The sequence below is a fragment of the Pongo pygmaeus genome, chromosome 6, assembly GCF_028885625.2.
Source record: "Pongo pygmaeus isolate AG05252 chromosome 6, NHGRI_mPonPyg2-v2.0_pri, whole genome shotgun sequence".
NCBI lineage: Eukaryota > Metazoa > Chordata > Mammalia > Primates > Hominidae > Pongo > Pongo pygmaeus.
Genome location: NC_072379.2, coordinates 16,959,537 through 17,031,420, shown reverse-complemented (window position 1 = coordinate 17,031,420; position 71,884 = coordinate 16,959,537). Strand labels below are relative to the sequence as shown.

Here is a 71,884-nt window from a genome sequence, read left to right as displayed (position 1 = left end):
AGAATGATTATTGGCCAGGTGCAGTAGCTCACGCCTGTAATCCCAGCACTTTGGGAGGCCGAGGTGGGCGGGATCACCTGAGGTTGGGAGTTCAAGACCAGCTTGACCAAGATGGAGAAACCCCCCTCTCTACAAAAAATACAAAATTAGCTGGGTGTTGGTGGTCATGCCTGTAATCCCAGCTATTTGGGAGGCTGAGGCAGGAGAATCACTTGAACCCGGGAGGCGGAGTTTGCAGTGAGCCGAGATTGCGCCATTGCACTCCAGCCTGGGCAACAAGAGTGAAACTCCGTCTCAAAAAAAAAAAAAAGAATGATTATTTTAGGCCAGGTGCGGTGGCTCATGCCTGTAATCCCAATATTTTGGGAGGCTGAGGCGGGAGGATTGCTTGAACCCAGGAGTTTGAGGGTGCAGTGAGCTATGATTGCACCACTACTGCACTCCAGACTGTGCAACGGGGCAAGGCTCTGCCTCAAAAAAATAAAAGAGAATCATTATTTTAGATTTTTAGAGCCCCAGTCTAGAGAAATTAGACTTTATAAACACACACACAAACAAAAATTGCATGTTTTTTTTTTGGTGGGGGGTATTAATTTGCATTTCCTTATATAATGAGGTTTTAGACTATCATAGAATTCCCTGAGGTTGCCCAGCCTCCCTCTCTTCTTTGCTTCCTTCTTAATCTTATGAAAATACTCAAAGTACACAAAAGTAAAGAGAAAAGTATAATGAACCCAGATAAAGAGTTCCTTTCAATATCTTTTCTTTGGCATATTTGAAATAATTGCCTATGAAGTTTAGGAAGATTTCATTTTGTGTAAAGTGAAGCATAAATATATTTTATAAAATTATCCTCAGGAGATATGTACCCATGATAAAACTGTAAAGATCTTCTCCTAACCTAATATAAACCAGTAAATCTAGTAGAATAGCAATATCAGAAAGTTTCTTTCTTTACATCTGCATTTAAAAAATCTGCCCTTCATGAGAATTTGAAGCTAAGGAGAAACGTTAAAAATACTTGTTTAGGCTAGTATTTTTGGCCAGTTTGTTATGATAGAAGACATAGGATGCAACTGGTCAATTATTTCAGTGAAATAATCACGTTGATGGATTTTTTTTCCCCCACTAAGTCAACCGATGCTTTCACAAAATCAACCTATCAATGTTTTTGTTTGTTTGTTTGTTTGTTTTAAATTGAGACAGGGTCTTTCTCTGTTGCCCAGCCTGGAGTGCAGTGGTGCAATCACAGTTCACTGCAGCTTCCAACTCCTAGACTCAAGTGATTCTCCCACCTCAGCCTCCTGAGTAGTTGGGACTATAGGTGTGTGACGCTATGCCTGGCTAACTTTTTTTTTCTTTCAGAGACGGGGTCTTGCTATGTTGCTTAGGCTGATCTCCAACTCTTGGCCTCAAGGGATCCTCCTGCCTTGGCCTCCCAAAGTGCTGGGATTACAGGAATGAGCCACCATGCTTGGCCAGAATCAAGCCTTTAAAGCATGACTTAGACACAATTTTAGCCCAGTGCTGTATGGACCAGGAAGAGGAAGCAAGACATATTTGGAGCTGGAGGAGGAATGGTATGACTGGGGTTAGTGGTTATCCAGGAGGCTCAGGCAGGGTGAACAGGATAACCTGGCCTTTGGGTCTCCACCTATGAGGAGCTCCAAAGGCAGAAATAAATTTCTGGAGCTTGGCAGATGGTAGTGAAGAGATGAGCATGACTCATAGTTGAAGCGTTAAGTGTTAAATTGCTGCTTCTGAGGGGCCACTGGAAGGTGGTGGGAGGCAGAAGAGGAGGCAATCAAATCATTCTGTTATAAAGACGCATGCACACATACCTTCACCATAGCACTATTCACAATAGCAAAGACGTGGTTCAATCTAAATGCCCATCAGCGATAGCCTGGATAAAGAAAATGTACATATACACCATGGAATACTATGCAGCCATAAAAAAGAACAAGATCATGTCCTTTGCAGGGACGTGGTTGGAGCTGGAGGCCATTATCCTTAGCAAACTAACACAGGAACAGAAAACCAAATATCGCATATTCTCATTTATAAGTGGTAGCTAAATGATGAGAACACATGGACAAATAGAGGGAAATGGCACACACTGGGACCTTTCAGAGAGTGGAGGGTGGGAGGAGGGGGAGGATTAGGAAAAATAACTAATGAGTACTAGGCTTAATACCTGGGTGATGAAATGATCTGTACAACAAACTCCCATGACACAAGTTTACCTATGTCACAAACCCATACTTGTACCCCTGAACTTAAAATAGAGGTTAAGACCAGACCGGCGCAGTGGCTCAGGCCTGTAATCCCAGCACTTTGGGAGGCCAAGGCGGGCGGATCACGAGGTCAGGAGATCGAGACCATCCTGGCTAACACGGTAAAACCCCGTCTCTACTAAAAATACAAAAAATAGCCAGGCGTGGTGGCAGGCGCCTGTAGTTCCAGCTACTAGGGAGGCTCAGGCAGGAGGATGGCGTGTACCCAGGAGGCGGAGCTTGCAGTGAGCCAAGATGGCGCCACTGCACTCCAGCCTGGGCGACAGAGCGAGACTCTGTCTCAAAAAATAAATAAATAAATAAATGATAAAATAAAACAAAGGTTAAGACACCCCCCGCCCCACAAAAAAACCCCACAAAGTATTATCAAGAAGGAGAAGGTGGTAAATTGCAGCAACTCATGCCTGTAATCCCAGCACTTTGGGAGGCTGAGGTGAGCAGATTGCTCGAGGTCAGGAGTTCGAGACCACTCTGGGCAACGTGGCGAAACCCTGTCTCTACAAAAAATACAAAAATTTGTTAGGCGTGTTGGACAAAGATTCATGATGAAGTTAGTGATCCAGGTGAAGGTGTCAGAAATCTGTTCTTGGTGTAGCTGTTTCCATCGTAGGCTAGGGCCACTGCAAATGTGGAGACACTGAAACAGTGGTAGATTTCCCCTGTATGGAACCATCTGGGGGTACTGCACAGAGCATGGTTCTCACACTGCAGACTGTTAAAGCCCCTGGGGGGCTTTTAAAGATCCCCATGCCCAGGCCACGTCAAAACAAATCAGAATCTCTGCAGGGGCACGCGGGCATCAGCACTCTTTAAAGTTCTCCAGGTGATTTCAACATGCAGCCACATTGAGACGGAGTGGCATAGCATGAGAGACCGGGCCTGAAGGCACCTGTTCCGTCCTGGCACTAGCACTTTACGAATTATGTGATCTTGGACACATTGCTTAACTTCTCTGAGCTTCAGTTGTTGAGCTAGAATTTAAAGGGGTTAGACTGGCCGGGCGCGGTGGCTCATGCCTGTAATCCCAGCACTTTGGGAAGCTGAGGCGGGAGGATCACTTGAGCCCGGGAGTTCAAGACCAGTGTGGTCAATATGGTGAAAACTCGTCTCTACTAAAAATACAAAAATTAGCCGGATGTGGTGGCGCACACCTGTAATTCCAGTTACTCAGGAGGCTGACGCAGGAGAATGGCTTGAACCCGGGAGGCGGAGGTTGCAGTGAGCCGAGATCGCACCACTGCACTCCAGTCTGGGTGACAGAGCAAGACTCTGTCTCAAAAAATAAAAATAAAAATAAATAAATAAATAAAAGAGTTAGACTAAACGATCTTATCGGTGGTTTAAAAAAATGGCCACAAAATTCTTTGAGAGGTAGGGTCTCTGCCGCTCCCATGGAATCTGGACTCTGGGACTGCTTGGTCAATAGAAAACGGCAGATGTGATGCTGCTCTGGATTCCAGTATCCGTCTTAAGAAACCAACAGCTTCTACTTCCTGCCTTGTGGGACACTTGCTTCTGGAACACAGCCACCAGGCTGAGCAGCCCAGGCCACATGGAGAGACCGTGCGTAGAGAGTGACATGAGTGCAATAGCTTTAGATGATATCGGTCCCAGCCATTGAGTCATTCGCAGCCTTTGAGCCTTTGTAGCTGATGCCTTGGATAGACGCGGTAGAGCAGAGACAAGCTGTCCCCATGGTGTCCTGCCCAAATTCCTCACCCACTGTGTCTATGAGCAGAATGAACTTGATATTTTTCTTTGTGAAGTTTTTGGGTGGGTAGTTATGCAGCAAAGATAATTACAACAATCTTTTAGCCTGCACATTTAAGGAGTATTACAGAGTCAAAGTATAGGGGAGTGTTTGAGAGGGTAAACTCTGGAGGCAGACAGTCTAGGTTTAAATCCTGGTGTCATTTTTCTCTAGCTGGGTGACTTTGGATAATTACTTACCCTTTCTTTCTTTGTTTCTTTTTTTTTTTTTTTTTTTGGAGAGACATGATCTTGCTCTGTCACCCAGGCTGGAGTGTGGTGGTGCCATCATAGCTCACTGCAGCCTCCAACTCCTGGGCTCAAGGATCTTCCCACTCAGTCTCCCAAGTAGCTGGGACTACAGGTACATACCACCATACTTGACTAATTTTTAAATTTTTCTTTTTGTAGCGATAGATGGGGGGGGGGGTCTCCTTATGTTGCCCAGGCTGGCCCCCAACTTCTGGCCTCAAACAATCCTCCTGCCTCAGCCTCCCAAAGTGGTGGGATTACAGGTGTGAGCCACAGTACCCAGCACTACCTACCCTTTCTAGGTCTCTCTTCCTCCGTCTGAAATGGTATAATAATCATTTAAATCATAGGGTTGTTGTGAGGATTAAATAACTTAATATTAAGGTGTTAATATTAATACTTAATCTGGGACTTAAGGAGTGAGTCTGCAGTGATTCTGAGAATGATGGTGATAAAGAAGGTGGCTTAGCCTTGTGTGCTCTGTAGCTTGCAAGATGTTTGGGGGTGGCCTGGGGTGGTGGGGGCTGCCGCATAAACTGAGCGTGATGCGCATTTGCCTGGTGCGTGTTCCACGTTGCTAAGTACATGCAGAGATACACATTGTTCTTAACGATTCAGCAGGTGTTCAAAGGCACCTTGGGAGTGTATAGCATGTCTCTGGACCTGTCACTGTCACATTGCTCAGAAATTGGATTCTGCAGAGTGGAAACATGTGGTTTGTTGGCAAGGCAACTGGTTCAGAGCAGGGACATTCCCAGGCTGAGAGAGCGCGCCTTGTCCATTGGGTTACAGCCCTCATAAAAACCTGTTTGTGTGTGTGTGTGTGTGTGTGTGTGTGTGTGTGTGTGTGTGTGTGTTTGATTTGGAGTCTCGCTCTTTTGCCCAGGCTGGAGTGCAGTGGTGCGATCTCAGCGCACTGCAACATCCGCCTCTTGGGTTCCAGCGATTCTCCTGCCTCAGCCTCCCGATTAATTGGTGTTTGCGTTCTTTTCTGGATTCTCTGAGACATCAGGCCACCACGAGTGGTGAGGAGAGGATGGCTCCAGCTGCACTCCTTTCTTATACACCCTGGCTGCTAAAATCAAGCATCAGACCCACAAAGTGTGGGAAATGCTGGACCTGGTGGAGGAGGGAGGCCACGCAGCCCCAAGTGCTTCTGACTTTGGTCTTTTTTGCCTCCACATAGACGGAGACCCGGGAGAGGGTTTGTGTGTACTTCTGCATTTGAGGTCATCAATTTCCATTTAAAAACCAGAAGTGGCCTGGGCTCTGTGGCTCATGCCTGTAATCTCGGCACTTTGGGAGCACCAGGAGGGTGGATTACCTGAGGTCAGGAGTTCGAGACCAGCCTGGCCAACATGGTGAAACCCCATCTCCTCTAAAAATACAAAAAGTAGCCGGGCATGGTAGTGGACCCCTGTGATCTCAGCTACTTGGGAGGCTGAGGCAGGAGAATCGCTTGGACCCGGGAGGTGGAGGTTGCAGTGAGCCGAGGTTGTGCCACGGCACTCAGCACTGAGACACAGTGAGACTCTCTCTCAAAACAAAAAACAAAACACAAAACCAAAAAACCCAAAAACAATCTTTGTCTTTTTGAGCTCCAGTCAGGAGAGACATAGATAAAAAATAAAATGTGGTTTATTAGTGATAAGAGCTGTGTAGAGAATAAAGCAGGGAAGAAAGATGGAAACTTACAGAGTGGGGGACTGTTTGAGTTTTAAATATCACGCAGGGAAGACCCTGATGAGAGGGTGACATTTGAATCAAGTCTTGAAAGAGGTGAAGAAGTGAGCCATGAAGTTGCCTGGGGGAAAAGCCTTCTGGGTAAAAGCTAGCAGCCCGGCTAACTGCCCAGGGAGGGCGCCTGGTGTGTTTGAGAAAACAGCAAGGAGGCCGGTGTAGCTGGCCTGGCGCGGGTGATGGGGAGAGGAATGGGAATGAGGAAACCATGACTTCAGGACCACATCATCTACCACTTTGTGGGTCATTCCAAGGACTGTGGCTTTTACTCTGAGTGAAATGGGAAGCCCATGGAAGGTTTAGAGCAGCGGAGGAATAGGATCCCATTGAATTTGTAAAAATTGAATTAAAAAAATTAAAAACACAGCACGTTGGGAGGCTGAGGCGGGTGGATCATGAGGTCAAGAGGTCGAGACCATCCTGGCCAACATGGTGAAACCCCGTCTCTACTAAAAATACAAAAATTAGCCATGCGTGATGGCAGGCACCTATAGTCCCAGCTACTAGGGAGGCTGAGGCAGAAGAATCGCTTGAACCCAGGAGGCGGAGGTTGCAGTGAGCCGAGATTGCACTACTGCACTCCAGCCTGGCAACAGAGCGAGACTCTGTTCTCAAAAAAAAAAAAAAAAAAAAAAAAAAAAAAAAAAATTAAAAACAGCTTTATTGAGATAAAAGTGACATAGGGTAAATGGCACTTATTTATTTCTTTTTTAAGTTGTAGATCTTTTTTAAGCTGTAGATTTAATGGATATAACTTGATGTGTTTGGAGAAAAGTTTACACCTCTGAAGCCATGAAACCATCGTCACAATTAATGCTGTCAATGTATCCATCACTTCCAGTAAGTTTTCCTCACCTCCCCTTCCCCGCCCTGCCCCACTGTAGGCTATACACATTTCAAGTGTGCAATGTGGTAATTTAAAAAATGTGTAGGCTGGTTGTGATGGCTCATGCCTGTAATCTCAGCACTTTGGGAGGCCAAGGTGGGCAGATCACTTGAGGCCAGGAGTTTGAGACCAGTCTGGGCAACATGGCGAAACCCCATCTCTACTAAAAAAATATATAAAAATTAGCTGGGCGTGGTGGCACGTGGCTGTAATCCCAGCTACTTGGGAGGCTGAGGCAGGAGAATTACTTGAACCCTGGAGGCAGAGGCTGCAGCGAGCCGAGATCTCACCACTGCACTCCAGCCTGGGCGATAGAGTGAGACCCTGTCTCAAAACAAAAACAACACAAAAAATTTAATTGTGGTAAAATACACATAACATAAAGTTTACCATCTTTGCCATATTTTAGTGTGTAGTTCATTAGCATTAAGACCATTCACATTCTTGAGTAACCAATCTTCAGAACTTTATCTTGCAAAACAGAAACTCTACAACAACTCCCCATTGTCCCCTCCCCGAGCCCCTGGCAAACACCATGTAACTTTCTGTCTCTATGATTTTTTTTTTTTTTTTTTTAGACAAAGTCTTGCTCTGTTGCCCAGGCTGGAGTGCAGTGGTGTGGTCTCAGCTCACTGCAACCTCTGCCTCCCAGGTTCAAGCAATTCTCCTTCCTCAGCCCCCTGAGTAGCTGGGATTACAGGCACGTGCCACTATGACCAGTTAATTTTGGTATTTTTAGTAAAGATGGGGTTTCACCATGTTGGCCAGGCTGGTCTCAAACTCCTGACCTCAAGTGATCCGCCCGCCTTGGCCTCCCAAAGTGCTGGGATTACAGGCATGAGCCACAGTGCCTGGCCTGTCTCTGTGAATTTGACCACACTAAGTACCTTGTATAAATGGAATCGTCCAATACTTTTTTTTTTTTTTTTGACACCAAGTCTCACTGTGTCGCCCAGGCTGGAGTGCAGTGGTGCGATCTCAACTCATTGCAACCTCCACCTCCCAGGTTTGAGTGATTCTCGTGCCTCAGCCTCCTGAGCAGCCGGGATTACAGGCACGCACCACCATGCCTGTCTAATTTTTTGTATTTTTAGTAGAGACGAGGTTTCACCCTGTTGGCCAGGCTGGTCTCCAACTCCTCACCTCAAGTGATCTGCCCTCCTCAGCCTCCCAAAGTGCTGGGATTACAGGCGTGAGCCACCATGCCAGGCCCAATACTTATCTTTTGATGACTGGCTTATATCACAAAACATAATGTCCAAAAAAGTTCATCTATGTTGTATCATGTGACAGCATTTTCCTTCCATTGTAATATATATGCCACATTTAAAAATCCATGTATCTGTCAATAGACCTTGGGTTGCTTCAGCTTTTTGGCAATTATGAATAGCACTACTATGAATATGGGTGTATAAATATCTCTTGGAGATGCTGCCGTCAATTCTTTTGGGTATATACCCAGAAATAGAATTGCTGGATCATACGGTGACGCCATTTTAAAGTTTTTGAGGAGTGGCCATACTGTTTTCTATAGCAGCTGCACCATTTTATATTCCCACCAAGAGGTGCAAGGGTCCCAGTTTCTTTGCATCTTTGCCAACACTTGTTATTTTCTTTCTTGTCTTTTCTTTCTTTCGGCTTTTTGTTTTGTTTTGTTTTTTGTTTTTTGACACAGTCTTGTTCTGTCACCAGGCTGGAGTGCAGTGGTGCAGTCTTGGCTCACTGCAACCTCTGTCTCCCCGGTTCAAGCAATTATCCCACCTCAGCCTCCTGAGTAGCTGGGACTACAGGTGCCCGCCACCACGCCAGCTAATTTTTGTATTTTTAGTAGAGACAGGGTTTCACCATGTTGACCAGGATGGTCTCGATCTCTTGACCTCGTGATCTGCCCGCCTTGGCTTCCCAAAGTGCTGGGATTACAGGTGTGAGCCACTGCACCCGGCCTCTTTTCTTTCTTTCATAGTAACCATCCTAAGTGTGTGAGGTGGTATCTGTGGTTTCGATTTGTATTTCCCTAATGGTGTCTGAAGTTGAGCATCTCTTCATATGCTTGTTGGCCATTTGTGTATCTTCTTTTTAAAAATGTCTATTCAAGTGCTTTGCCCATTTTTTCTTTCTTTCTTTTTTTTTTTTTTTTGGTCAGGATCTCACTCTGTCACCCAGGCCGGAGTGCTGGAGTGCAGTGGCACTATCTCTGCTGATTGCAATCTCTGCCTCCGGGGTTCAGGTGACCTTCCCACCTCAGCCTCCTGAGTAGCTGGGACTACAGGTGCACACCACTATGCCTGGCTAATTTTTTGTATTTTTGGTAGAGACGGTGTTTTGTCATGTTGCCCAGGCTGGTCTTGAACTCCTGGGTTCAAATGATCTACCTGCTTTTCGTCTCCCAAAGTGCTGCGCTTACAGGCATGAGCCACTGTGGCCGGCCTTTTGTCCATTTTTTTCATGGGATCATTTATTATTATTATTATTTGTTGTTGAGATGCAGGTGTTCATTTTTATATTCTGGACATCAATCCCTCATTAGGTATATTATTTGCAAATATTTGCTCCAATTCAGTAGGTTACCTTTTTACTCTGTTGATTGGGTCCTTTGATGCACAGATGTTTTTAATTTTGATGTAGTCCAATTTATCTATTTTTACTTCCATTGCCTATGGCAACTTGATAAGTTTTTATACATATACACACTTGTGAAACCATTGCTACAATCAAGAGAGTGAACTCGTCCAGCATTCCCAAAAAATGTGTCCTCATGCTTCTTTGCAATTTCTCCTTCCTCATCTTCTCCTCTCCTTCGTCACTTGTCCCCAGGTAGCCACTGATCTGTTTTTTTAATCATTACAGGTTATTTTTTTTCTAGAATTTTATATAAATGGAATCATACACCATGTACTCTTTTTTCTTTTTGGTCTGATTTCTTTTTCCACAGCATAATTATTTTGAGATTCATTCATTTTGTATCAATAATTCACTCCTTTTTTAATCACCATACATTCCATTTTATCACCATACACCCATCACAATTTGTTTACCTAATTGTCTGGATATCTGGGTTGTTTGTAGTTTTGGGTTAGTAAAAATGAAGTTGCTAAAGGCTGGGCCCGGTGACTCAAGCCTGTAATCCCAGCACTTTGGGAGGCCCAGGCAGGTGGATCACGAGGTCAGGAGATCGAGACCATCCTGCCTAACATGGTGTAACCCCATCTCTACTAAAAATACAAAAAATTAGCTGGGCCTCGTGGTGGGCGCCTGTAGTCCCAGCTACTCGGGAGGCTGAGGCAGGAGAATGGCATGAACCTGGGAGGTGGAGCTTGCAGTGAGCCCAGATAGCGCCACTGCATTCCAACCTGGGCGACAGAGTGAAACTCCATCTCAAAAAAAAAAAAAAAAGAAGTTGCTATGAACATTCAGGTACAAGTCTTTGTATAGACATATACTTTCTCTTCTCTGCAACAGATATGTAGGAGGAGGCTGGATCTTACGGTGGGCATAGGTTTAACTTCTTAAGATATTGTCAAACTTTTTCCCAATGTGATTGCACTATTTCATATCCCGGCTACCAGTATGAGAGATCTAATTTCTTCACACTCTTGCCAACATATGGTATGATCAATTATTTTTAGTATTTCTAATAGCTGGGTGATGGTATCTTATTGTGTGTGTGTGCGTGTGTGTGTGTTTTAGAAACAGGGTCTCACTCTGTCACCCAGGCTGGAGTGCAGTGGTATGAGCATAGCACACAGTAACCTGAAACTCCTGGCTCAGGGGATCCTCCCGCCTCAGCCTCCTGAGTAGCTGAGAATACAGGCACACCCTATCATGCCGGCTTATTATTTTATTTTATTTTGTGTAGAGATGAGGTCTTGCTATGTTGCCCAGGCTGGGCTTGAACTCCTGGCCTCAAGTGATCTTCTTGTCTTGGGCTTTGAAAGTGCTGGGATTATTCACATTGAGCATCTTTTCATGTGCATAGCTCTTCTTCAGTAAAGTGTCTGTTTAAAGTGTTTGCCAGTTTTTAAAATTTGGGTTGCTTATCTTCTAATTATTGAATTTTGAGGGTTTTACAATTTACTCTGGATCCAAGTCCTTTGTCAGATATCGGTTTTGCAAATATTCTCCTCTAGTCTGTGACTTGTCTTTTTATGATTTTTAACAGCATCATTTGAAGAGCAGATTTTAATTCTGACAAAGTCTAATTTGTCAGCTCTTTTTTGTTTTTTTTTTGAGACTGAGTCTCACTTTGTCACCCAGGCTGGAGTGCAGTGGCACCATCTCGGCTCATTGCAATCTCTGCCTCCCAGGTTCAAGTGATTCTCATGCCTCAGCCTCCCAAATGGCTGGGACTACAGGCACATGCCACCATGCCCAGGTAATTTTTATTTTTAGTAGAGACAGGGTTTCACCATGTTGACAAGGCTGGTCTCGAACACCTGACCTCAAGTAATCCACCCACCTCAGCCTCCCAAAGTGCTGGGATTACAGGTGTGAGCCACCACGTCCGGCCTGTCAGTTCTTTTTATAGGTTTGTTCTTTTATGGTGTGGTCCCACTTAAGGTTTTAAGAGGATCTCTCTGGCCACTATTGAGAAGAGAGTTGGAGGTGGCCATGGGGAGACCAGTTAAGAGGCGATAACAAGAAATCAGGCAAGGCCGGGCGCGGTGGCTTACACCTGTAATCCGTACACTTTGGGAGGCTGAGGCGGGCGGATCACCTGAGGTCAGAAGCTGGAGACCAGCCTGGCCAGCATGGTGAAACCCCATCTCTACTAATAATATAAAAATTAGCCTGGTGTGGTGGTGCATGCCTGTAATCCCAGCTACTCAGGAGGCTGAGGCAAGAGAATCACTTGAACCCAGGGGGCAGAGGTTGCAGTGAGCCAAGATGGCACCACTGCACTCCAGCCTGGACAACAGAGTGAGACCGTGTCTCCAAAAAAAAAAAAAAAAAAAAAGAAAGAAAGAAATCAGGCAAGAGATGATGATGGCTTGGACCAGGGTGGTTGTAGTGGAGGTGATGAGAAGATGAGGGATTTGGGGGTATCTTGAATCTAGGACCAATGGGATTTTCTGATGGATTGGATGTGAGATGTAAAACAAGGAACACAAGGAGAGAAAGCAAAGAGACTCCAGCAGAAGGGCCGGAAGGGTGGTTTTACCCTTACATGAGACTGGAAGGCAGTGAGCAGGACAGGTGAGGGCAAAGACGTGGAGCCCCATGTTTGACCTATTAGGTTTGAGATGCCTGTTGACATCCCAAGTGGAATAGGTATTTGGACATATGAATCTAGGCTCAGTGTGATTCAGCCTCTGGTCACACTAGGTTCTATGTTATCTTCTGGTATTTCTCTTCTGGATTTATATCCTCCCCTGAACTTGTCACTTCCTTTATTGGAGCCATATACTTACTAACTGCACACATTCTGAGTCATGTAGGCAGTTGTTCAGGACTCGAGCTCAACTTGGATCAGCTACGTTTCTGTCTCTCGGCGATTCATATCCCGATTTGTCCTTCACAAGCCCGTGAGAATGCAGGAGCTGTGAGTGAAGTCACTTTCCACGCATGGCTTTGGACTGGGTAGAGATTTCCAAACTTTGCTGACTTCTGGGAAGAAAAAGCCTAAGGCTGCCTCTAGGTCCGTCTCTCATTATCCTGAAGCCTGTCCTTCTGGTGATTTGCATTTTTCTCCATTTGTAGATTTAAATGAATCTGGGGATAATGCTATCTGCTGTCCAACTCTTCCTGCCTATTGACCGAATCACAAAAGGGAGGCGTAACCACCCAGTCCTTGGTCCTGCAGGTCAAAGCAGCTACCTGGAAGGTTACTGTTTTTTTTTTTTCTTTTTTTTAAATTTAATATATATTTTTTAAATTTTCTATTTCCATACGTTATTGGGGAACAGGCGGCATTTGGTTACATAAGTCCTTTAGTAGTGATTTGTGAGATTTTGGTGCACACATCACCTGAGCAGTATACACTGAATGCAATTTGTAGTCTTTTGTCCCTCACCCGCTTCCCATCCTTTCCCCCTGAGTTCCCAAAGTCCATTGTGTCATCCTTATGTCTTTGCATCCTCATAGCTTAGCTCCCGCTTATGAGTGAGAACATACGTTTGGTTTTCCATTCCTGGGTTACTTCACTTAGTATAATAGTCTCCAATTCCATCCAAGTTGCTGCGAATGCCATTAATTCATGCCTTTTTATGGCTGAGTAGTATTCCATCGTATATATGTACTACAGTGTCTTTATCCACTCATTGATTGATGGGCATTTGGGTTGGTTCCACGTTTTTGCAATTGCAAATTGTGCTGCTATAAACATGCATGTGCAAGTATCTTTTTTGTATAATGACTTTTTTTCCTCTGGGTAGATGCCCAGTAGTGGGATTGCTGGATCAAATGGTAGTTCTACATTTAGTTCTTTAAGGATTCTCCATACGATTTCTGGAAGGTTACTGTTCATCCAGATCAAACTTGAGTCCATTTCCCAACTATGCAGAGATTTGTTTTGCGTTTTGAGTATTGGGTTTAAGAAAAATACTTCATCTTTTTTTTTTTTTTTTTTTTTGAGACAGGGTCTTGCTGGAGTGCAGTGGCACAATCATAGCTCAGTGCAACCTAGAACTCCTGGGCTTGAGCAATCCTTCCATCTCAGCCTCCCCAGTAGTTGGGACTACAGGCATACACCACCATGCCTGGCCAAGGAAAAGACTTCATCTTTAAGGAAGATCAAATAACCAGCACTGGTATATTATTGAGACCAATAAATGCCTCTTTGGTCCTCTGGGCAAGTGAAGCAGTGCCATCAGCTGGCTGGTCCCACACACCACATGGTGTCCCCAGGGGGGATGTATGCTGAGTTTATTGTTTCAAATATCTTAGATGCAGAGTTCCCAGATGTAATATTAGGCTCCCCAGGAGGTGCCAATTCATTAGAGTAGCTTTTGGTATATTTTAATTTTGTTTCTCGCCAGATCTCTACTTGTACTAAAACCAAAATAATTTCAAAAAGAAAAGTGACTTATATACCTCCCTTGTTCATGCAGTGGCGATTTTCATTATTCCTTTCTCCTTCTAGTTCTTTGTCCATTCTCATCATGTTTACATTGTTGTAAGTCATTGTGTATATGCATTCGAAGTGATACAATTTTGTATTATCATTATTCTTTTTTTTTTTTTTGAGACAGGGTCTTGCTCTGTCGCCCAGGCTGGAGTGCAGTGGTGGTGTAAGCTCTGCTTACTGCAGCCTGGGTCTCCTGGGCTCAATCATCCCTCCCATCAGCTGATACAACAGGCATGTGCCATCACACCCAACTTGTCTTCATATTTTTGTAGAGATAGGGTTTCAGCATGTTGCCCAGGCTGGTCTCAGTGTCTGCCTCAGTCTCCCAAAGTGCTGAGATTATAGGCATGAGCCACTGCGTCCAGCCTGAAGAGCTTTACTTAATCCTCATAATCACTCTTTAGGTACTGTCATTAGCCCCATTTTACAGATGGGAAAATGAGACATTATCTATCTATCTATCTATCTGTCTATCTATCTATATCTATACACACACACACACACACATATGTATATATGTATATGTGTACATATATACATATATATATCCACACACAAAAATACATAGATATATACACATATATGTAAATTTATTTTTCTTGTTAGAAATCACATTGCAAAAAAATCTCATGTAGTTTTATTTTTTAATCTCTAAAAATTCCTTGGGATAAAGGGATATTATGAAATTTTAAGATGATCCCTCATGTCCAATATCGTATGCGTGAACTCGCTTTACCACAGTGTTGTAATACTAGGTAATTCTTAAAATTCTCCTAATGTAGGGGGCCGGGCATGGTGGCTCATGCCTGTAAATCCCAGCACTTTAAGGGATTGAGGCAGGTGGATCACTTAAGGGGAGTGGATCACTTGAGGCGAAGAGTTTGAGACCAGCCTGGCCAGCATGGCAAGACACCGTCTCTACTAAAAATACAAAAATTTGCCAGACGTGGTGGCACATACCTGTAATCCCAGCTACTTGGGAGGCTGAGACATGAGAATCACTGAACCCTGGGAGGTGGAGGCTGAAGTGAGCTGAGATTGCACCACTGCACTCCAGCCTGGGTGACAAAGCGAGAGACTCTGCCTCAAAAAAAAAAACCCAACTATCTTAATGTAGTGGGTGTCAGATGCTCTCACACTGTTCTATTTCTTTGATCACAGCAAAGTTGAACATTTTTTCACACACTTGTTTACTAATAGTATCTCTTTTTTCATGAATTGTCTCCTCAAGTTTTTTGCCAGTTTACATATTGGAGACTTAATTTTTTTTTTTTTTTTTGGTATCAACATGCGTAAGTCCTTTTTTTTTTTTTTGTTCCAACATGCGTAAGTTCTTTTTTTTTGAGATGGAGTTTCACTCTTGTTGCCTGGGCTAGAGTGCAATGGTGTGATCTTGGCTTGGCTCACTGCAATCTCTGCCTCCTGGGTTCAAGCGATTCTCCTGCCTCAGCCTCCCAAGTACTGGGATTACAGGTGCCCTCCACAATACCGGGCTAATTTTTTTGTATTTTAAGTAGAGACGGGGTTTCACTATGTTGGCCAGGCTGGTCTCCAACTCCTGATCTCAAGTGATCCACCGGCCTCAGCCTCCCAAAATGCTGGGATTACAGGCGTGAGCCACTGCGCCCGGCCCAACATGTGTAAGTTCTTTACATAACACAGAACTTTTTGTTATATTTGCTGTGAACGTTTGCTCCAGATAGCTTCCCTTTGATTTTAGCTTTGGCAGTTTTGTCAAGTGGTTGTTTACTTTGATAACATACAAACCATCCATCCTCTGTGATTTCTTTCAACTTAACTTGTAAAGTTATCACCCTTTGTGCTCGTGTTAGGAGCACATACACTGAAGTTGAAACAGTACAGTGGAAATTTGCACGGCCCTTGCATCAGGATGACATAGATTTATAAAGTCCATATTTTTTGTAGTATAAGAATATAGGCCAGGCTTCGTGGCTCATGTTTGTAATCCCAGCGCTTTAGGATGCCGAGGCTGGTGGATCACCTGAGGTCAGGAGTTTGAGACCAGCCTGGACAACATTGTGAAACTCCGTCTCTACTAAAAATACAAAAATGAGCTGGGCGTGGTGGCAGGCGCCTGTAATCCCAGCTACTCGGGAGGCTGAGGCGAGAGAATCGCTTGAACCTGGGAGGCGGGGGTTGCAGTGAGCCAAGATCGTGCCATTGCACTCCAGCCTGCGCAACAAGAGCGAAATTCCATCTAAAAAAAAGAATTATATCTCAGTGAAGCTGTTACAGCACCCTCCTCCCCACAAAAAAAAACTTACCATCCTTCTGAAGATTTGAAGTATAGTAAAACAAGTTCCTTTTTAGAGGTGAGAATTTTCTTTAAGCTTTTCCTATCCATATTCATGTTATCTGTGCCTATAATTTTCTTTTTGTGTGTTTTATCTTTATCAGGGTTTGAGAAGAAGTTCATGCTTGCCAAATAGACATAAAGGAACTCATCTCTTTTTGCACACTTTTTTTTTTAGACAGGGTCTCACTCTGTTACCCAGGCTGGAGTGCAGTGGTGCAAACACAGCTCACTGTAGCCTCAACCTTTCAGGCTCAAGTGATCCTCCTATCTCAGCCTCCCAAGTATCTGAGACTACAGGCACACATACCCTATGTCTGGTTAATTTTTGTATTTTTAGTAGAGACGGGGTTTTGCCATGTTGCCCAGGCTGGTCTCAAATGCCTGAGCTCAAGCAATCCGCCTACCTGGGCCTCCCAAAGTGCTAGGATTATATGTGTGAGCCACCACACCAGGCCCACTCTGTACACTTTATACAACATTAAAATTATCTGTTTCTTAAACATATAAAAATTGCCCTGGTGGAAATAATGGGACCAACTGCAGTTTTGGGATTGTTATTGGATGGTTTTCTCAATTTTTTTCTTAGTTGTTATTCTGTTTGGATTTATACTTGGATTATTTTTAGTAATCTATATCTTTCTAGAAATTATTTCATTGACGATTTCAGTTTATTAGTCTAGAAGAATGCACAACATTCTCTTTGGATTTTGGGGAAAATCTATTTTCTATAAATTGTCCTATCTCCTTTCTCATTTCTAATTAAAAATATTCCCTTAATTAAATTTGTCAGAGGTTTATTTTAGTCATCTTATCAAAAAAACCAGCTTTTGAACTCATTTATCATTTTACTGCTTTATGTTGTACAATGTATTTATTTCAGGTTTTATCTTTATTTACCACCTCTTTAAAAATTGCTTTTCTGCTTAACTTTTAAATGACAGGCTTTGTTAATATCAGCTTGGATAATCCCAGCCTGAATAAGATTCTGATGCCTGACACACTGGTGGGGGGAGAAGCTGATGGATTATCATTGTATGTTTATCAGTCAGGCACCAGTGAGGACAACAACAGGGCCCATACCAGCTAATTCAATAGAAGAAATTCAAATACAGGGAACTAGTTGTCAGATATTGGAAGAGCTGAAAATCAAATGGGCTAGTGAGTCATTGCAGAGATGAGCAACAGCAGCAAGCTGTGACTCCCCACCCACACACAGCTGGAGGGACGGAAGACAGAGGGAATGTCACCACATTCCAGGAGCTGGGATACATGCTGAGACCCAGCACAGCTCTCATGAGACACTCCAGAAGGGATAGATAGGGCAAGGGTTGGGGAAGAAAAGGGGTGGGGGAGGAATAACTTTTACTACTCCTCTCCCTGCAATCTCCTGCCAGTGCCACTCTTTGGTGGAAATTCACCAGAAGCCAGTTGGTCAAGAAGCCTGAGAAACATAATTTCCACGGGCCAGGCCCCTGTGATAGGAGCAGAACCAGGAAGAGCAGGCAGCCCATGGGCCTGAGAATAGATAATGACAAGCAGGCACTTTGCATTTATATGCAGGTTAGGTCAGAAGGGGTTGTGATGCTCCACTGTCTTAGTCTGTTTGTGCTGCGGTAACAGATTACAACAGATTGGGTAATTTACAAAGAGCAGAAATTTATTTCTCACAGCTCTGGAGGCTGGGAAGTCCAAGGTCAATGTGCTGGCATCTGGTGTGGGCCTTCTTGTTGTGTTCACACATGGCAGAAAGCAGAAGGGAAAGAGAGAGTAGACCCACTCTGGCAAGCCCTTTTACAGTGGCATTAATCCATTTACAAGGGCAGATCCTTCATGACCTAAATGCCTCCCAAAGGGCCCCACCTCCCAACACTGTTGCATTGGGGATGAAGTTTCCAACACATGAATTTTGGAGGAGACACATCCAAACCATAGCATTCACAGATGACAGAGCTAGCACCAGGATGCTGTAAACATCTTCGCTAAGTCCTGCTGGGTCCTAGCTTCTGGACTCCTTCCTTGTTCTCCCTTTTCTCTTCTTCTTTGAGACTGCTAAGCTAAGCCATTTAAAAGGGGTAAGTCAGGTTTTTGTGCTGGTTCTTCCCCCAGTCAGCTCTGTTTCCTTTGGCCATCGTATTCAAAGCCTTGATTTTAACCTGATCCTGTGCTCAGGGATGCCCCGGTCTTTATCTCTAGTCTTGGCTTCTTTCCTTGGCTCTGGCCCTGTATTTCTAATGGCTTGCTGGATGTCAGTGAAGCCTCAAAATTACTGCAAATTGAATTTTTGATCTCTTCTCCCCAAATCTGTTTTGTTTCCTCCATTCTTTTCTCAGTTGATAGAACCCCCTTCATCCAGACATCAGAGCTGGCTAAGGATGGAGCAAGCCTTAACCCTTCCTTCTTTCTTACATTCTGTATAGGCATCCACAGAGCTACTTAATTCTATGCCCTAAGGTGTCCATGTATTTCTTGTTTTATTTTTTATTTTTTTATTATTATTTATTTATTTATTTATTATTATTATACTTTAGGTTTTAGGGTACATGTGCGCAATGTGCAAGTCAGTTACATATGTATACATGTGCCATGCTGGTGCACTGCACCCACTAACTTGTCATCTAGCATTAGGTATATCTCCCAATGCTATCCCTCCCCCCTCCCCCCACCCCACAACAGTCCCCAGAGTGTGATGATCCCCTTCCTGTGTCCATGTGTTCTCATTGTTCAATTCCCACCTATGAGTGAGAATATGCGGTGTTTGGTTTTTTGTTCTTGCGATAGTTTACTGAGAATGATGATTTCCAATTTCATCCATGTCCCTACAAAGGACATGAACTCATCATTTTTTATGGCTGCATAGTATTCCATGGTGTATATGTGCCACATTTTCTTAATCCAGTCTATCATTGTTGGACATTTGGGTTGGTTCCAAGTCTTTGCTATTGTGAATAATGCCGCAATAAACATACGTGTGCTTGTGTCTTTATAGCAGCATGATTTATAATCCTTTGGGTATATACCTAGTAATGGGATGGCTGGGTCAAATGGTATTTCTAGTTCTAGATCCCTGAGGAATCGCCACACTGACTTCCACAAGGGTTGAACTAGTTTACAGTCCCACCAACAGTGTAAAAGTGTTCCTATTTCTCCACATCCTCTCCAGCACCTGTTGTTTCCTGACTTTTTAATGATTGCCATTCTAACTGGTGTGAGATGGTATTTCATTGTGGTTTTGATTTGCATTTCTCTGATGGCCAGTGATGGTGAGCATTTTTTCATGTGTTCTTTGGCTGCATAAATGTCTTCTTTTGAGAAGTGTCTGTTCATGTCCTTCGCCCACTTTTTGATGGGGTTGTTTGTTTTTTTCTTGTAAATTTGTTTGAGTTCATTGTAGATTCTGGATGGATATTAGCCCTTTGTCAGATGAGTAGGTTGCAAAAATTTTCTCCCATTTTGTAGGTTGCCTGTTCACTCTGATGGTAGTTTCTTTTGCTGTGCAGAAGCTCTTTATTTTAATTAGATCCCATTTGTCAATTTTGGCTTTGTTGTCATTGCTTTTGGTGTTTTAGACATGAAGTCCATGCCCATGCCTATGTCCTGAATGGTAATGCCCAGGTTTTCTTCTAGGGTTTTTATGGTTTTAGGTGTAACGCTTAAGTCTTTAATCCCTCTTGAATTGATTTTTGTATAAGGTGTAAGGAAGGGATCCAGTTTCAGCTTTCTACATATCGCTAGACAGTTTTCCCAGCACCATTTATTAAATAGGGAATCCTTTTCCCATTGCTTGTTTTTCTCAGGTTTGTCAAAGATCAGATAGTTGTAGATATGTGGCGTTATTTCTGAGGGCTCTGTTCTGTTCCATTGATCTATATCTCTGTTTTGGTACCAGTACCATGCTGTTTTGGACTGTAGCCTTGTAGTATAGTTTGAAGTCAGGTAGCGTGATGCCTCCAGCTTTGTTCTTTTAGCTTAGGATTGACTTGGCGATGCGGGCTCTTTTTTGGTTCCATATGAACTTTGAAGTAGTTTTTTCCAATTCTGTGAAGAAAGTCATTGGTAGCTTGATGGGGATGGCATTGAATCTGTAAATTACCTTGGGCAGTATGGCCATTTTCACGATATTGATTATTCCTACCCATGAGCATGAAATGTTCTTCCATTTGTTTGTATCCTCTTTTATTCCCTTGAGCAGTGATTTGTAGTTCTCCTCGAAGAGGTCCTTCACGTCCCTTGTAAGTTGGATTCCTAGGTATTTTATTCTCTTTGAAGCAATTGTGAATGGGAGTTCCCTCCTGATTTGGCTCTCTGTTTGTCTGTTATTGGTGTATAAGAATGCTTGTGATTTTTGTACATTGATTTTGTATCCTGAGACTTTGCTGAAGTTGCTTATCAGCTTAAGGAGATTTTGGGCTGAGACGATGGGGTTTTCTAGATATACAATCATGTCATCTGCAAACAGGGACAATTTGACTTCCTCTTTTCCTAATTGAATACCCTTTATTTCCTTCTCCTGCCTAATTGCCCTGGCCAGAACTTCCAACACTATGTTGAATAGGAGTGGTGAGAGAGGGCATCCCTGTCTTGTGCCAGTTTTCAGAGGGAATGCTTCCAGTTTTTGCCCATTCAGTATGATATTGGCTGTGGGTTTGTCATAGATAGCTCTTATTATTTTGAGATACGTCCCATCAATACCTAATTTATTGAGAATTTTTAGCATGAAGGGTTGTTGAATTTTGTCAAAGGCCTTTTCTGCATCTATTAAGATAATCATGTGGTTTTTGTCTTTGGTTCTGTTTATATGCTGGATTACATTTATTGATTTGCATATATTGAACCAGCCTTGCACCCCAGGGATGAAGCCCACTTGATCATGGTGGATAAGCTTTTTGATGTGCTGCTGGATTTGGTTTGCCAGTATTTTATTGAGGATTTTTGCATCAATGTTCATCAAGGATATTGGTCTAAAATTCTGTTTTATTTTTTTAAAGACAGGGTCTTACACTGTTGCCCAGGCTGTGCAGTGGTGCAATCATAGCTCACTGCAGTCTTGAATTCCTGGGCTCAAGAAATCCTCCTATCTCGGCCTCCCCAGTAGCTGGGACTACAGGCACATACCACCATGCCTAGCATATATATATATACATATATATATATATATATATATATACATATATATATATATATATATATATATACATATATATATATATATATTTTTTTTTTTTTTTTTTGAGACAGAGTCTCACTATTTTTAGTGAGATGGGGTTTCACCGTGTTAGCTAGGATGGTCTCTGTCTCCTGACTTCGTGATCTGCCCGCCTCGGCCTCCCAAAGTGCTGGGATTACAGGCGCGAGCCACTGCACCCGGCCTATATATATATTTTTGAGATGGAGTCTCACTCTGTCGTCCAGGCTGGAGTGCAGTGGCATGATCTTAGCTCACTGCAATCTCTGCCTCCTGGGTTTAAGTGATTCTCCTGCCTCAGCCTCCTGAGTTGTGGGGATTACAAGTGTGTGCCATCACGCCTGGCTAATTTTTGTATTTTTAGTACAGACGGGGTTTCACCACATTGGTCAGGCTGGTTGAACTCCTGGCCTCAAGCAATCCACCCAGCTCAGCCTCCCAAAGTGCTGGGATTACAGGCATGAGCCACTGTGCTGGCCCTTAATTAATTTTTTATTATAGTCTTGCTGTGTTGCCCAGGCTGGTCTCGATATCCCGGCCTCAAGCAATCCTACCACTGTTGCCTCCCAAAGTGCTGTGATTACAGGCACGAGCCACTGTGCCTGGCCTGTTTCTTCTTATTTCTACTGCATCTGCACCAGCTCTGACCTCATTATTTCTCCTCTGGCCTCTAACAGCAACCTCCAAGCCAGTCTCCTTTCCTCCAGTCTCCCCCTGTCTCATTCCATTCTCCACTGACACCACAGCAATCATTTTGGAAATACAAGTTGGATCTAGTTATTTAAGGCCACAAATTCCAAAGGTCCCCAAGTGTTCAGGATTTGCCTCAGCCTCTGCGCTCTTCCCACCTCATCTTTTGTCATTTTCTACACTGCTGTCTGGTCCAATCCTGCCAGACTACCTTCGCTCCCTGAGAAGGCCAGGTTCTTTTGTTTTCCTGAACCTAGGCGCTTGCTGCTTTCTCCGGGTCCTGTAAGGCAGCAGTTCTCACAGTGGGATCCCTGGACCAACATCAGCAACATCATCATGTGGGAACCTGTTAGAAAGGCAAATTCTCGGGTCCTACCCAGATCTACTGAATCAGAACTTTTGGCCTGGGGCTTGGGAACCTGGGTTTAAAAAAAGCCCCCAGGAGAGTTAAATTCAAGGGAAGGTTGAGGAGTCACTATTGTAAGGAAACTCCTCTTACACCTTGAATTCTGTTCAATTGCAGATGGGAGCTCTGTGTAGCCATTCCTGTTACCCCTGGATGGAGTTACTTGCCCCCTCCTGGATTTTCCCTCAGCACTTTGCCAATATCTCTACTAGAGCTGTTAAAAACCAGTTAGCAGGGCGAGGTGGCTCACGGCTGTAATCCCAACGCTGTTGGGAGACTGAGGTGGGATTATGGCTTGAGGCCAGGAGTTCAAGACCAGCCTGAACAACATGGCGAGTCCCTGTCTCTACAAAAATAAAGAATAAAAATTAGCTGGACACGATGGCACGTATTTGTAGTCCCAACTACTTGGGAGGCTATGGTGGGAGGATCTCTTGAGCCCAGGAATTCCAGGCTTCAGTGAGGTATGATTGTGCCACTGCACTCCAGCCTGGTTGACAGAATGAGACCCCCATCTCTAAAAACAAAACAAACTAGTCTACGTATTAAAATAGACTTTGAGTTCTTCAAAAGAAAAGGCTGTGTCTCATTCATCTTTATTTTCTGAGTTCCTAGAAATTTCTAGGAAATGCATTTTCCTGGGAAATGCTTAGAGTTTGTATACACACGCGCGCGCACACACACATACACACACACACAAACACACCTGTGAATAAATACAATAAATAAAAATTCAACAAACACTACATAATGCTGACAGCCAGGTACTGTCCTGAACACTGTAAAAATTTCAAAATGCTTAATCCTGGCAGGGCACGGTGGCTCATGTCTGTGATCCCAGCACTTTGGAAGGCTGAGGCGGGCAGATCACTTGAGGCCAGGAGTTTGAGACTAGCCTGGCCAACATGATGAAATCCTGTCTGTACTACTCTACTAAAAATACAAAAAAGTTAGCCAGGCATGGCAGTGCATGCCTGTATTCCCAGCTACTCAGAAGGCTGAGGCACAAGAATTGATTGCACCCAGGAGATGGAGGTTGCAGTGAGCCGAGATCATGCCACTGCATTCCAGCGGGGGCAACAGAGTGAGACCCTGTCTCAAAAAAGTAAAAAAATAATTCTTAATCCTAATAGAAACCATAAGCATTGGGGACGACTATAATAACCACTTTCCAGATGAAGAAATTGAGGCAGAGAGAGGTTAGTGTAACTCACAACCATGCAGAGGGTGAGTGGCAGAGCTGTGGTTTGGATTCTGACACTTTGGCCGCAGATTTGAGGCTGTCGATCCTGATTTCACACTGCCTCTCTGCAGCGTGAACCATGTTAAAAGCGTGCGCACAGGGGCTGCAGAATGGGCAAACTGTACCATTCTCCATTGCAGAAGTTCTCCGTGGCACTGTGCGTGGCTGTTTCTCCAGCTTACGTGGCCTCCAAAGCCATGGAGTGGGTTCAGGTCAGGGTGGCTTTCAACAGGCTCACGATTTCTGCTTAGCATTTGTTTTCCTATAGCTGCAGAAGCCCTCGGCTAATTTTCAGGAAGAGCTTTACTTGCTTTGAGGGCCAGCAATCTCTGTCCTCACTCCAGGAGGTCTGAGGCGCCCGCTCAAGTTGTGGTTTTTAGTCTTGAATGAGTCAGACTATCTCTTGGAAGGATTTTTGAGACCTTTAAGAAGAAAATGCATGACAGTATTCTCCCCAGGATAGCATAGGCCCTGCCCAGAGAGTGCTTGGCTTACTTGGAGATTTATGTAAGTTAATTCCATGTCTGAAACATTCACCCCCCCCAACTTCCACTTGGTTTTCCAAAGCAGAGGATTTCTGGAGTTCTCCAAACAAAAGGCCCTGTTTTAATACCCAAGTACAGACGGTCTCTGACTTGCAATGTCAACTTAGTGTGTCCGGAATTGGTGGGTTCTTGGTCTCACTGACTTCAAGAATGAATCTGCAGACCCTGGCGGTGAGTGTTACAGCTCTTAAGGTGGCGCGTCTGGAGTTTGTTTCTTCTGATGTTCGGATGTGTTCGGAGTTTCTTCCTTCTGGTGGGCTGGTAGTCTTGCTGGCTCAGGAGTGAAGATGCAGACCTTCGCAGTGAGTGTTACAGCTCTTAAGGCGGCGCGTCTGGAGTTGTTCGTTCCTCCCGGTGGGCTTGTGGTCTCGCTGGCTTCAGGAGTGAAGCTGCAGACCTTTGAGGTGAGTGTTACAGTTCATAAAAGCAGTGTGGACCCAAAGACTGAGCAGTAGCAAGATTTATTGCAAAGAGTGAAAGAACAAAGCTTGCACAGTGTGGAAGGGGACCAAAGCAGGTTGCCACTGCTGGCTCGGGCAGCCTGCTTTTATTCTCTTATCTGGCCCCACCCACACATCCTGCTGATTGGTAGAGCCGAGTGGTCTGTTTTGACAGGGTGCTGGTTGGTGCCTTTACAATCCCTGAGCTAGACACAAAGGTTCTCCACCTCCCCAGCAGATTAGTTAGATACAGAGTATCCACACAAAGGTTCTCCAAGGCCCCACCAGAGCAGCTAGATACAGAGTGTCGATTGGTGCACTCAAAAACCCTGAGCTAAACGCAGGGTGCTGATTGGTGTATTTACAATCCCTGAGCTAAACATAAAGGTTCTCCACGTTGCTACCAGACTCAGGAGCCCAGCTGGTTTCACCCAGTGGATCCCGCACCCGGGCCGCAGGTGGAGCTGCCTGCCAGTTCCGCGCCATGCGTTCGCACTCCTCAGCCCTTGGGTGGTCGATGGAACTGGGCGCCGTGGAGCAGGGGGTGGCGCTCGTCGTGGAGGCTAGGGCTGCGCAGGAGCCCACGGAGGCGGGGGAAGGCTCAGGCATGGCGGGCTGCAGTCCCGAGGCCTGCCCCGCAAGAAGGCAGCTAAGGCCTGGCGAGAAATTCAGCGCAGCACTGGTGGGCTAGCACTGCTGGGGGACCCATTACACCCTCTGCAGTCGCTGGCCCGGGTGCTAAGCCCCTCATTGCCTGGGGCCAGCAGGGCCGGCCGGCTGCTCCCAGTGCGGGCCCGCCAAGCCCACGCCCACCCTGAACTCCAGCTGGCCCGCAAGCGCCACAGGCAGCCCCGGTTCCCGCTTCCCGCTCCCCACTCGCTCCTCTCCCTCCACAACTCCCTGCAAGCTGAGGGAGTGGGCTCCGGCCTTGGCCAGCCCAGAAAGGGGCTCCCACCATGCAGCGGTGGGCTGAAGGGCTCCTCAAGTGCTGCCAAAGTAAGAGCCCAGGCAGAGGAGGCGCCGAGAGTGAGCGAGGGCTGTGAGGACTGCTAGCATGCTGTCACCTCTCATTAGGATGGTAAGATTTACAATTTTTCAAGTTTACAATGGTGCAAAAACTATATGCATTCAGTAGAAACCATACTCCAGGTTGTGATTTTTGTTTGTTTGTTTTTTAAAGCACAGGGTCTTGCTCTGTCACCCAGGCTGGAGTGCAGTGGCGCTGTCACAGGCTCACTGCAGCCTTCAATTCCTGGGCTCAGGTGATCCTCCTGCCTCAGCCTCCCCAGTAGCTGGGACTACAGGTGTGCACCACTGTGCCTAGAGAATTTAAAAATTTTTTTGGAGGGACAGGGTACTCACTATATTGCACAGACTGGTCTTGAACTCCTAGTCTCAAGTGATCCTCTTGGCCTCCCAAAGTGCTGGGATTATAGGTGTGAGTCACTGTTCCTGGCCTGATTTTTGAATTTTGATCTTTTCCAGGGCTAGTAATCTGCAGGTTTGCTGCTGTCTTGCAATGCTGGGCAGTGGAAGCCAGCCACAGCTCCCCATCAGCCACGTGATCATGAGAATAAACAACCAATATGGCGTTCTGTGTTGCTCACATTGTTTTGCGTATTGTACTTTGTGTTTTTGACCCCCATCATGTCTACAAAATGCCTGTGTACAGTATTCCACACTTTATTAGAAAATCGGCATGATGTAAGGCTGGGCACGGTGGCTCATGCCTGCAATCCCAGCACTTTGGGAGGCCGAGGCAGGTGGATCACCTGAGGCCAGGAGTTTGCAAGACCAGCCTGGGCAACATGGTGAAACCCCATCTCTACTAAAAAAATACAAAAAGTAGCCAGGCCTGGTGGTGTGTGCCTGTAATTCCAGGTACTCAGGAGCCTGAGGCAGGAGAATTGCTTGAACCTGGGAGGCAGAGGTTATAGTGAGCCGAGATTGTGCCACTGCACTCCAGCCTGGGAAACAGAGCGAGACTCTGTGTCAAAAAGAAAAGAAGAGAAAAGAAAATAGGCATGATGTTAAATGATTTTGCCCAGCTGTAGGCTAATGTAGGTGTTCTGAGCATGTTGTTTTTATTTTATTTTATTTTATTTTAGAGATGGAGTTTTGCTCTTGTCGCCCAGGCTGGAGTGCAATAATGCAATCTTGGCTCATTGCAACCTCTGCCTCCTGGGTTCCAGCAATTCTCCTGCCTCAGCCTCCCGAGTAGCTGGGATTACTGGTGCCCGCCAACACGCCCGGCTAATTGTTGTATTTTTTAGTAGAGACAGGGTTTCACCATGTTGGCTAGGCTGGTCTCGAACTCCTGACCTCAGGTGATCCACCTGCCTTGGCCTCCCAAAGTGCTGGGATTACAGGCGTGAGCCACCATGCCCAGCCGCACGTTTAAGGTAAGACTCTGCTAAGCTATGATGTTTGGTAGCTTAGGTATATTAAGTGCATTTCGACTCATGATATTTTCAACTTATGATGGGTGTATTGGGGTGTAACTTCACTGTAAGCCAAGGAGCATCTGTACGTAGCAAATCCCCATTTTGTATTTAGCATTGTGCTCTCTGTCGTGAAGGTGTGAGAGAAGTATACAATTGATTTGTGGGAAAGTCAGTACAGTTGGAGAGAAGAGCTAAGGCACATACATGAAGAATTAGGGCAAAGTGTGATTTTACATATTAGCATACAGTAATTGCCATAGATCCAAGTGCCAAATTGAGTGATTCCAACAATTAGAGAACAAGGCAGCATGTTGTAAGATGTGGATTATGTGTTATGAATAGCAAGTATAAAATGAGTTAGGAAAAGGAGATAAATGAAGGCTGGGATGAGGTGGGAGGCTTGAGGAGGGAGTGAGATTCAATCTGAGTAATGCAGAAAGATGATAATAAAATAACAACATTGGGGCCAGGAGTGGTGGCTCACGCCTGTAATACCAGCACTTTGGGAGGCCAAGGCGGGCAGATCGCTTGAGCTCAGGAGTTCGAGACCAGCCTGGGCAATGTGGTGAAACCCTGTCTCTACTAAAGACACAAAAAATTAGCCAGGTGTGGTGGTGCATGCCTGTGGTCCCAGCTACTTGGGAGGCTGATGTGAGAGAATCACTTGAGCCCAGGAGGTGGAGGTTGCAGTGAGCTGGGATTTCACCACTGCACTCCAGCCTGGGTGACAGAGTGAGACTTCGTCTCAAAACAAACCAACAAAAATAACAACACTGGGGCCTGGTGCAGTGGCTCATGCCTGTAATCCCAGCACTTCGGGAGGCCGAGGTGGGCGGATGACCTGAGGTCGGGCATTTAAGACCAGCCTGACTAACATGGAGTAACTCTTTCTCTACTAAAAATACAAAATTAGCCGAGCATGGTGGCACATGCCTGTAATCCCAGCTACTCAGGAGGCTGGGGCAGGAGAATTGCTTGAACCCGCAAGTCAGAGGTTGCAGTGAGCCGAGATTGTGCCATTGCACTCCAGCCTGGGCAACAAGAGTGAAACTCCGTCTCAATAAATAAATAAATAAATAGATAAATAACAACATTGGATAAGGAGAGTTTTACTGTGTGCTAGGTACTCTTCAGCATCCCTTTTACCAATTCATTTGATTTTCACAATAGCCTTATAAGGTTGGTCTTATTAATGTCCTAATTTTACAGATGAACAAATTGTGGCACAAAAAAGGTTAAGTATTGTGTGCTGGGACACAGCTGGAAGGTGGAGGAGCTTGGATTTGAGCCCACAGTTTACTCTCAGTCCTTACACTGAGCCACTGGACTGTGCCACTGCATTCCAGCCTGGGCCACACAGTGAGACTCTGTCTTAAAATAAAACAAAACAAAAACTTATTTATAATCTTTCTTCCTTGACTAGGTTGTAACCTTCATGATTCCAAGGACTTTATCTTTACTGTTAGCACGAAATTCTGGGATCTATGCTACATCAGGCACATAGTAGGAGCTTGGTGAATATTTGCTGAATGATGAGTGTATGGTAGTAGAGCGGGCCTGGTGAGATTTCTTGAGGTGCTATTTATGGGAAATGGATCAGCCAGGGTAGGCGATGTTATGCGAAAGTAGTAACACCAAGACATCAATAGCCTGACACAGCAGACGTTCATTCCTGTTCAGTTACAGTCATCTGCAGATCTAAGCAGCTTTCCAAGTAGATGTTCTCTGGGTCCTTTCTTGTTGGTTGTTTTGACCTTGTAACATTTTTTGTTTGTTTGTTTTTGAGACAGAGTTTCGCTCTTGTTGCCCAGGCTGGAGTGCAATGGCACAATCTCAGCTCACTGCAACCTCCGCCTCCTGAGTTCAAGCAATTCTCCTGCCTCAGCCTCCTGAGTGGCTGGGATTACAGGCGCCCGCCACCACGCCTGGCTAATTTTTATATTTTTAGTAGAGACGGAGTTTCACCATGTTGGCCAGGCTGGTCTCGAACTCCCAGCCTCAGGTGATCCATCTGCTTCGACCTCCCAAAGTGCTGGGATTACAGGCATGAGCCACCGTGCCCGGCCCCTTGTAGCATTTTTATCTCAAGTTCATCATGCTTCTGAGTTCACCATGGCAGAGGAAGAGAACATGAGGAATCATAAACCAGCTCTGAAATACCTCTCCCTGGAAGTGACACATGTCATCTTTTTTGCTTACAATTCATTGACCAAAGCCAGTCCAATGGCCATGACTAACTTCAAGGGAGTGGAAGGAGAGGAGAAATGGAAATATAGAGAAGATGGTCGTGTCGACCACAGGATCTATACTGCCTCCGAAACTGCTGGAGAGAGGGTGGGAACAGTCCATGGAAGGCTTACGCAGGGAAGAAATGGTAAATAAACCCAACTGAGGATGCGGATTCAAGTGGGAAGAACAGAAGGCATTTGTGCAGTGATGCTTCTTATAATTTATCTTTATCTTTTTTTTTTTTTTTTTTTTTTTAAGATACAGGATCTCACTCTGTCACCCAGGCTGGAGTACAGTGGCGCCATCATAGCTCACTGCAGTCTCAACCTCCTGGGCTCAAGCGATTCTCCCACCCCACCTCAGCCTCCCCAATAGCTGAGACCACAAACGCACACCACCACGCCCTGCTAATGAAAACAATTTTTTTTGTAGAGATGAGGTTTTGCTATGTTGCCCAGGCTGGTCTCAAACTCCTGACCCCAAATGATCCTCCCAGCTTGGCTTCCCAAATTGTTAGAATTACAGGTATGAGCCACAGTGCCTGGCCTTAAAATTTATCTTTGAAAGGTAGGAATGACAACTTCTCAATGACATGGACCAGACTGTTGCTCTGCCAGGAGGGTGGAGCGTCTCTGTGCGTGTGAACTCTGGACCTCATTCTTGGTGCTGTTAGACTATTCTATTCTGTTCTATTACCTGGATCAGCACCTTAGGCAATGTATTTTTAAACCCTAAATCTTTGTATGATCTTTGCCCACATCCAAACTTAACAGCCCTGTGTCCCCGTTACTTCAGGATTTTGGATTAAGCCATAAACTAATTCAAGCTAAGATGTGATAGTTTGATAAAACAACTCACCTAACATATTTGCATTTTAATAGAGGCTTTCAATGCCTTAAAGCAGAAGGGTTGTAATTTCAGGCACCCTGGTAAGCAGGTTGGGAAAATATTTTTCTCCAGAGGAGCCTCTTAGTGCTCCTTAAATCTTATCACACTACTCTGCAGACAGAACAAGACCGACTGTCTTGGCTGATTTCTGTTGCATTCTAAGCTGGGTACCTCCTGGGGAGAGGGTGAGATGATAACCACGTAGGCCCTGTTTTATTAAGTATATTGGCAAGAGAAGAAAGGAAACTTATTCAGAGGAGATGGACTCAGGTGTGCAGAGGAAAACAAATAAACCGTCCCACGACTCTGTCCCCTGATAAAACATCCACTGGCGTTCATCGCGGAATTATGCGGCTTTTCCATAAAAGACAACATGGCTTTTTGTGTAGTTGTGGAAACAGCTAGGTTTCTTCCCCACTGTTTGACATTTTCCATGCTTGTTGCTAAATCTTTGACAGAAGCATTAGCTGGGCTGAAGAATAATAGTGTTGTAAGAAAGCTAATAATGGCCTAGAAAAAAAAAAGTATGTATAATACATACCTTGACATTGAATCACTGAATAGTTTAATAAGTAATGCACACAAACGGAGGCCTTTTGTGTTGACATAAAATGTAAGCTCTACCTTTTTTCTCCTCAAGACGCATAAAGAACCGGAGAGGAAAATAGATGGAAAAAATTCAAATATTTTCCTTTGCGGAGTTTGATGTGCCAATGTGCTGATGGGTTCTTTTTAATTTCCTTAAGTGTTAGAGAGAGAGAGAGGGAGAGAGAGACAGGAGATAGAGTGTGTGTTGCCTTTCTTGATGTTTTCCAGAAACTGGTTCCAGATGTGAGAGTTTTATTCCAATATGGCTTCCAGGATCCCAGAGGACTCGACTTGTAGAGAGCATCACTGGAGTCAAAGGGGCCAAGGTCCAGGGGCCAAGAACACACCTTGGTGCCAGAAGAAGTTCATAAGTCTTGAAATGCAGCATCTCCTGAGGTAGAATCATTGGGCAGAACTCACGATAACAGAGCCTTCAAGAGGGGGAGTGAGGACAGGTGTGGGGGCTTACACCTGTAATCCCAACACTTTGGGAGGCCGAGGTGGTCGGATCACCTAAGGTCAGGAGTTCAAGACCAGCCTGGCCAACATGGTGAAATCCCGTTTCTACTAAAAATACGAAGAATTAGCTGGGCGTGGTGGCGCTTGCCTGTAATCCCAGCTACTCGGGAGGCTGAGGCAGGAAAATCACTTGAACCCGGGAGGTAGAGGTTGCAGTGAGCTGAGATTGCACCACTGCACTTCAGCCTGGGCGACAGAGTGAGACTCCGACTCAAAAAAAAAAACCAAAAAAACAAAAAACAAAAGAAAATGGCGAGTGAATAAGAGCAATAAAAATATTTGAATGTGTGACTCCTACCACTTTTTAACTTAGATTTTTGGGAAAAAAAATCCTTACATATTTTCATTGTAAAGATTCTCCTACTTGAGTGGCAGCTGATAAACCCAAAGCCGTTTTTATTCCTTTCTCTAACTTTCAAGCGTTCTCCATAAATGCTATACAGCCCCCACCTCTCCCCATCCTTCCACCCTTTTCCCATCCTTCAAGCAGTTCTTGAAAAGCAGTTCTTGAAATGACCCCAGATACGCTTGTTGCTTTCTGCTGATGGTACTTAACCCTGACCAGAAATCGATTTAGTTAAGATGTATTTTTAGTGGTAGCTAATAGAAACGTGGCCCTCTCTCTATATATATATACACATTTATATTTTAAGGGACAAGATCCTGCTCTGTCACCCAGGTTGGAGTACAGTGGCATGATCATAGCTCACTGCAGCCTCCAACTTCTGGGCTCAAGCAATCCTCTTGCCTCAGCCTCCTGAATAGCCGGGATTACAGGTGAATGCTTTCATGCCAAGCTAATTTATATTTTTTTGTAGAGTGTTGTCTTGCTATGTTGCCCAGGCTGGTCTTAAACTCCTGGGGTCAAGTGATCTTCCTGCCTCAGCTTCCCAAAGTGCTGGGATTACAGGCGTGAGCCACCGTGCCCGGCCCAATAAAGATTCTTAATTGTCTCACAGGACAAAAAAACTGTGGAGCTGTGACTTCATTTGCTACTCTGCCATCTCTGGGTATGGAGATGTGGGCCTTTGGCTTAGTGCCTCATGGTCATCAGCTATTGGCCCTTTGCATTTAAGGAAGGAAGCAATGATGTGGGTAACAAAAAGTATCTGCTTTTTATCAAGGAGGGAAAAGTTATTTCCCAGGAGTGCACTAACAGACTGGTTCTTGAGTCTCATTGTCTGTAGACAGATCACATGGTTGTCCCCAGCTGCAAGAGGGGCTGCAAAATTAGGATCTTGTTCCAGCACTTTGGGATGCTAAGGTGGAAGAATCGCTTGAGGCCAGGAGTTTGAGACCAGCCTGGGCAACATAGTGAGACCCCATCTTTACAAAAAATAAAGAAAAATTAGCCCAGCGTGGTGGTGCACACCTGTGGTTCCAGCTCCTCAGGAGGCTGAGGCAGGAGGACTGCTTGAGCCCAGGAGGTCAAGGCTGTAGTGAGCTATGATCATACCACTGCACACCAGCCTGGGAGACAGAATGAGACCCTGTCTCTTAAAAACAACAATTAGTATCTTGTACAGGGAAATAGAATTTTCAAAATTAACTTAGACCCACCATGATGCATTGACTGGAATGAGTAGGCCTGAAAGAAGATGGTGAAGTTGGTTAGGCAGGTATAGCATCTGCTACAAACTTCCTAAAGGTACGCTGTATAGACGATATGTTATCTATCATCCATACAGTGTACCATCTAAGTATAGATAATACGTTTTAATCCTGCTATTTGTTTGTGCTACAAATATATATCTTTCTTTACAATGTAGACATATTCCTGGGTGGTGGCTGTAAATGTCTAGTGAAATAATTGTTTTTGCACTGATTTTCATGAAAAAACTAAGATGGGTTTAAATGAAAAACATTTTGCTGACGATGATACCACATCACATGCTTAAAATGGTGATCATACAGGTATCGAAATACAAGTCCATAGAGGTACTTTCCATATTTGAGCAATGAATATGTTCCAGTAAAGTGCCCCTAAGGAGACTTCATGTGAAGTGAATCCTGTATTTCCCTTTAGCCATTATTATGAAATCAGAGATATATTCCCACTGGAGAACATTCTTCTGTAGGTGGTAGATGTAGCTGAAAAAAGTTAGCAAAGTTTTTATATGGTGGCTAAGCTTCCAAACCGGGCATTGCATTAGAATCACCCTTTGGGGCTTTCTAAAACTATGAGATTCCCAGACTTCTCTCCAAATCAGTGCAATCATAACCTTCGAGAGGGAGGCTGGGAAGCTGTGGATTTATAAAGCTTCCCACCTGATGTTGATGCCTAGGCAGATTTAGGAATCATTGTCAAAGTCTCAGATGCATAGGAATTTAATAGGACTTCGAAATAATTTGATCCAACACTTTCATTTTAAAGAGGAGGAAAGAGAAGTTATGAGACTTTCTTTTTTTTTTTCAGGAATCCTGTATACTTTATTACTATTATTATTTTCTTCAACTTTTATTTTAAGTTCCAGGGTACATGTACAGGATGTGCAGGTTTGTTACATAGGTAAATGGGTGCCATGATGGTTTGCTGCACAGATCAGCCCATCACCTAGATATTAAGCCCCGCATCCATTAGCTATTCTTCCTGGTGCTCTTCCTCCCCTTGCCCCCTCTCAATAAGCCACAGTGTGTGTTGTTCCCCCTCATGTGTCCATGTGTTCCCATTATTTAGCTCCTACTTATAAGTGAGAACCTGTGGTATTGGATTTTTCATTCCTGCGTTCGTTTGCTGAGGATAATGGCCTCCAGCTCCATCCATGTCCCTGCAAAGGACATGCTCTTGTACCTTTTTATAGCTGCATAGTATTCCATAATCCATAATACATATTCCATATTCCATATTCCATAGTACATGGTGTATATGTACCACATTTTCTTTATCTAGTCTATCATTGATGGGCATTTGGGTTGATTCCATATCTTTGCTGTTGTGGATAGTGCTGAAGTTATGAGAGTTTCTAGTGGTCACAAAGCTACATAGTAGCAGAGACTTGACTTCAGTCCTCTCGTCTCTGATACTTGTGCTCTTGCCAATACATCACCCCACTCAGGAAGGGATTTAGGAGATTTTGTGTGGTGCATCCACAGTGTTACAGTCTCTTACGAACTTGGAATCTGCTGCTTGACTTCATATCTCCCATTCCTTTATTTTATCAGAGCATTTATCAGAATGTAAAATTTTCTGTGGGAGTTATCAAATTCCTTATTCTTAGAACTCCTTCCTGAGGGTCAAAGATGTACATTGCTTTATAGAACTAGACTAACACAATTCACCAGGGGGTACGAATATAGAAAAGGATGCATCTCAAACAGAAATCTTAACTCTGAAGACTTTATACATTCTGCATTCACAATTTTGTTCAAAACTCTGTAAAATGAGCTTATTTGCGTTAAGAAGTCACTAATGACAGATCCACAAAGCTTCCTTATTGTAAGGAAAAAGGGAAGATGCTAAGATTTCATTCATTTTAGACAAACTTTTGTTTTGAATGCTTGTTATATACTCATTACTGTTGCAGATTCTGCAATAAGGAAGCTTGTAGGAAGGTTTTGGGAAGGTGGGGGAGACAGAAGTATTAACAGGCCACTGTAATATAGTGTGATAACTGCAAAATTCAAGGAATGTGCAAAGCACAGTGACTTTGTGGGGGAAGGGATTAACTTCTGGGGTAGAATTGGGTGGGTGCTTTATGTAAGGGTGAAACTTCTTTTTCTTTCACACAGGGTGCATAAAGTTTCATCAATTTTTTCCCTTTATGGATTTTTTTTTAAGAGACAGGGTCTTGCTCTGTCATCCAGGCTGGAGCGCAGTGGCATGATCATAGCTCGCTGCAGCCTTGAACTCCTAGACTCAAGCGATTATCCTGCTTCAGCCTCCCGAAGTGCTGGGATTACAGGCATGCACCACCGTGCCTGGCCAAAATATGACTTCTGAGTTGAACCTTATAGTGAATAGAAACTAAAAAGGGAACAAAGGAGACAGACATTCTGTGTCTATGCAATCACATGTGCAAAGGCCCTGGGGCAAGAAGCAGCCTGGCATGATGGGGGAACTGTCAGTGAGATATGGAACGTGGTAGAACTGGAAATGGCAGTGGAGAGGAGACTGGCTTGGGAAGCGTATGGGTCTATTCTCATATTGCTATAAAGAAATACTTGAGACTGGGTAATTTATAAAGAAAAGAAAGTTTATTACCTCATGTTTCTGCAGGCTGTACAGGAAGCATGATGCTGGCAACTGCTCAGCTTCTGGGGAGGCACCAGGAAAACTTACAATCATGGCAGAAGCCAATGGAGGAGCAGGCTCATCTCATGGCCAGAGCAGGAGCAAGAGCGTGAGGTGGGAAGCTCCACACACTTTTAAATGACCAGATCTCAGGAGAACTCCCTCACTATCATGAGGACAGAACCAAGGCAGATGGTGCTAGACCATTCATGAGAAATTGCCCCCATAACCCAGTCACCTCCCACCAGGTCCCACTTTCAACATTGGAGATTACATTTCAATATGAGACTTGTGGCGGTGGGGAGGGACACACAGCCAAACTGTATCAGGAAGGGATGATCTATTAAGATCTATTTATGTGATCTATTAAGGCATTTGGTCATTATCCCACAGACAACAGGATGTGCTGAAGAGTTTTCACAGGGAAGTAGCTGGCTCAGGGAGAAGCTGCATTGGAGGGGGAACATTCTGAAGGCAGGACATTGCTGAGGGGTTATTGCAATAGTGTTGATTGGACAGCATAAGAGACTTCCATGGGGTACAAATAATGGGGATAAAGGGGAAGGGGAGGAGCCAGTAGTATCCTCATTTGAGTATTCCCATTTTATAATTAAGGAAACTGAAGCACAGAGAAGTGAAGGAAATACTACAATATTAGTCAGTTCTCACATTGCTATAAAGAACTACCTAAGACTGGGTAATTTATAAAGAAAAGAGGTTGAATTGGCTCATGGTTCCACAGGCTGTGCAGGAAGCATGGCTGGAGAGGCCTCAGGAAACCTTCAATCATGGAAGAAGGCAAAGGGGAAATAGGCACATCTTACATGGCTGGAGCAGGAGGAACAGGGTGAAAGGGGAGGTACTACATACTTACAAACAACCAGATCTTGCTAGGCCCAGTGGCTCACACCTGTAATCCCAGCACTTTGGGAGGCTGAGATGGGTGGGTCACTTTAGGTCAGGAGTTCGCGACCAGTCTAGCAAACATGGCGAAATCCTGTCTCTATTAAACATACAAAAATTAGTCAGGTGTGGTGGTGCACATCTGTAATCCCACCTACTTAGGAGGCTGAGGCAGGAGAATCATTTGAACCTAGGAGGTGGAGGTTGCAGTGAGCCGAGATTGCACCACTGCACTCCAGCCTTGGTGACAGAGCGAGACTCTGTCTCAAAACAAACAAACAAACAAACAAAAACTAAACACCCCTCCTCATCCAACAAAAATACCAACAACCAGATCTTGGGAGAACTCATTCACTATCATGAGAAGAGCAAGGTGGAAATCCACCCCATGATCCAATCACCTCCTACCAGTCCCCTCCTCCAACATTGGAGATGACAATTCAACATGAAATTTGGGTGGGGTACACAAATCCAAACCATATCAATGTTTAAGAGGTGAAATTGACAGGACCTGGTGGCTGACTGGTTAAGAGGGTAAATAAGAGGGAAGAGTTGACAAGAATGTTCCTGTTTCACGTATTGGGAACAGAGCACCAAGAAGAAAAATTTTTGTTTGGTTTTGTGGGGAATATAATGAATTTCATGTTGGCCCTGACTCGAGGTATCTAAAAGATAGATGATGAAATTTTCCAGTAGTTAAGAGAGACATCTCTGAGGCTTATAGCTTTCAGAGTCCTCATTTTGATGTTACTCTATTGATCTCTCATGTTGAATAAAGAGAGACCTGAGGCCGTAAAACAGGAATTCCTAACATCTAAGCAGTACTTTTGTTAGCTTTTCCTGCATAACAAACCAGTCCAAATGGAGGGCCTTAAGACAACAAACATTTGTGATTTCTCATATGTATTAGTCCATTTTCACACTGCTATAAAGATACTGAGACTTGGTAATTTATGAAGAAAAGAGGTTTAATTGACTCACAATTCTGCATGGCTGGGGAGTCTCAGGAAACTTACAATCATGGCGGAAGGTGAAGGGGAAGCAAGGCATGTCTTACATAATGGCAGAAGAGAGAGAGAGTGTAGGGGAAGCTGCCACTTTTAACCATCAGATCTTGTGAGAACTCACTCACTATCAAGAGAACAGCAAGGGGGGGCATCTGTCCCCATGATCCAATCACCTCCCACCAGGTCCCTCCCTCAATATGTGGATATTACAATTCAAGATGAGATTTAGGTGGGGACACAGAGCCAAACCATACCATTATGATTCTTTGGTTTGGCTGGGTGGTTCTTAGAGTGGCCCAGCTGGCTCAGCTGAGGTCGAATGACCTAGGATGGCCACTCTCACACGTCTGGGGTTGGCTCCATGTCAGCTAGGGGGCAATAAGTTGACTTGGCCATGTGTCTCTCATCATCCAACAGGCTAGCCCAGGCTCATTCCTATGGTGGAGGATTCACAAGAATAACCAGAGGGAAAAACTTCAATACAGAAGCCCTCTGTGGAGGTCTGCTTGTGTCACATTTGCCATGTGCTATTTGTCAAAACAAGTCACCCGGTAAGTCCAGAGCTGGTGTGGAAAGACACCTAGATTCAGAAATGTGAGTCATTGTGGCTATTTTTGCAATCACTTTCCCACAGATGTATGACTCGTGGTTAGGGAGCCTACAAACACCCTGAGTGCCTAGTAGTGTGCTGGGCAATTCAGGCAAACTTATAAAGGTAAGAAATCAGGCCAGGCATGGTAGCTCATGCCTGTAATCCCAGCACTTTGGGAGGCTGAGGAGGGCAGATCACTTGAGGTCAGGAGTTTGAGACCAGTCTGGCCAACATGGTGAAACCTCGTCTTTACTAAAAATATAAAAATTAGCTGGGCATGGTGGCATATGCCTGTAGTCCCAGCTACTTGGGAGGCTGAGGAAGGAGAATTACTAGAACCCGGGAGGCAGAGGTTGCAGTGAGCCAGGATTGTGCCACTGCACTCCAGCCTGGGTGACAGAGCGAGACTGTCTCAAAACAAAAAAAAAAAAAAAGAAGAGGTAATAAATCAGCTCAAAGTCACACTTTCTAAGTGAATGAGCTGTGATTTGAATCTCTCTACATCTGGATTCAAAGTTAGTGGTTAGGTCAGGAGTGGTGACTCATGCCTGTAATCCTAGCACTTTGGGAGGCTGAGGTGGAGGAACGCTTGAGCCCAGGAATCCAGCTTGGGCAACATAGGGAGTTGTCATCACTAAAAAAATTAAAAAAAAATTAACCAGGCTTGTTGGCATACACCTGTAATCCCAGCTACCTGGGAGGCTGAGGCAAGAGGATGACCTGAATCCAGAAATTGGAGGCTGCAGTGAGCTATGATTGCACGAGTGCATTGCAGCCTGGGCAACAGAGTGAGACCTTGTCTCTTAAAAACAAACAAACAAACAAAAAGCAACGAAAAACAAACAAAAACCCCAAACAAATGAAGTTAGTGCTTAATCACACCCCCACCGTCTCTAGCTAGTTAGTACAACCTTCTTGTATCCTCCAGCCCTCATACTGTGCTAAGAATCCCTTTTACTGCTGCAGAAATAAATATACAAACAATACAAACAGTAAAGTGACCGTTTTTTATATATATATATATATATATATATATATATATATATATATTTAGGCAGAGTATTGCTCTGTCACCCAGGCTGGAGTCCAGTGGTGAGATCTCAGCTCGCTGCAACCTCCGCCTGCTGGATTCAAATGATTCTCGTGCCTCAGCCTCCGGAGTAGTTGGGATTACAGGCGCCTGCCATGATGCCTGGCTAATTTTTGCATTTTTAGTGGAGACGGGGTTTCACCATGTTGGCCAGGCTGGTCTTAAACTCCTGACCTCAAGCGATCCGCCTGCCTTGGCCTCCCAAAGTGCTGGGATTACAGGGGTGAGCCACGGAGCCCGCTCCACCATTTAAAATTTTGAACTTAGAGATTATATGCCTGTATTTGACCATTTGTTCTGATTATGACTAAGGCTACTTGTTTGTCTTAGGGCTGGCTAGGGATATGAAAGCATTAAGTGCTGTTAACACATTCTGGCGTTGGGTGCCTATGCCTGGGGATGGCTCACAGATAGTGCTAGGCTTGTCTTTGAAAGGTGTTTATTTTTCCTTGTTAAGCCTTTGGGCAATCTATTCTTTCTGCAATTGATAATTTCTTCCATAAGGCTTGCTTTCAAGAGCAGTACCTGGAGCAGGTACCTTGGAGCCTCCCCACCCGCCTCTTGTCATCGAGTCTATTTTGCACGGTTAACTCTTTTTTTTTTTTTTTTTTTAAGACAGGGTCTCTCTCTGTTGTCTAGATTGGGGTGCAGTGACACAATCGTAGCTCACTGCAGCCTTGAACTCCTGGGCTCAAACGATCCTCCCACCTCAGTCTCCCTAGTAGTTGAGACTACAGGCATGCATCATCATTCTCAATTAATTAGTTTTTTAATTTTTATAGAACGGGAACTCACTATGTTGCCTAGGCTGGTCTTAAACTCTTGGTTTTAAGCAATCTTTCCACCATGGCCTTGCAAAGTGCTGGGATTACAGGCATGAGCCACCATGCCTGGCCTATGGTTAGCTCTTCATGGAGACTCTGTGTGTGGGGGTTTTTAATTCCATAATGTAGTGGAATATGCAAGGATTATTGGAAGGTACAGGGATAACACCTTCCTCTCACTGTAACTCCTTTCCCAGCCTTTGGAATGAGAGAACTGGACTTGATGGTGTCTACATTGACATCCATCCTAAAGGTTAATTGTTGATGATTTATAATCCTTGCTTGAAAGATCACAGGCGAAGGTTAAGGGTCTGGGTTAGCTTGCTGTACAAAGTTTTGTGTGGTCCTGGCTCCCAGTACCTCTCTAGCTTCATTTCCTGCTAGTCCCCTTCATGGCCATGCTGTCACACCAGATACTTTCTAAGATCCCACACTCCCGTCACCACTTGGCCCATGTGGTTCCTCTTCCTGGAAGGCTCTTCCGTTATCCTTTCAATCCTAGCTCAAACCTCGGAGGTGGCAGCCTCTGTGAAGTCATCCACAGTCTCTACCACCTCACCCAAGTTCCCAGTGTTGGGGCCTCTCCTGTCTGCTCTTTGGTGTCCTGTGTATATTTCTAGTGAAGCAAGATCATCCTATATTGTAATTTTCTTTTTGAGAGACAGGGGTGTCTCACTATGTCACCCAGGCTGGAGTGCAGTAGTGCTTTCACAGCTCACTGCAGCCTCAATCTCCTGGGCTCAAGTGATACTCCTGCCTCAGTTTCCTGAGTAGCTGGGACTACAGTTGCATGCCACCAAGTCTGGCTAATTATATTTATTTTTTGTAGAGATGGGGTCTCTCTATGTTGCCCAGGATGGTCTTGAAGTTCTTTTTAAAAAATTTTTATTTTTTTAATACAGAGTCACTCTGTTGCCCAGGCTGGAATGCAGTGGCGGGATCTCGGCTCACTGCAACTTCTGCCTCCCAGGTTCAAGTGATTCTCGTGCCTCAGCCTCCCAAGTAGCTGGGATTACAGGTGCACACCACCACGCCTGGCTAATTTTTGTATTTTTAGTAGTTACAGGGTTTCACCATGTTGGCCAGGCTGGTCTTGAACTCCTGACCTCAAGTGATCCACCTGCCTCAGCCTCCCAAAGTACTGGGGGTCTTGAACTTCTGAACTCAAGTGATACGTCCACTTCTGCCTCCTGAGTAGCTGGGATTACAGGTTTGAGCCACTGCTCATGGCCCCTGTATTGCAACTTTATATTTCTTCCTTGGAATGGGAATTCCTTGAAGGGCTGGGACTTGGTTTTCTGTCTCTAGCTCCCTAGCATAATGCTTGGCACATAAATGATGCTCAGTACATGAGGAGAGCCTGAATAGCTGCCCCCATCCTATCTATTGAGGCTCCAACTCCTTCCACTTTTTCTGATGCTGGTGCCGACCTGCATCTCACAATGCCGGGAGGATGTATTGTAATTGCCACTGCTCACTAAGTACTGGAATGGTGTCTTTAGGTTTGGCATAAAGGTGGGGCATTTCAGAGGCTAGGTAAGGTGGCTCACAGCTGTAACTTCAGCATTTTGGGAGGCTGAGGCAGGAGGATGGCTTGAGTCCAGTAGTTAGGGACCAGTTTGAACAACATAGTGAGACCCCATCTCTACAAAAAATAAAATAAAATTAGCTAAGTGTGGTGGCACACTTCTGTAGTCCCGGCTACTCAGGAGGCTGAGGCAGGAGGATTGCTTGAGCCCAGGAATTTGAGCCTGTAGTGAGCTGTGATCATGCCACTGCACTCCAGCTTGGGTGACAGAGTGAGACCTTGTCTCTAGAAAAAAAAAAAAAGGTGAGATATTTCCAGCTTCCAGATGCCCCTTATTGAATTCCAGGCAAGTTCCAGCTTCCCATACCGGAGCTTTCCCTAACCTCTGATTTGTGATGATTTGAGGTCCTTGGAACTACAATGTTCTAATGTTTGCAAAGGCTGATCAATTATTACCCTGGTTCTCGACACGTCACATGGGCCAGGGAGTGATCTAATCAGATATGTGCCAGACGGATGGAGGGAAGGAAAACCAGAGGGCAGGGGAAGGACTTGGAGGGATATCACAGGAATGCAGGAGCTCCCAAGCTTGGGTTACTGAGAGGGTACATCTTGGTGCCTTTTACAAAAGGCACTTCTACAGAAGTGCCCAGCACAAGATCAGATTGAGGAAGAAATGTAATATATGTTTGATTATGCAGAGCTTGAAGTGCTTGTGAGCAGTCAGAATTGTGGGTTTCAGGCTGGGAAGAAAAAAAATCAGAATCATAGTGAGAAAGATGTGGCTTACTGCAGCTAAGGGGGAGCATGAGCTTTCCAGGAAAGAATACAGAGAGACAAAAGAAGCTAGTAAATGGATATTTGGAGAACATCTATTCTAACAATGAGCTAAAGAGATGCAGAAAGATGTAGGAGTCTCAGAAGAATATAAAACTGCTGAGATTTATGGAGAAGAGTTTGTGGAGAGCTTGTTTGCAGACTCCATGAAAGGAAACTTTTGCTTATATATCTTAAGTGGAAAATAGAATTGAATGACACCCTCCTCCACTATATGCAGGGTGTTTGGAGCTTGCACACGAAGATAGGGTCTCACCCAGCCAATCTGATCTGCTGAATCAGCTCAGGCAATCAGTGAGGAGATGGATTTTGCGTGGAAGCGAGGAAAATTTCAGTAAGATTTCGATGATCAATGGGAATGTCAAATGACACTAAGAATCACTGGAGTTTTAATGCTGGTAGAATTCCTGACTGCTTTTTTTTTGAGTTTGAAACAATCTGGTTTCTTTACCCCATGTTTTTTCCCCATGAGCAAAAGGTATATTTCTGGTTTACAAGTGCAGTAACTAGATCCAGACAGGATGACCAGTGTGGGTTTTTTAAAAAAAATTTTTATTATTGTTATACTTTAAGTTTTAGGGTACATGTGCACAATGTGCAGGTTAGTTACATATGTATACATGTGCCATATTGGTGTGCTGCACCCATTAACTTGTCATTTAGCATTAGATATATCTCCTAAATCCCTCCCCGCTCCCCCAACCCCACAACAGTCCCTGGTGTGTGATATTCCCCTTCCTGTGTCCATGTGTTCTCATTGTTCAATTCCCACCTATGAGTGAGGACATGTGGTGTTTGTTTTTTTGTCCTTGCGATAGTTTGCTGAGAATGATGGTTTCCAGTTTCATCCATGTCCCTACAAAGGACATGAACTCATCATTTTTTATGGCTGCGTAGTATTCCATGGTGTATATGTGCCCAAAACAGAGATATAGACCAATGGGACAGAACAGAACCCTCAGAAATAATGCCACATATCTACAACTATCTGATCTTTGACAAACCTGAGAAAAACAAGAAATGGGGAAAGGACTCCCTGTTTAATAAATGGTGCTGGGAAAACTGGCTAGCCATATGTAGAAAGCTGAAACTGGATCCCTTCCTTACACCTTATACAAAAATTAATTCGAGATGGATTAAAGACTTAGATGTTAGACCTAAAACCATAAAAACCCTAGAAGAAAACCTAGGCATTACCATTCAGGACATAGGCATGGGCAAGGACTTCATGTCTAAAACACCAAAAGCAATGGCAACAAAAGCCAAAATTGACAAATGGGATCTAATTAAACTAAAGAGCTTCTGCACAGCAAAAGAAACTACCATCAGAGTGAACAGGCAACCTACAGAATGGGAGAAAATTTTTGCAACCTACTCATCTGACGAAGGGCTAATATCCAGAATCTACAATAAACTCAAACAAATTTACAAGAAAAAAACAACCCCATCAAAAAGTGGGTGAAGGGTATGAACAGACACTTCTCAAAAGAAGACATTTATGTAGCCAAAAAACACATTAAAAAATGCTCATCATCACTGGCCATCAGGGAAATGCAAATCAAAACCACAATGAGATACCATCTCACACCAGTTAGAATGGCAATCATTAAAAAGTCAGGAAACAACAGGTGCTGGAGAGGATGTGGAGAAATAGGAACACTTTTACACTGTTGGTGGGACTGTAAACTAGTTCAACCATTGTGGAAGACAGTGTGGCGATTCCTCGGGGATCTAGAACTAGAAATACCATTTGACCCAGCCATCCCATTACTGGGTATATACCCAAAAGATTATAAATCATGCTGCTATAAAGACACATGCACACGTATGTTTATTGCGGCATTATTCACAATAGCAAAGACTTGGAACCAACCCAAATGTCCAACAACGATAGACTGGATTAAGAAAATGTGGGGTTTTTTTTATTTTTTAAAGACAGGATCTTGCTCTTACCCAGGCTGAGAGTGCAGTGGCACGATCATAGCTCACTGCAGCCTCGAACTCCTGGGCTCAAGCAATCCTGCCTCAGCCTCCTGAGTATCTGGGAGTACAGATACATGCCAGCATCCCTAATTAATTTTTTTTTTTTGTAGAGATGAGGTCTCGCTATATTGCCCAGGCTAGTCTTGAACTCCTGGCCTCAAGGTTGCGCCTGCGTTGTCCTCCCAAAGTGTTAGGGTTACAGGTGTGAGCCCTGCACCTGGTCTCATTTTTTTTTTTTTTTTTTTTTGAGACAGGGTCTTGCTCTGTCATCCAGACTGGAGTGCAGTGGTGTGAACATGGCTCACTGCAGTCTGAACTTCCCAAGCTCAAGCGATTCTCTCACCTCAGCCTCTGGTGTAGTTGGGACCGCAGATGTGCGCCATCACGCCTAGCTAATTTTTAATTTTTTTTGTAGAAATGAGAGTCTTGCTTTGTTGCTCAGAGTGGTCTCAAACTCCTGGGCTCAAGTAAGCCTCCTGCCTCAGCCTCCCAAATTGCTGAGATTACAGGTGTAAGCCACTGCACTCGGCCCTCTTTTTAATAAGCAATGAGTTCTCAGAAAATACCTCGCGAATTCTTATTTAGTTATTCATTGTGGTACAGTATACATACAGATTTGCTATTTTAAGCATTTTAAGTGCATTTAATACATGTGCAATGTTGTGCAACCATTACCATTATCCATTTCCAGTTCTTTTTCATTGTCCCAAACAGAAACTCTGTATGCAGTAAACATTTGCTCCCTATGTTCCCCACTATCCTGGGCTCTGCATGCAGAATTATACAATCCTGGCCTTTTGTGTCTGGTTTATTTCACTTAGCATATCCTTAGGAATTCTTGACAGCTCTCTGGAATTTGGCCGCTCCGATGTTTTGGATACAGATTTCTGGAGTATGTGACATAATTCTTCAATTATTTTCTCAGAGGCTCTGCCCCTTCTTGAGATGATGAACAGAAGTTTCTATCCAAAAAACCCATTTTGCACATTTTTAATACAACCTCCCATAGCAACAGTTGTGAGATGGTAGTTTCCACGTTTGCCAAAGACCTTTTGCAGAGAAAATGTGGCAGATGGCAGTGCCAATCCACTGCGAAGGTGCTTTGTGCTGTGCATGGCTGGGTACATAGGGGCCCTGGAAATTCTTCATCATGCAATAGATGCCTGGGCTTCCTTATCCTGAGTCATTACAACCCCTGTGGTGTGAGCGCTTGTCACATGTTAAAACACTTCTTCATTTTAATGGCTTTAATAAAAAATTCTTACAAGCCCCCATTTTTTCATTATCAGATTCAACAGGCATAAAATTACTCTGCCAAATTGCTATAAAAGTTTCTAAATGCTTATTCCTGATTTCTGTGATTATCTTGTGGCTCAGTAGCAAAGGGTTCTCACACCACACCCCGAGTAGCTCTGCTGTAGGTAGCACCAGACGTGAGGAGGAGGGTTGCTTGGAAGCTCACTTTATGTTAGTTTGAGAGATAAGGTCTTGCTCTGTTGCCCAGGCTGGAGTGCAATGGTGCACTGCAGCCTTGACTTCCTGGGCTCAAGCAGAAATGTTGACTTATGAGTCTGTGCTCACCTGACCTTTGGCATTTACTTCCTCTATAATCTTCTCCTCCTCCTACTCCTCCTCCTTCTTCTTCCTCTTCTTTCTTCCTCCTCTCCTGCTCCTCTTGTTCTTCTCCTTTTCCTCCCCCTCTCCCTCCTCCCTTCTTCTTCCTCTTCCTCCTCCTCCTTCTTCTTCTCCTGCTTCTACTTCTTCTCCTTCTTCTCCTCCTCCTCCTTCTTCTTCTTCTTCTTCTTTCTTCTTCCCTTTCTTCTTTTTTCTTTGTGTAAGAGACAGGGACTTCCTCTGTCACTAAGGCTGGAATGCAGCGGTGCAGTCATAGCTCACCACAGCCTCAAACTCCTGAGCTCAAGCCGTCCTCCCACTCTGGCCTCCCAAGTAGCTGGGACTACAGGTGCACATCACCACACCTGGCTAATTAAAAAAAAACTTTTTGTAGACATGGGGACTCGCTGTATTGCCCAGGCTGGCCTCAAACCTCTGGGCTCAAGCCGTCCTCCCACCTTGGCCTCCCAAAGTGCTAGGATTACAGGTATGAGCCATACCTTTTATTTGCCCGGCCATAGCTCACTTTAATAACATTTTTGAAAGATATGTTCCTTCAAGACAATGTTTCCGGCTGAGCACAGTGGCTCATGCCTGTAATCCCAGTATTTTGGGAGGCCAAGGCCAGCAGATCACTTGAGGTCAAGAGCTTGAGACCAGCCTGGTCAACGTGGTGAAACCCAATCTCTACTAAAAATACAAAAATCAGCTGGTTGTGGTGGTGGGCATCTGTAATGCCAGCTACTATGGAGGCTGAGGCAGAAGAATTGCTTGAACTCAGGAGGCAGAGGTCACAGTGAGCCAAGATCGCGCCACTGCACTCCAGCCTGGGTGACAGAGTAAGACTCACTCTCAAAAAACAAAGACATTTCCTCTTACTGATCCTTTACTTCCTCATACCGTGGGAGTAGATTGGTTTGCCTGAACAAATCTCTATTACCGAGACACTGGGTGCACCAATTCCTAGCCCTTTTTTGGGTCTTACTAACTGTATTCATTTATTTATTTAGAGACAAGTCTCTCTTCGTTGCCCAGGCTGGAGTGCAATGGTGCCATCATAGGTCAGTGCAGCCTCCAGTTCCTGGGCTCAAGCAATCCTTCTGCCTCAGCCTCCTGACTAGCTGGGACTCCAGGCATATACCTCAAAGCCCAGCTAATTTTATTTTTTGTAGAGACAGGGTTTTGCTATGTTGCTCAGGCTGGTCTGGAACTCCTGGACTCAAGCCCCTCTTCTGCTTCACCCTCCCAAAGCGTTAGGATTACAGGCATGAGCCACCATGCCCGGCAACAATATTTAAATCTCTGAACAGTTCTAGGTGCTTGTGACAAGTGTGTCTTCAATAATTGTACAAGTTAATGCAATGTTGAATCTTATGTGATGGGTGTGTCTTAAGGGAAGCTGACATCATAAGAAATCTTATTGAGGCCTATATTCATTTGGGCTCCATACATGGGCAATCCTATAGTATACTTCTACTTAGAAGGTTATGACTAAATTCCAAAGATGGCCACTTAGCCTATGAATCTCAGGATGCAGCCGAATGGACATTAACCATCTCAGCATCGCAGGAGGCATCCAGTGAGCCTTCCGGAGTGAGCTATGATATCATCCCACGCACGTAGCTTTTGTGTGGTGTAGCGCACAAACACCTGGCTCTAGGGCTGGGTTCAAGTCCTCCTCTGACATTTCCAGTTTATGTGAGCTTGAGCAGGCACTTAACCTCTCAGAGCCTCCTGGATTAAACATGTTAGGAGGATTAAACGAGAATCCCTGGAGAGCTTGGTGCCTGGCGTATAGCAAGCACTCAAACGTTGGTTTTGTTCTCCTCTGAGATTTCTCCGCCGTGGTCCAGAAAGCAGCTTTTGAATCCTCAGGTTATAGGTGGAAAGCACAGTCGATTGCTTCACAGTGGTGGTTCAGAACAGATTGATACTGCCTGCTGTTGCATGGTGTTTTTTTTTTTGTTTTTTTTTTTTTTTTTTTCTGGAGAGTCTGCAGTCCTTGTCTCTTAAAGAGATTGTGTTTGGTAGCAGTAAACAGGCTTTTAGCAAAACGGCTCTTTAATCCCATTCAAGTATGTTCTGCACTTACAATAGAAATGCAAATGAAAACTAAAATGAGATATCTGTTTTTTTTTTTGAGACAGAGTCTTGTTCTGTCGCCCAGGCGGGAGTGCAGTAGCAAGATCTCGGCTCACTGCAACCTCCGTCTCTCGGGTTCAAGCGATTCTCCTGCTTCAGCCTCCTGAGTAGCTGGGATTACAGGTGCCTCCTGCCACCCTGGGTACTTGTTTGTATTTTAGTTTGTATTTTTAGTTTCACTACGTTGGCCAGGCTGGTCTCGAACTCCTGACCTCAGGTGATCCACCCGTCTTGGCTTCCCAAAGTGCTGGGATTACAGGCGTGAGCCACCGCACCTGGTCGAGATATCATTTTTTACCTATGAATTGGGGAAAGATCAAGAGTTTGATACCATGCTGGGTTAGGGGTGGGAATGGACAGCAGGCATGGCGGAAGTGTAAATTGGAACAGTGTTCGTGGAGAGCAATTTAGCAACATCTATCACAATCACAAATGTACATTTCACTTTTAGAAAAGTATTTATACTTGTTGATATGCAAAAGAGAGTGTTTACTGACATAATATGATTTTTAAGAATTTTTTTTTTTTTTTTTTTTTTTTAGAGACAGGGTCTTACTCTGGGTCACCTAGGCTGGAGTGCAGTGGTACAGTCACAGCTCACTGCAGTCTCGAACTTCTGGGCTCAAACAATCCTCCTGCCTCAGCCTCCCTAGTAGTTGGAACTACAGGCACATACCACTACACTCAGCTAATATTTTAATACACGTTTTTGAGAGACAGAGTCTTGCTATGCTGCCTAGGCTGGTCTTGAACTCCTGGACCCAAATGATCCTCCTGCCTTGGCCTCCCAAAAGTGCCAGGATTACAGGCATGAGCCACTGCACTTGGCCAAGGTAGATTTTTAAGTGAAAGATGAAAAGTCCAGCAGAATGTGTGTCGCTTGCCTTGTGTATGTAGTGTTTATGTTAAATAAAAAGAAAAAAATTCACGTATCCAAAAAAGAATATTTTGGGTTGACCCAGACATTTTTAACTGTGGAAACTCAAAGGAAAAAAAATGGGGCCACAGTGCTTGCAAGAGTATGTAATAATATTTAGTCTTCTCTGTAGGTGTGAAACATGGGCCTTGCAGAGCTCTGCCTCAGTAAGTGACATGAGGTCAAGCCGGGTCTGTTTGCCCACACTTTTGCTCTCAGCACCTAGGACAGGGCCTGCCTCAGTAAATACAGTTGAATGAATAAATGAATGAAGGAAGGATGAGATGGAACTTGACCTCTTTTCTGAGCTCACAATTGAATGAATCCTGCCAGCAGGAACCAGGGAGCTATTGTATCACTGTACTCACCTAATGTTCACTGCAAATGTTCTGGAAGTTCATAACTGAGATGGGGGAGAAGCAGAACTAGGACTCAGATAACCTGGGGCCATGTGACCTGCTTATTAATTGCTAGAAAGAGCTAGCAATATTATACAACCCCATGCTTGGTATGAATTTGAAAGTGTAATTTACATAGAAAACCTTCTGTGGCCAGGTCAGTTTTATTGGTTCTTTTGTAAAAATGGTAAATATTTATGATAGAAAATGAAGATAAGCAAAAAATAATTAGCAATTCTACTAGCCAGATATAGTCACTGCTAACATTTTGGGATGCAACTTTCCAGACCTCACTTATGGCACACACTATAACACACACACACACACACATACACACAGAGTCCTTTCTTAAATAATTTAATTTTTTTTTTTAGAGACACTCTGTCACCCAGGCTGGGGTGCAGTGGCAGGATCATACCTCACTACAGCCTCAAACTCCTGGGCTAAAGTGATCTTTCTACCTCAACCTCCTGAGTAACTAGAACTGCAGGGTCATGCCATCATACCTATCTAATTAAAAAAATATATTTTTGGAGAGACAAGGTCTTGCTATGTTGCCCAGGCTGGTCTCAAACTCCTAGGCTCAAGTGATCCTCCCACCTTGGCCTCCCAAAATGCTAGGATTACAGACATGAGCCAGTATGCCCAGCCCAATTTCTGTTTTATAAAAAACAAAAGTAGAATTATTCAAGTCAGTTAAAATCTTCCCTCCTTGCTTGGTCTCATTTCTACCCTTATACTTAACCACATTTCAGAAGTGATGGAGTGCTCATCTTGTATCAGCCATGTCCGTATCAAGTTTTCTTTTCTTCTCTCTCTCTCTTTTTTTTTTTTTTTTTTTTTGAGACAGAGTCTCGTTCTGCCGCTCAGGCTGGAGTGCAGTGGTGCAATCTCGGCTCACTGCAACCTCCGCCTCCCAGGTATTCAAGCTATTCTCCTGCCTCAGCCTCCCGAGTAGCTGGGATTACAGGCGCCTGCCACCACACCCAGCTAATTTTTGTATTTTTAGTAGATTCGGAGTTTCACCATGTTGGCCAGGCTGGTCTTGAACTCCCGACCTCGTGATCCACCCGTTTTGGCCTCCCAAAGTGCTGGGATTACAGGCCTGAGCCACCGCGCCCGGCCTCAAGTTTTCTTACTCTTGCATGCTACTGTATTGTTTTAGAATGTAATGCTTTTTCTGATTATTCTTCATAACATTAAGGTGATTTCTCCTACAGCTATGTGGAATGACTTTCAGTTCCCTTAAATGTCCCATCCCTTCCCTTTGTGCCTTCTTCCTTCTGCCTTGAAAGCCACTCCAATTCTCACTTGTTTTTTGTTTTTTTTTTTTTTTGAGATGGAGTCTCTTTCTTTCACCAAGGCTGCAGTGCAACCTCTTGGCTCACTGCAAGCTCTGCCTCCCTGGTTCAAGCGATTCTCCTGCCTCAGCCTCCCGAGTAGCTGGGATTACAGTCGTGCACCACCACGCCTGGCTAATTTTTGTATTTTTAGTAGAGATGAGCTTTCACCATGTTGGCCAGGCTGGTCTTGAACTCAGGGCCTCAAGTGATCCTCCCATCTCAGCCTCCCAAGTAGCTGGGAATATAGGCTTAACTCACCACAGCCAGCCCCACTTTTTCTTATTCCCAGCTACTTTGTGTTCTTCCAGTCTCAGCAATCCAATGTCATTTCCACAACGAGCTTTACCTGGCCATGTAATGAATCAGTGACCCCTTCTCTGCATGCCTGTTACATCTTACACAGACTTCAGTGTCTGCATAATAAGTTGCAAACTTACTGTATACCGTAATTTGGGGATTCCTTCTCTATTTCTTCTACTAGACTGTAATCTTAATTAAAGGAACAATGTCTTTTTCAACCTAAATTTTCTGGAAGCTAGTGTTGGGAACTGAGCAAATAGACTTATCATACGTGCAGGCAGATTGAGCAAAAGTCTGAAATGTACACGACGTTTTGCAGATCACAAGAGGACTTTCCCATGCGTTGTCCTACTTAGCTCACTTCTCTACTCCTGGTATTTCCATTGAGGTGACATCTTATGAGTCACTTCTGGCTGTTCTCTACCCATTTAATCATTCCTTCTCTTGAGAGCGGCAGGATCTGTCTGGCAGATGTGGAAGAATAATCTGGATGAGCTCAGGTAAACTCAGCTCTGTGGTTTCTTTCTGGGATGAGCTGCTCATTAAGGCTCTGAATTCTCCTTTGACTTTCCAAGCTCTAATTCAGCAATCCCCTCTGGCGTGTGGAAGCCTGTGTCAGCCCGGCGTGGCCTGGGATTGAACACGTCTTCAGTCTTCATCTGGGTTTCAGGTCCATTTATTTCTCATTCTACTCTGCCTTCCAACTGAGCCTCTTTCAGGAATAAATTCTGGCCCCCATCTTACTCTTCATTTTGTTTTTCTATTTATTTACAGCCTGGGTGGGGAACAGACATTATATATATATATTTTTTTTTTTTTTTTTTTTTTTTTTTTTTTTTGAGACGGAGTTTCGCTCTTGTTGCCCAGGCTGGAGTGCAGTGACGCAATCTCAGCTCACTGCAACCTCCGCCTCCTGGGTTCAAGTGATTCTCCTGCCTCAGTCTCCTGAGTAGCTGGGATTACAGGCATGCGCCACCACGCCTCGCTAATTTTGTATTTTTGGTAGAGACAGGGTTTCTCCATGTTGGTCAGGCTGGTCTTGAACTCCCAACCTCACATGATTCGCCTGCCAATAGGTAATTTGACTTTTATTCCCATTTAATTGAAGAGGAAACTGATGCTCTGAGTGGTCAAACAACAGGTCTACAGTCAGAGTGTTTCTGAGACCTGATATCAGGACGTCTGACTCTCCAAACTGTGTTCTTTCCATTTGAGGTTTGTTTTTTTTTTTCCTTCTTAAACATAGTACTTTAATTCAGAAAAAGATCATTCAGAATTAAGGAAGCAAGTCTGACATAATATAACACTGGGTGAACATTGACATAAGGACAGATCTATCTTGTAAATTTGAATGCAAAATTGAACACAATGTTAACACGTATATAGATTATGGGATAATAATAGTCTTCTAAAATAATCTGGACTCAATATGTGTTACTGAGCTTTGAAAGGATTCCAGACACATAATTTGCTACATTAGTAACACAAGTTTTGCTGTGATAAGAGCATGAAATGTGGCGGGGCACAGTGGCCCATGCCTGTAATCCCAGCACTTTGAGAGGCAGAGGTGGGCAGATTGTTTTAGCCCAGGAGTTTGAGACCAGCCTGAGCAACCTGGCGAAACCCCAAAAAATCGGCGAGGCGTGGTGGCATGCACTTGTAGTCCCAGCTACTCGGGAGGCTGAGGCAGGAGAATGGCGTAAACCCGGGAGGCAGAGCTTGCAGTGAGCCGAGATCGCGCCACTGCACTCCAGCCTGGGTGACAGAGCGAGACTCTTGTCTCAAACAAACAAACAAAAAAGCTTATGTGTAAGTTAGTGGCCTCAGTACTGCACTCCAAAGCATAAATAAGCCTGGCTTTGACGGATAGACCGAGAGCTTGGGCTCTGGCCGGGTTACTCTCCATCAACCTTCAATTTGTTCTCCCAAGCCTCACCCGCCAACACCAGCATCACCCACCAACACGAGCACCACTTGCTACTGTTTAAGGACCTTGCCTGTCAACAAGGAATCCATGCTGTGCTGGTCACCATTTGAGTTATTTTGTGACCATTCTTTCCACGATCTAGACTGCAAACTGCAACCAGAATCCCGCACAGGGTGGAAAGAGAAACTCAGGTATCTTTAAGGACCTTCCAATTCGGAGTCTGTAATTCACCTTCTGGGCCGGCATAGGATCGTCTCTTTCTCTGTGATCCTTCTCTACGGGGTGCGTGCTAAATGCTCAGTTAATGCATGCCTGACAGCAGCCTGATGGTTTAGCATGAGAGGCCTTCAAGAAGAGAAACAGGCTGTGTAAACATTCACTACAGATGGTTGCAAAGGAGCTATGAAGTCATGTCTTCAGTATGGGAAGTACCGAGTGATGTTTTCTCAGTCACGCCCATATGTACAGGTCAAGGCTCCATCAATCACGTCATCTTCAGAAATGAAGACTGTCGACATCAGCTCTGGGGTAGGCGCTGGTGGCTGCCGGACCACCAGCTCCATCCCCTGCACTGGGTGGGTTGAGCCAGGCTTTCTGTTCCAGCGTGTAGTTTTTTAAATAAGCTCAGCTTTGGAAAACAGTTTCCCTTTACTTTTTATGTGTTTGCTGGGCTTTCAAACCCATGGGTATTTTGAGGGAAACATAGTCCATATGTTTCTGATTTACTTACATTAAACTTGCCAGAAGTTTCTTTTGTAAAATCTGCTTTACGTCTGGGAAACCTTTTCAGCCTGTTTTTTAAAGCCTTTTAGCCCAGATCTTCACACTCAAAAGGAAGCAGAGAATTGGAATAATTATTAGGATATAATTGAGACCAGAAAACATGTTTGCCTTTGTTAGTTACCTGGGCATTTCAGGGAACAGGTAAGCTGGACGGCCTCTGGTGCAGAGGTAATTACCCTCATTATCCACTTCCCGTTTCACGTGTGGACACGACCTTTCAAGATGAACATCTTTCTTCAGAGCCCCGTATGCAAAATTTTGGCTTCTATTTAAGCTAATCTTGGCTAAGTGTCCCTGGTCTGTTTCCTATTCAGAAATCTCTGAATTTGAGTAGGTTATAAATTTGATAAAGTGCTTTTATTTATTTATTCTTTGCTTGGAGGAGTGACATAAATCCAAGTAAAAATAACGTACATAAAACTTTCAAACTGAAATACTAACTTTTAGATGATAAGTGTTGTTATTTTTATTAGCAATAAATGTCAAAAGCATTGAAAGGTGGTTGGGAGTGACGAAGTGGTAGGAAAAAGAATGTATTGGGGGAGAGACAGGGACAGCCCACTTAAGAAATAGGGAAAACAAATTATAGCCAACCAACCCAAGATACACATCCATTTAAGAAGAAGAAGCTAAAACTATGTTTTTATAGTCATCGAATTCCTAATCTAGATGGCTGGATACATGTCAGATGCTGGTGTGAGAGCTGGGACCCCCTAAAAGCAGAATAGAACACTCCGCTTGGTCCCCCATTCCAAACCACGAGCAGGGTGGCGGTGATCACATATTGGCAACCTACCCCTTTTCTCAACTTTTAGCTGAATTTTCAATTTTTCCCTGAAACTTTATAATATTTTCATAAAGTGAAATTTTGATTCTGGAATCTTTATTTTCCACTTTTCTCCTTTTGCAACACGGAATGTCTGCTTTCCCCAAAGGTGTTTATGCTAAGTTGTTCCAGAAATTACCACCAGTGAAAGCAGAGACACAGTGTAGTTTGTAGAGAAAAACGGAAGAAAAGCCTCTGGGAAAGAGCACAGACTTTTCTTTCCTTTTTTTTTTTGAGATGGAGTCTCGCTCTGTCCCCCAAGATGGAGTGCAGTGGCACAGTCTTGGCTCACTGCAAGCTCTGCCTCCCGGGTTCATGCCATTCTTCTGCCTCAGCCTCCCGAGTAGCTGGGACTACAGGTGCCTGCCACCACGCCTGGCTAATTTTTTGTATTTTTAATAGAGACGGGGTTTCACCGTATTAGCCAGGATGGTCTCAATCTGCTGACCTCGTGATCCGTCCGCCTTGGCCTCCCAAAGTGCTGGGATTACAGGCGTGAGCCACTGCACCCGGCCTCCTTTTTTTTTTTTTTTAAAGACAGAGTCTCACTCTGGCGCCCAGGGTGGAGTGCAGTGGCACGATCTCGGTTCACTGCAACCTCCGCCTCCCGGGTTCAAGTGATTGTCCTGCCTCAGCCTCCTGAATAGCTGAGGTTACAGGCATGCACCACCACATCCGGCTAATTTTTGTATTTTTAGTTGAGACGGGGTTTCACCATGTTGGCCAGGCTGGTCTCGAACTCCTGACCTCAGGTGATCTGCTGGCCTCGGCCTCCCGAAGTGTTGAGATTACAGGCGTGAGCCACGGCACCTGGCCAAGCACAGACTTTTCAAAGGGGAACCCAGGTTTCCAATCAGGTACTGTCTTTTAATTTCCACAATACATGACATTCCAAAAAGGGATGAAGGTGATGGGAAAGAAAAAGGGAAGGAGAATGGAAAGCAAGCTGACTCTCAGGGTGTCTTTTTTTTTTTTTAAGGGACCATGAGAGTCATTTAATATTTCTAGGTCTCAGTTTCTTCAACTGTAAAATAAAAATGTTTGACTGTATAATCATGATGGCCCTTTCTTGATCAAAGTTGCATAATTCAATTTTTCTTTTCTCCAAAAGACTGAGATAAAAGATAGTGAGACAATAATGGATATGACCATTGCCCTAAAATTAACTAGAAACCTTCTTTCAAAGGAAGACACCAACAGCAAGGAGACCTATTATTTTTTAAAAATATATTTCAATAGTTTTTGGGGTACAGGTGGGTTTTGGTTACATGAATGAGTTATTTAGTGGTGAATTCTGAGATTTTGGTGCACTCATCACCTGAGCAGTGTACACTGTACCCAGTGTAGTCTTGTATCCCTCACGCCCCTTCCACCATTCCCCGGAGTCCTCAAAATCCATCATATCATTCTTATGCCTTTGCATCCTCATAGCTTAGCTCTTACTCATAAGTGAGAACATACAATATTCGGTTTTACATTCCTGAGTTGCTTCACTTAGAACAATGGTTTCCAGGCCAGGCACAGTGGCTCATGCCTGTAGGAGGCCTAGGCAGGTGGATCACCTGAGGTCAGGAGTTCGAGACCAGCCTGACCAATATAGTAAAGCTCCATCTCTACTAAAAATACAAACATTAGCTGGGCCTGGTGGCATGTGCCTGTAGTCCTAGTTACTCGGGAGGCTGAGACAGGAGAATCACTTGAACTCAGGAGGTGGAGGTTGCAGTGAGTCAAGATGGTGCCACTGCACTCCAGCCTGTGTGACAGAGCAAGACTCCGTCTCAAAAAAAAGAATGATCATTTCCAACACCATCCAAGTTGCTGCAAATGCCATTATATTTCATTTCTTTTTATGGCTGAGTAGTATTCCATGGTGTATATATAGCACATTTTCTTTATCCACTCATTGGTTGATGGACATTTAGGTTGGTTCCATATTTTTGCAATTGTGAATTGTGCTGCTACAAACATGCGTGTGAAAGTGTTTTTCATATAATGACTTCTTTAAGAGGCCCACTTCAGTTAACTGAGGACTCAAACCAAAGTCTTTTAAGTTCTATTGCAGAGCCTTTTACGTCACAGCAAGTGCCAAGACATTATTTGTTCTCAGAATACATATAAGATGCTTAAAATGGAATGATATTGATACCCTTTATAATTTGTTATTTAGATATTTAAAATTGTACAAATGTGACCTTTTTGGTAATTATATACTGCTCAATGTTGCATCATATTTAAATCTGAAATTTCATATGAAATCTCATCCTCAAGAGCATACTAATTTTCTTGCCTACGTTAAAAGTTTTATTTTTAAATATGAGAAACTGTGGGGATTTTTTTTCACTCAAATTAAACCAGATGAAAATGTATTTTACGTCCTCCTTTGGAATTATGTTCTGTCTTATCAACATATGCTTCCCCATAACGTACCTGTCTCTCAGTAGGTTCTAAGCTTGGTTCTGCCACTATTAGGTGAGCTTATACACATTGCTTGTACTCTATGGGCTTCCATTCCATTTCATTATTTGAAGAAGGCAGTCCTCAGATAGGTAGAAATCTACCTTAGATAGGTAGATTTCTTTCTGGCATTTGATGATTGTATTAGTCCATTTTCATGCTGCTGAGAAAGACATACCCAAGACTAGGTAATTTTTAAAGAGGTTTCATGGGCTCAGAGTTCCACATGGTGGAGGAGGGCTCACAATCATGGCGGAAGGTGAAAGGCACATCTTACATGGCAGGAGGCGAGACAGAGAATGAAACAAGTGAAAGGGGTTTCTCCTTATAAAACCATCAGATCAGCCTGGCACAGTGGCTCATGCCTGTAATCTCAGCACTTTGGGAGGCTGAGGTGGGTGGATCACCTGAGGTCGGGAGTTCATGACCAGCCTGACCAACATGGTGAAACCCCATCTCTACTAAAAATGCAAAAATTAGCCAGGTGTGGTGGTACATGCCTGTAATCCCAACTACTTGGGAGGCTGAGGCAGGAGAATCACTCGAACCGGGGAGGCAGAGGTTGCAGTGATCTGAGATCACACCATTGCACTACAGCCTGGGCAACAATGAGTTTTTTGAAACTCTGTCTCAAAAAATCAAAACAAAACAAAACAAAACAAACCACCCCATCACATCTCATGAGACTTATTCACCATCACGAGAACAGCATGGGAAAGACCCACTCCATGATTCAATTATCTCTCACCAGGTTCCTCCCACAACATGTGGGAATTATGGGAGCTACAGTTCAAGATGAGATTTGGATGGGGACACAGTCAAACCATATCAATGATCATACCAGAAGCAGATATTTTTCAGTTTCCTTGGGTAAAGATGAAGAAAGAACAAAAAACGTTGGTAGTTAATCCAGGTTGCTAGTGACTCCAGTCTTTCACAAAGGAAAGCAAACACAATAACTACAGGTACACTGATCAAAATATTTTCTGACAACTTTATCAGGTGAGACAGGCTGACACTCATTTCAGGGTGAGAGTTTTGTGCCTCATGCAATACTATTATTCTCAGATGGTGCAATGTGAAGTGTTTTACTAGTACAGTTGTTTTGACATAGCATACTAACGTGTTACTGAATTCCTGACACAGGCATTTCCCATGAAATGCTAAACTCCAATCCTTTTTAAAAAATAATTCCAGATTGATTCCATGTATGGGGCATGCTGGAGAGTGTACACAAACATTGTCACCATGTGCCTTTGGTACAGGGGACAAAATGTTCAGCTGCATTCTATCAGACAAACCACAGTTCTAAACATAATATGGAACAATGCCACTTTCTTGAAACAGAAAATCACCATTGGCTTCTCAGCATGGCGGTGAAGACACCATATTTTTAGGTCACTTCTACATCATTACTGCAACCTAGTTTTCATTATTCAGTGCACTGAATTGGTGTATATTTTACTGCGTGCAAGTTACGACCTGGAAGAGCAATTTGTAGTTGGGTTTCCATGTGTCAAAATCCCCCGCACAGTCGCCAACTTTCTTTCTTAATTTACCAGGGCTTCTGCTTTGGGCATTGCCAAAAAAGGGGTTCTTATCTCTCTTTCAAACAGCATTCTGGGAATGGGCAACCCAACATTCACATACAAAAAGACAGACTTCTAAGATCAAGTAATATCTAATGTCTTTAATATATGCAGTTACAGACATTTAGGAGAAGTAATGCTTATTGTACACCTACCGTGTGCAAAGTATAGCAAAGCAACGCTATCTTCTGAGAAAAAACTGCTTAAAATAAGGTCAGACAACTACTTAATGTACCTGAATGGAAGTATGAAAATTAAGAGTACACCAGCCGGGGCAACAGCGAGACCCCCATCTCCACAAAAATTTTAAAACTTAGCAGGGTGTGTTGTCACGCACATGTAGTCCCAGCTACTTGAGAGGCGGGGGTGGCAGGATTGCTTGAACCTGGGAATTTGAGGCTGCAATGAGCTATAATTGAGCCACTGCACACCAGCCTGAGTGACACAACGAGACCCTGTCTTAAAAAACCAAATCCAGGCTGGGCACGGTGGCTCATGCCTGTAATTCCAGCACTTTCAGAGTCTGAGGCGGGTGGATCACAAGGTCAGGAGTTCAAGACCAGCCTGGCTAACACAGTGAAACCCTGTCTCTACTAAAAATACAAAAAATTAGCCAGGCGTGGTGGTAGGCACCTGTAGTCCCAGCTACTTGGGAGGCTGAGGCAGGAGAATGGCATGAACCCGGGAGGTGGAGCCTGCAGTGAGCCGAGATAGCACCACTGCACTCCAGCCTGGGCGACAGAGCCAGACTCCGTCTCAAAAACAAAAGCAACAACAACAACAACAACAATACAAAAATTAATTGGCCATGATGGTGTGTAACTGTAATCCTCAGGAGGCTGAGGCAGGAGAATTGCTTGAACTTGGGAGGTGGAGGTTGCAGTGAGCCAAGATTATGCCACTGCACTCCAGCCTGGGCAACAGAGCAAGACTCCATTTCAAAAACAAACAAACAAAAACAAACAAACAAAAAAAACCCCAACAAAATCCATTGTCTGATTTCAGTTATCATTTCCTGCCAGAAAGGCAAAAATGTTAAGACCTGACTTTGAATCTGTCTTCTCCTTCTCCTTCTCTTTCTTCTTCCCCTTCCTCTTCCCCTTTCCCTTCCTCTTCTTCCTCTTCGTCTTCATTTGTTTGAGAGACAGGGTCTCAGTCTGTCATCCAGCAGGCTGGAATACAGTGGTGTGATCATGGCTCACTGCAGCCTCAAACTCTTGGGCTCAAGCCATCCTCCCACCTCCGCCCTCCCAAGTAGCGGAGACTACAAGCACACACTATTGCACACGGCTAATTAAGGTTTTTTTGTGTGTGTAGCTGGAGTTCCACTTTTTTGCCCAGGCTGGTCTTGAATTCATGGGCTCAAGTGATCCTCTAGCCTCAGCCTCCCAAAGCTCTGGGATTACAGGTGTGAGTCACCATGCCCAGCCTGATAATGAAATTTTGGAGGAAAAAATTAGAAGAGAAGATGATATTTCATTTGTGGCTAAGAATCTTTGACAACTTTCTTCTGTTTCCTCACTGCAGAGGAATCGTCTCTCAGAGCCACTCGACTCACGCTTGTCTCGTCTGAAACATCATTGGTAGGTGGAATGGAAAGACTGCAAATTTCAGAGTCATCTGGGCTTCAACTTCCAGCTCACCCACACCCTGACCCTATGACCCTGGTTATGTTAACATTTCCAAGCCTCATTTTCTTTACCTTTCAAAAACTGGGGATAAACCTTCTAATTCTGCAGCATAATGTCAAGAATCCATGACATCAAGCATGCAAAAGTGATTGTGCTGTACTTTGCACATGGTAGGTGTACAATAAGCATTACTTCTCCTAAATGTCTGTAACTGCATATATTAAAGACATTAGATATTACTTGATCTTAGAAGTCTGTCTTTTTGTATGTGAATGTTGGGTTGCCCATTCCCAGAATGCTGTTTGAAAGACAGATAAGAACCCCTGGCAGAGTACTAAGGGCTTTTGCATATGTGTGGATTCTGTTCACCCTCTCATCTTCCAGATACCAGATCCTGTATGCTTTTCGGCATCTCCCTCCCCTTAGTTGATCTGGGATCTGTCTCCTTGCCTGCCGACAACTGCTGAACTTGTTCTATCTCTCTGAACTCCTGACTAGATCATTTTTCTTCCAGCCTGGGCTTTAGCATTACTCCAACACTGTCTAGTTACTTCTGGGATTGTAGTAGCCAATATTTATTTAATGCTTACCAGATGTTAGGTATTGTGCTAAGGGCATGATCTCACTTAGTCTCACTTAGCATGATCTTGAGGTAGGAGGTGGGACTCAACTCGAGAGGTGGGGCTTGGACACTGGACAAAATGGAGGAGTAGGTAAAACAGGGACAGGATGGAAGCAGCTTCTCAGGACACAAGCCCGCCAGGGTGCCATGTCAGTTTACTGTTGCCATGGCAACACCCGGGAGTTACTGCCCCTTTCCATGGTAATGAAAGACCCAAAAGACCTGAAAGGTACCACCTTTTTCCTAGTTTCTGCATAAACTGCCCTTTAATCTACATGTAATTCCTTACATTAATCTCACAACAACCCAAATGAGGAAGATGCTTTTATGATCTGCATCTGATGGTCAGGTACCTGAGGCTTGAAGAGGTTGAGAAACTTGGGCTGATAAGGGACAGAACTAGAATTTGAATCCAGGTCTATAAGGCTTCAAAACCAGTGCTTAGCCGTTGTGCCAAAACACTCATTCAGTACTACCTGGTCTGGGGACTTGGAGGGGACAGTTGCTATGGGCACTGAGGGCCTGGACTGTTCATCTGAGAGGGGGAAACATTGGCAAGAGAACCCACTCAGCTGAAGCATTTGGTGGCTAATAACAGGTTGCAATTAAGTCTATATTCTCTTATGATCATCTGAGGGAACATTTGGACATGAGAGCTCTTTCCGATGAGCAGTCCGGATTATGTAGGTGTTCCTGTTTGATACGCATAATGCCTCTGCTTGTCATTCCAGATGGATGAGGAGAAAATATCTCTTAAGTGTCTTCAAAATACTCCTGAGAGATTGGAAGAGACTGGATGATGCTTCAGCCTCTCAAAGTGTAGGTCTCTTGCACATGCTAGAGCTTCTAATTCAATAGCTGTGTCCATCTTTTTAGGGCAAGAATGTAATGTGATTTCAGCCTTTGGGAAGACACTATTTACAGGCAGAATGGTGACAAGTTGGAGATTCCCTTCTATTCAGGCGCTCAGCATGATGACATCACTTCTCTCTGCCTTAAGATGTATGGCCCTGCGGGTGGGGGAACACATTTTTTTTTAGATGAAGTCTCACTCTGTCACCCAGGCTGGAGTGCAGTGGTGCGGTCTCGACTCACTGCAACCTCTGCCTCCCAGGTTCAAGCGATTCTCCTGCCTTGGGGTGGTAGAGTTTGACTCTTGGTTTAGAAATAACTCAGGAAGGCAGTCAGCTGGAAGGAAAGAAGAGAAAGGAAACAAGGAAGGAATGAAGGAAGGGCCTAACATTTCTGTAGCTAGAGTGAGCCTATAGCCACCCCCAACCTTGACTAACAAGGCAAAAAGCAAGAATGCCCCAGCTTACTGGGCATTTTCAACATTGCCAGAGGAGTGCTCAATTTCGAATTGGACAAGGCTGGGTTTGAATTCCCATTCTTCTTTTAAAAAAATAAGATAGAGTCTTGCTATGTTGGCCAGGCTGGTCTTGAACTCCTGGGCTCAAGCGATCCTCCTGCCTCAGCCTCCCTAGTAGCTGGGGCTACAGGTGCACATGCCACTGTGCCCAGCTTGCATTTCTATTATGTTAATTTTTAGAAATGTAATTTTTTAAAAATTTAATTTATTTTTTTATTTATTTATATTAATTTGAGAGAGGGTCTCACTCTCACTCAGGCTGGAGTGCAGTGGGGCAATCATGGCTCACTGCAGCCTCAACCCCCTGGGCTCAGGTGATCCTCCTGCCTCAGCCTCCTGGGTAGTTGGGACTACAAGCTCTTGCCGTCACATCTGGCTAATTTTTTTTTTTTTTTTTTTTGAGATGGAATCTCGCTCTGTGGCCCAGGCTGGAGTGCCATGGTACAGTCTTGGCTCACTGCAACCTCCACCCTCTGGGTTCAAGCAATTTTCCTGCCTCAGCCTCCCAAGTAGCTGGGATCACAGGTGCGTGCTACCACGCCTGGCTAATTTTTGTATTTTTAGTAGAGACAGGGTTTCACCATGTTGGTCAGGGTATTCTCAAACTCCTGACCTCAAGTGATCTGCCCCCCTCGGCCTCCCAAAGTGCTGGGATGACAAGTGTAAGCCACCGTGTGCCTGGCCTTTCTTTTTTTTTTTTAAATAAAGATAGGGTCTTGCAATGTTGCCCAGGCTGGTCTTGAACTCCTGGGTTCAAGCAGTCACCCACTTTGGTCTCCCAAAGTGTTGGGATTAGAAGTGTGAGCCATTGCACCAGGCCAGGAATGTGATTTTTGACAATTTAGTTATCTTGTTTGAGTTTCCTCAACTTTAAATGGAAGTAATTAAAAACTGGCCCAAACTTCTTTGCTACTTCTTCCATTGAAAGGTGGGAGTCGATGTCTTCTTTTTCTTGAAGCTGGGTGGGTCTGTTAGATATTCCAGTCAATGGAACATGGCAGACATGAGGCTGAGTGGTTTCTGGGGCTAGGTCATACAGCCACCCAGCCTCTTCCTAGTATCTTGGGATACTTATTCTGGGTGGAGACACCACCGTGTAAGATGAAATGAAGTGATTACCCTGAAGAGGCCACATCTTCAGACACTGTTGAGCAACCAGCAGACAGTGGCATCCAGTGCCTGCCATCTGTGAGCCACCTAGAGCATCTAGCGTAGCTGAGCCCCCAGATGACCACAGCACATCTGACACCTGATCCCTACTATGTGAGAGGCCCCAGATGAGAATTGACCAGCCAGGCCGGGCGCAGTGGCTCACACCTGTAATTCCAGCACTTTGGGAGGCTGAGGTGGGCAGATCACTTGAGGTCAGGAGTTCGAGACCAGCCTGGTCAACATGGTGAAACCCCGTCTCTACTAAAAATACAAAACTTAGCCAGGCGTGGTGGTGCACGCCTGTAATCTCAGCTACTTGGGAGGCCGAGGCAGGAGAATCGCTTGAACCTGGGAGGTGGAGTTTGCAGCGAGCAGAGATCTCGCCACTGTACTCCAGCCTGGGTGACAGAGTGAGACTCCATCTCAAAAAAAAAAAAAAAAAAAAAAGGAAAATGTGGGTGAAGGAGAAAATATTGTTCATCTTCAGCATACCAAGGATTTAGGACAGTGGGGAAAAGGGGTCTCTGAGGCTCCTCTGCCCAGGTAATGACCTCCAGCCAGAGCTGGTGCTGACAAAAGTCTTGCCAAATAGAGCAGGCCAATCTGATGTTTCAAGTACCTCTGGATCCCAGGGGCCATGGACTCTTCCTTCCCTGCCTCCAATCAAGCCTGCTCCAAACCAGCCTTCTGCCTTTTCCAGGGAGAATGTTCCATCCTGTCTTATCCAAGGGATTCAAACTTCAGCAGAGACTTATAATTTCGACATGTATTTATTTGTTTATTGACAGGGTCTCACTCTGTTGCCCAGGCTGGAGTGCGGTGGCGTGATCATGGCTCACGGCAGCCTTGAACTCCCAGGTTCAAGTGATCTTCCTTCCTTGGCCTCTCGAGTAGCTTGGACTACAGGCCTGTGCCACCACATTGAGGTCATCAAAAAAAATTATCTGTAGGCCGGGTGCAGTGGCTCACGCCTGTAATCCCAGCACTTTGAGAGGCTGGGGTGGGCGGATCACGAGGTCAGGAGATCGAGACCATCCTGGCTAACACGGTCAAACCCCGTCTCTACTAAAAATACAAAAATTAGCCTGGCATGGTGGTACATGTCTGTAGTCCCAGTACTTGGGAGACTGAGGCAGGAGAATCACTTGAACCCGGGAGGTAGAGTTTGCAGTGAGCCGGATTGCGCCACTGCACTCCAGCCTGGGCAACAGAGCAAGACTCTGTCTCAAATATACATATATATGTGTGTGTGCGCAGAGATGGGATCTCGCTGTGTTTCTCAGGCTAATCTTGACTTCCTGGCCTTAAGCAATCCTCCTCTCAAAGTGTGGGGATTACAGGCATGAGCCACTCTACCCAGCAATTTAGACATTTAAAAAGACAATGACTTTTCTTCTTTTCTTTTTTTTTAGACAGAATCTCCCTCTGTTGCCCAGGCTGGAGTGCAGTGGTGTTACCTCGGCTCAGTGCAGCCTCCACCTCCCGGGTTCAAGCAACACTTCTGCCTCAGCCTCCCAAGTAGCTGGGATTACAGGCACCCGCCATCACGCCCCGCTAATTTTTTGTATTTTTAGTAGAGACAGGGTTTCACCATGTTGACCAGGCTGCTTTTGAACTCCTGACCTCTAGTGATCTGCCTGCCTCAGCCTCCCAAAGTACTAGGATTATAGGAGGGAGCCACTGTGCCCGGCTGACAATGACTTTTCAATGTTGAGATGGAAATCACTAGTAGATTGGAAAGAAAATGTATTCCTGCCTTTACGAGCTCCAGATCAGGCCCATCTCTGCCCACACACCCGGTTGCATTAATGTATTAGCATTTACATGACTGGTAAGTTTTCCTGTGCTCCCCTTCCCTGCAGACTGGGCCGTCTTCTGGGAGGGGTTACCATTCTCCTTGATTCTCTTGACCTCGCTTCACCACAGGCAGTGAGGAGGGCTGCAGACTGTGCTCCTTTTATCTTTTTTTTTCTTTTAGAGACAGGGTCTTGCTTCGTTGCCCAGGCTAGAGTGCAGTGGCGTGATCATAGCTCATGCAGCCTCGAATTCCTGGCCTCAAGCAATCCTCCCACATTGGCCTCCCAAAGTGCTGGGATTTGTGATCCTTTTAAGCTGATAAAACATGGTGTTGGACTCAGCTCCCCTAGCGAGTGGATGGAAATAAGAGACCCAATAAAACCAGACATTTGGGTGTCAGTGTTTGTGTTTGGGAGAGGAGGAAGTTTATTTGGAGACTTGAGAAGGAGGCTCTGTTCTTTATACAACAACAGAGGGAAGTTTAGCCTTCGCGTGGGCAGCTTCCATGAGGGAGCAGATGGGGCTCTCAAGGCACAGGAATGTTTCCAGATGCCACGTGTGCTGTCGAAAGGCAAAGGCCAAGTTCTGCAAGGAGCTGTAGGCAACAAGGTTGCCCCTGGGCCTTGAGAGCGAAGATCATTCCCGAGAAGGGATTGAGCCCCTCTCTGTCCCCCTATGCCCAGGACCACCCACAGTCAACACTGCCAACAAAAACAAATCAGGAAGAACTGATGTCTCAGGAAGACAGCAGGCGGGAAGCACAGGAAAGGAGGCAAATCAGGCTTCTCTATGCTGTGTCCTGGCACCAGCGTGGAAGGGCATGGGCTGAGGGTGGTAACAGACTCAACTCAATGTGGCCTGAGCGAATCACCTTCGTCTTCCTTATAAGACTCTGCTTTGCATTGGCCAAGCATAGACCCTTATCTTCCTTCCCTTGGGGTAGCTCTAGAAGAGGCTACTGATGGGTAATTCATCTGTGTGCTCAGATTGACCTTTTTCTGCCTTCTTTTGGGCTATCTGTAGTTTCATGTTATGTCAAGTTCTTGTGTTAGTTTCAAGTTTCTAAGGTACTAAGGACTCTCAGGTGAGGTTACCTGTCTAGCAGTGGGGCAGCTACAATCCCATAATACTCCTTTGATGCTTTGGGGTGGTAGGTAGAAGGGGTGATGAAAGACTGTGCCTGAGAGTTTGAATCAAGTCTCTCTCTCTCTCCACCTGCCAGGATCAATTGCCTGGTAGGTGGAGCGAGAGAAATAATGGTATTCTCTATACACCCCTTAGTTACCTTCCTTGGCTAGATATGTGTGTGTGTATGTGTGTGTGTGTGTGTGCATGTGTGTATGTCTCTGTATATGCTAAGTCTGTTTCTCATCATGGTATTACAGAAGAATTCATGGAGAATATGGTAATGGGTGTTTTCCTTTATAAAATGAATCTCAAAAGTTTAGGAATGTTAACAAAAAATGAAAGAAGTTAGGCATGTGGCTATGATATGAAGCGGGCTCTGGAATCCATCTGACTGGTTTGAATCCCAACTCCAATCTTTCCAGCTGTGTGATTTTTGTTCGGTTATTGAACTTCCCTGAGCCCCAGATTTCTCATTTCAAAAATCAGGCAGATCATTATTTTTACATTATGGGGCTGTGATGAGGCTTACATGAGTTCATCCATGAAAGAGTTTGGCCAGCCAGGCATGGTGACTCATGCCTGTAATCCCGGCACTTTGGGAGGCCAAAGTAGGCGGATCACCTGAGGTCAGGAGTTCAAGACCAGCTTGGCCAACATGGCGAAACCCCGTCTCTACTAAAAAATACAAAAATTAGTCAGGCGTGGTGGCAGGCACATGTAAACCCAACTACTTGGGGGGCTGAGGCAGGAGAATTGATTGAACCTGGGAGGCGGAGGTGGCAGGGAGCCGAGATTGTGCCACTGTACTCTAGCCTGGGCAACAGAGTAAAACTCTGTCTCAAAAAAAAAATAATTAAATAAAAATTAAAAATAAATAAAGACTTTGGCCCAGTGCCTATTTATTGTAAAGGATTTTATTTATTAATTTGAGACAAGGTCTTGCTCTGTCACCCAGGCTGGAGTGCAGTGGCATGATCATAGCTCACTGCAGCCTTGGCCTCCCAGAGTGCTGGGATTACGGGTATGAACCACTGCACCTGGCCTATTGTAAAGGATTTATAAATGTAAGTTACTACCATGATTAATCAATATCTCTAACAACCTCTCAGTATGTCATTATAGATGTGCATCATGTCTTTACCTAAATCTTTGCTGAACTCATGCATACTCGTAGCTTCGCCATCCTTTGGCGAAAATGCCCCTCCGGGTAGGGATTCTTGGGCATCTGGAAGCCACTGTTCCACATGTCTGGCTGAATGTCTCCTGGCCTGGTGGTTTGAGTGCCTGTCCTTCTTTCTTGGCCTCACTGTAGGTAGGGGCTGCTGGTAAACGTTACTAGAGCTCTCCTTTTCTAAAGGCTTAAAACCACTTCCCTCCAACATGAATGCATTTCCCTCTATGATTTAAATAAGTTCATTACCTAATTGAAAAAGCCACTCAGGGCTGGGTGAGGTGGCTCATGCCTGTAATCTCAGCACTTTGGGGTGCAAAGGTGGGAGGACTGCTTGATTCCAGGAGTTTGAGACCAACCTGGGAAACGTGGTGAAACCCCATCTCTACACAACTCAAAAATTAGCTGGGAATGGTGGCATGTTCCTGTAGTCTTAGCTACTTGGAAGGCTGAGGGAGGAGGATCGCCTGAGACCTGGAGGTTGAGGCTGCAGTGAGCTATGATTGCACCACTGCACTGCAGCCTGGGTGACAGAGTGAGACCCTGTGGTGTGGTTTGGCTATGTCTCCACCCAAATTTCATCTTGAATTGTAGCTCCCCTAATTCCTACATGCTATGGGAAGGACTCAGTGGGAGATAATTGAATCACTGGGGCAGTTTCCCCCATAGTGTTCTCCTGGTAGTGAATAAGTCTCATGAGATGTGATGGTTATATAAGGGGAAACCCCTTTCTCTTGGTTCTCATTTTCTCTTGTCTGCCGCCACGTAAGACGTGCCTTTCACCTTCTGCCATGATTGTGAGGCCTCTCCAGTCCCATGGAACTGTGAGTCCGTTAATCCTCTTTTTCTTTATAAATTACCTAGTCTCAGGTATGTCTTTATCAGCAGTGTGAAAACGGACTAATATACCCTGTCTCAAGAAAAAAAAGAAAGAAAGAAAGAAAGAAAAAATTACTTAAATGGCAAGAGAAGCTGTGGGAGAGAATGTGTGGGGTGTAGCATGTGAACGTGTGTGAGACTGTGCACATAAGTGTGTTTATGGCTGCGTGCACCCTCATAGAGTGAGGTGAAGGAAAATAAAGGGCATAAATCCAATCCTGCTGTTCCTGGAGCGTCTTTGGAGTTTGAGTCTAAAGATTAGAGTTGAACTCCAACAGTTCATTCGTTATTTAATCCTTTAATTGATGACCATGGTAGAAAGATGACAGCAGCACATCCTTGGCAGGGAGGCAAGTTCCATCTATTTGTTTATTACTGTTGGACAATTTATCTAGTGGAGAGAGAGTGATGGGAGGCCACCATGCGTCATGGTTCAGAATGTTGTTATAAATAACAATTAATCCACTTAGAGATCTGGCTCCATTCAACCTGGAGAATCCCATTAGATATAAAAGATTCTGGAGGAGAAGGTTGAGGAACAGAGTTTTCCATTTTCTCAGCTCACTCTCACTGTCTGGTCATCCTGGAAGTGCCTGAGGTTTTCCAAGATGATGAATATTCAGCCAGTATTGATACCATCTCTTAACTTCTATTGCTTTATGGCCAGCATTCCTTCTTGGCAGTCAATCACATATGACTTTGGAATGTTTCTTGAATTGCTATGTTAAGCTATTAAAATTTCTATTATTCAATTATTATCTCTCTCTATTTTTTTTTTTTTGAGACAGAGTCTCGCTCTGTTGCCCAGGCTGGAGTGCAGTGGCATAATCTTGGCTCACTGCAGTCTCTGCCTCCTGGGTTCAAGTGATTCTCCTGCCTCACCCTCCTGAGTAGCAGGGATTACAGGCACCTGCCACCACGCCCAACTAATTTTTGTATTTTTAGTAGAGGCGGAGTTTCACTATGTTGGCTAGGCTGGTCTCGAACTCCTGACCTCAGATGATCCACCCACCTTGGCCTCCCAAAGTGCTGGGATTACAGGTGTGAGCCACCATGCCCGGCCGAAGTCTTCTTTCCCTTACTGCTTGGGCTCTGACACTGTCACATATATTCTTAGGCCAGAAGTATGGTTTTTGGTCATTTTTCATTTCTTATCTCAATATAAAATGCTATACTTTCCCTTTTCTAGTAACATATCACATAAATCTTCATCACACCACCTCACAGGTGGAGGGAGAGTAACTTGTTGAAACCAGAGTCTTCAAGGCAGGTCATGATTTTGTTGAGATTTCAAGGGTTAATCTCTGGAGTGACCCCAGATTGCTTCCCCAAAGGTACCATTAGCCCAGGCTCTCTAGGACTTTCCAGCCTTTTCTGCTGCAGTTGTAACTGGTAAGTGGCTGCTTTGTCATGTGAACAGGAAGATAAAAAGGCACTCAGGTTTAGCACTGCATGTAAAATAGGAATCACTTAAATGTCATGGCCATTGTCATCAAATCGATGTGAGTCCATCCTCTGGAAAGCCTTTCCATTACTAAAACAAAAGGGAAAAAGCCACGAGCTTTCCAGTGTTTATTTATTCAAGGAGCCTTGAAGTACAAGTGGCAGCATTCAGAACGCTGAAGACAGTGCTTCTGTGCTGAATGATTTCATTGTTTTGGGGTTACACTTCTGCAGTGAATGGGAACCTCTGAAGATATGAAATGCATAAGTAAACCTCCGTGGAAAATTAATTTCAGCTGCGCATCACCTACCTCCACGTTCAAACTGTCTTTATATATTTTGCTCCTTGTGTTTTAAAGCTGCAAATAAGAGTTAGTGACTCACTCCTGCTTTGCAAATGATTTTGGTGTCATAAATAGTACCTCTTTCAAATTTGTGGCCACTTAGATTCTCCAGCCTTTATCCAATTTGGATCATCTCTTGAAGCGTGAGAAGGCCGGTGTGTCGCCTAAAACCAGGAAGTTAAAAAACAAAACAAAACCACACAACACTTCTTTTTTTATTGCAAAAATAATGCAAGTTCATTTTAGAAAAATTGGAGAGTACAGTTTTATTGTGCCTCACTTTATCGTGCTTTGCAGATATTATGTTTTTCTTACAAATTGAGGATTTGTGGCAACTTTGCATCGAGCAAGTCTCTCTCTGCCATTTTTCCAACAGCATGCACCTACTTCGTGTCTCTGTGATATATGTTGGGTATTTTCACAATATTTCAAACTTTTCCATTATTATTATGTTATTGTAAGCTGTGATCAGTGATCTTTGGTGTTAATTATTGTACTTATTTTGGGGCACCATGAACCACTCCCATATAAGGCAGCAAACTTAATCGATAAATGTTGTGTGTATTTGTCGGCCATTCCCTGTCTCTCTGCCTCTCCTCTGGCCCTTCAGCCTCTGAGACACAGCAATATTGAAATTAGGCCAATTAATAATTCTAAGAGTGAAAAGAAGAGCCCCCAGTCTTTCACTTTATTCTTTTAAATGTAAATTAAATTTATTTCTTCTGAACTTTTATTTATTTATTTTATATTATATTTATTTATTTATTTATTTTTGAGATGGCGTCTCACTCTGTCGCCCAAGCTGGAGTGCAGTGGCGCAATCTCGGCTCACTGCAAGCTCCGCCTCCCGGGTTCACGCCATTCTCCTGCCTCAGCCTCCCTGGTAGCTGGGACTACAGGCGCCCGCCACCACGCCCGGCCAATTTTTTTGTATTTTCAGTAGAGACGGGGTTTCACCATGTTAACCAGGATGGTCTTGATCTCCTGACCTCGTGATCCGCCCATCTCAGCCTCCCAAAGTGCTGGGATTACAGGCGTGAGCCACCGTGCCTGGCCTTCTTAACTTTTCTTTAAGTTTAGGGGTGCATGTGCAGGTTTGATACACAGGTAAACTTGTGTCATGGGGGTTTGCTGTACAGATCATTTCATCACCCAGCTATTAAGCCTGGTACACATTAGTTGTTTTTCTGGGTCCTCTCCCTCTTCCCACCCTCCATCCTTGGAAAGGCCCTAGTGTGTGGTGTTCCCCTCTATGTGTCCTTGTGTTCTCATAATTTAGTACCCACTTATAAGTGAGAACATGTGGTATTGGGTTTTCTGTTCTTGTGTTAGTTTGCTAAAGATAATGGCCTTCAGCTCCACCCATGTTCCTGCACAGGACATGATCTCATTCTTTTTTAATGGCTGTGTAGTATTTCATGGTGTATATGTACCGTATTTTCTTTGTCCAGTCTATCATTGATGGGCATTTAGGTTGATTCCATGACTTTGCTACTGTGAATAGTGCTGCAGTGAACATATGCGTGCGTGCATGTGTCTTTATTAAATTTTCTTTTGAGACAAGGTCTCTCTCTGCCACCCAG

The 71,884-nt window shown here is 44.4% G+C and overlaps 1 protein-coding gene and 1 non-coding gene across 2 annotated transcripts; both read left to right on the top strand.

Annotated features, from left to right (window-relative positions):
- The first annotated feature begins 15,806 nt into the window (after positions 1–15,806).
- LOC129041784 (U6 spliceosomal RNA) lies at positions 15,807–15,908 on the top strand. Its single transcript, XR_008503933.1, has one exon. It is a non-coding gene; the product is annotated as a U6 spliceosomal RNA (small nuclear RNA).
- Positions 15,909–25,221: 9,313 nt separating this feature from the next.
- Positions 25,222–60,638, top strand: LOC129041422 (uncharacterized). The gene is made up of 5 exons (XM_054496942.1): positions 25,222–25,888; positions 31,188–31,355; positions 35,695–35,823; positions 38,037–38,170; positions 60,293–60,638. The coding sequence occupies exons 2-5, from the start codon at positions 31,222–31,224 to the stop codon at positions 60,523–60,525; spliced, it is 630 nt and encodes a 209-aa protein (XP_054352917.1). The 5' UTR covers positions 25,222–25,888; positions 31,188–31,221; the 3' UTR covers positions 60,526–60,638.
- The last annotated feature ends 11,246 nt before the right edge of the window (positions 60,639–71,884 follow it).

Bases quoted from the DNA above. Each gene is read 5' to 3' on its own strand.
- LOC129041422 (XM_054496942.1), top strand. From the start codon at position 31,222: ATGGCTTCCAGGATCCCAGAGGACTCGACTTGTAGAGAGCATCACTGG. The intron at 31,356-35,694 runs GTAGAATCATTG...ATGTTTCTGCAG, and splicing joins GAAATGCAGCATCTCCTGAG to GCTGTACAGGAAGCATGATG. The intron at 38,171-60,292 runs GTAAGTCCAGAG...TCCTCACTGCAG, and splicing joins TTGTCAAAACAAGTCACCCG to AGGAATCGTCTCTCAGAGCC.